We start from the raw sequence: 63,144 nt of genomic DNA on the forward strand, positions 1-63,144 counted from the left end.
TCTACTGCAAGTTTGCAGCGGCTTACGTATACCACTTTTACGTTCTCATCATTTCAAAGTTCACTATCCAAAAACGGCTGAACCGATTTTGATGAAACATGCCTAAAACCATCGCTAGAAAACCAGCTTTAAACATTAAAAAACCGCATTCAAATTGGTCCACCCGCTTAAGAGCTACGGTGCCCCAGACAGACACACAGACACACATAGCGGTCAAACTTATAACACCCCTCTTTTTGCGTCGGGGGTTAAAAACAGAAGTGGGCAGCGTGTAATTTTAAGTTTTTTACTAATATTTTACACATGAATGTGATTTTGTTTGTTGTTACAACTTTACGGTCAATACGTACTCAACTTGTCATCTTCATCATCACCATCATCGTTATCATCATCATCATCGTCACTCAATTTTTTAAGAAGAAATTTGGTGTGGAGGTAGTTTGCCAGCTTGAAAAAGACATAGGATAGATTTTCCCCATTTAATTTCCTAGTTACCACGGGATGGTCATAAACCAATTATTCATAGACGAAATCATGGTCATGAATTAAATGCAAGAGCTTGAATTAACTATAATGAGCTACCCTGATTTACAAAATGGTTCAATAGCAATTTATTAAAGGAATGAATCTCCAAAATATCAATACATTCGAAATAAATTATGCTTTGCAACTAATTAAAGTAAAACGCCCTTCAGGTAATAGATCTCCAAAGCAAAAGCAGGACGCAACGAGAGGGTGAAGGCAAAATGCCACATTTTTGTAGATTCATTATCCAGCAGTAGACTGACTGATTAATAAATATAAACTACCATCTTTCCTACCTTTCCACTCGAATTGAGCGAGCTCTCGATATAATCCCGTTCTGGTTCCTTCATCCAGCGATGTTCCCGCGGGGTGCTACCTGCGAAGGCCCACCAGATCACGGCGGCCCCACTGGCAAGTGCTCCCATCGTGTAGAAGATCAGGGTCCACCCCAGGTTTGACTGGGAGAGGAGGCCGCATACTGGCATGGTCAGGATCGTGCCTAGCTGGATCCCTGGAATGTGTTCGGTAAATTTATTTAATACGAGGAAGGACACTGAGATCAAAAAGTAAACTGACCCAGGAGCCGGAATTTAATATAGTTGCTATATTGATATTGAAGTCATAAAACATGAGAGTATCTTCAACAAAACATCATACCTGTCATGAACGGCAAGGTTATCAGCATTGGGTTCGAAGATAGTTCTCATACACTTACTTTAGTGCCCCAATTTCTTGATACGAAGTTCTACGAGTAAAGTTATATAGTTGAGGATGTACATGACTTTTACAGTTCATAGCTTTTTTTACTTTCCTTAAAAAACGCTATCCAGTCTCGTTATCATTTTTGTAGAATTCCTTGCCTAGAAATAGAAATATTTATTTCATACACTGCGAGGAGTGTTCAGAGCCAACATTCGGTATAATACTTTATAAACAACGACCCTTTTTGGACATAATATATTCAGATAGACTTAATTTTTTTTACTATAGGTCTTATAAAATAGGCTCAGAATTGCTCACCGAGCTACGGAGAGAGCTATGCTTGGTGTTTATCTGTGGGATCAAATCAGAAATGAGGAGATACGTAGAAGAACAAGAGTCACCGACATAGCCAAGCGAATTAGCTCCTTGAAGTGGCAATGGGCAGGCCATATAGCACGGAGACCAGGATGGTTGTTGGGACCGAAAGGTTTTCGAGTGAGACCGCGGATCGGCAAGTGCAGCGTAGGACGTCCACCAACGAGATGGACGGTGACCTAGTTAGAGTCGCGGAGGATGCAAGCTTAACCGAGTGCAGCTCTATGGAGGCTTATGTGCAACAATGGAGTCCTATGGCTGATGTGATGATGATGGTGAGACTTAATTTTAAAGAAGTAAACTGTAAGGTTACTATTGCTTCCTCGTGACATCACCACATCACCATCATTGCACCGCGTAGTTGGATAGTAGCAAGTTTAAACTTAGTTATAAATGTCATTGCCGTACCGGTATAAGCAATGATGCTAAGCCTGGTCCTCCCTGAGGCGGGGCCAGCGACCCAGCAGTGTGTGCACGCTCGGCATGAAGCAAGCTTGTGTCAGACCCATGGTCATGCGGACCATGCATACAGCTATCCAGCTTCCCTGAAAAAAAGTACAAAAGCCTGAAATCTGAGACTAGAATCAATTAGAATAATAATATGTAGGTTTGTGGAATGTTTTACTCCTTTACGCTGAAACAGCAAGACAAACTTAGATGAGGGGTACGATAAATAGATCTTCGCTTCTCTGCTAACGTAGTCTAGGATACCCTACGTCTAGTGATGTTCTGCAAAAATCTGCTGATAGAAGCTGGACGCGTTGACTCAAGGACAGGACGTAATTAACGCTCATTATAGATGGCCTATATCCAGCGGAGTCAATTAGACTTCTTTAGATTTTGACATTAACACATAGGTTATATCTCAATATACCCATACGCATGTAAATTTGCAAAATCTCAACCGCTTAGTCTAAAGCATACTTAGGGGCTGTTTCACCATCCATTGATTAGTGTAAACTGACGGTTAAATGTGATGCCGTCTCTATTTGTTTTGTTCGAATAGACGGAGTCGGTATCACATTTAACCATTTGACGCATTTGACGGCTGTTGCATTTTCATGCAACGTAAATGTAGACCTACTTTGATGTATTTTTGGAAAGTCCCATGAAAAATTTCTAAATTTCCGAATCACTCTAGCAGTTGACCTGACAACTGCTAGAGTGATGAAGTCACGCCAAAATGAATGTTTCACGTCACAGAAACTAGTCATTAATAATGTAATTGCGAAAGATGTATTTCAGCTGAATACGGCTTAAGTTATTAGAGTACGCGTTGAAAATAACTCCACAATAAACAAGATCTAACAAAGCCAAGGTAGAATAAGACAGGGGGAAATATATGCTTGCGTAATGTATGATGCCAAGTAATTTGAGCTTCTGTTTTATAATGACGTTTATTTTCATTCAGAATGATAATACCTACCTGTTTTCTAAATATATCACCTTAAGTATGGCTTAGTTTTTTTATGAACACATAATAATGGAGTTATTTAACTATCTGTTTATTCAAATCTTATCTCAGATGTTTAATAAATGAAGTTACTGTCACGTATAATTTTTCATTTAAGATAACGAAATCCTGTTTTATGATTATATCTTTTATATAGAGAAATAATAAAATTTTTTCTACTTAGTAAGAAAAACTGTAACAAATGATAGGATATTAGATATCATAATGAATAAACGAATGACTTGAGAAAAAAAAAACGGTAATGAGCCCTCAGTAAATAAATTATTTTAAATCAACTGCACAAATTAACAAATGGCCATTGATTGCTTATCAATTTAAAAATAATAATAAGAGAAGGAGTCAAAATAAAACTTACGACTTTGGCCAGCGCTGGTGTAACCAAGCATAAAATTCCATTGATGATGAGCGCGGAGAGAAGCATTGGTTTCCCTCCGAAGCGCTTTGCCAGAATGCCAGCTGGTATTTGCATGATGGTGTATCCCCAGAAGAAAGAAGACAAGATGACACCACGGATCTCCTCGCTCCATTCATAAATCTAGAAAGAAAAGAGAAGTCTCTGTTGGATAATCACACATATACATCAAGGTTGATTAAAGCTAGGTAGACTGACTACGTCATGAGACTGCTCATTGCTACAATGTCGTTGCAGCGTAAAATTTTTAGGTAGTGTTTGCAGCTTGGTTCATGATGGACAATTATAAATTATAATTTTGAAAGCCCCAGTAGACGTCCTGACGAACTAAAACACTGGTGAAAAATTTAAAGATAATCGAACTCAAATGAAATTATAACAGTGATATATCAAACTAAAAAACAAAAATACCTATAATGATACATGTTGTAGGTATAACTTACTTCAATAGTACTGCTGTTGCTTTTGGAAGTATCGGTCATGGCAAGGGACGGCCCATACTACTCCTCATGACATAGATGACGGTAGCGCAGAAGGCTATCAGTAGCATGTGAAAATGACGGACGCCTATGCCTCTACCTGCAGCAGAAATAATGAATCACAAACACAAAACCGACGAAACTGATGATGGATTAAAATATAAAGTTGAATCATTTAAAGAGATGTATCATCTGAAATAAAAGAGAAATTAAGACTTTTGTAGACTAAAAAATAGCTTTTCTGGATTGAATGGTGGAAAAATACCATATCGGTTCTATTTGAGATACAGAATTAATCATTGTAAAAGTTTTTAACAATATTTAACTATGGAGGACAAAATTTTTTGCTGTACATGTAGTCGATGTTCAAAATACAACGAAGTGATGTTACCCTGAACGGAAGTTTCCAGCATTTTTTTGTTTCAACGTACAGTCTAAATCTTAACGGGAGAACCGTAAAATACATATCAAGTTACAAAAATCGGAAAATAAAATTTGGTCTTGGTTCTCGACGACACGTATTCAGTATACCCGTATCGTAGTTTAATTTTAATATTCCTTGTATGTGTATGAGATTTTAGCAACGTAACAATTACATAGCCAAACCGATTACCAAGAAAATCTTGAGAAATTTTGATAAACACATTCTGGAGCTCTATTGTTTGTTTGTTTGTTTGTTTATACTCTTTATTGTACAAAAAGGAAAAACAAAAAGGTTACATAAATAAAAGTTGTGTTAAGTACAAAGGCGGACTTATCCCTGCAGGGATCTCTGCCAGTGAACCTTTGTATACGTGTGTATTGTATACGGTTGCTCAGTAATTTGGCTTCAAATCAAATGAAAATGAGAATTCCCGTTTGATGATACACCTACTGTCATACATTTCAAACTGGCTCCTTGTCAGGACTCAAAGGACTTTGATTATGAATGAAATGTTGTTATACTTCAAAGTAACGGTATGGGTAACACCGTCTTATGTTTGCATTGTATTGTTAAATTCAAAATTTGTATAAACTAATTTTCAAATCATTCTATGAAACAACGGCGTGACGTTTTAAAAATATTAGTGATACGACTCCTGGGACTTTAACAGGACGTGAAGCTAATCGTGACCACTTAAAAGAGAAAGTCCCGACAGTAAATTCATAGTATTACTTAACTATTATAAAATATGCTACCTGTTTGACTTTGCACGGGTGTATTTCTGAAAAAATGAGAGCCATCATCCATCTTATTCTATCATCTTTATATACGGAGAATTTTAAAAAAAATATTTTAACATTTTAATTTTTTTCTTTTACACCAACTAGGTAGGTACGTGTATCCAAACAATTTTAAACCATAACCAAAAATAATAAGTTAAATAGTAATTGCTTTTAAATAATACGCTTACATACATTTGACCATTTATATGCATAGAAAAATGGTCAAAAAATAACTATCGCGAATTATGATAAAACGGCCTGCTATCTTTATAAAATGAATGACAAAAGAAGGGACAATATTTGTTTTCAAATAATTAAAGTTAATTAAACCGTCATGTATTCTCAGTAAATAAAAAGATGCGATAAAACTGACGCGTACGTATCGTCGTCTAAAATTATAAAATTTCCATTAAAAACGTCATCATTTTATCTTTGATTCAGTCAAATTTTTCTCGTGATACAATTTGCGTAGTTTTTTAAATTATAAGGCAGTTGTCTCACCGCCGGCGAGAAAACGATTGGCTATCGACTATTTTCTCGCTCAAGAAACGAACGAAAGATATAAGATCCTGTGTGACTAAAATAGACATATATATTAATAGTTGATCGCTGGCGGTTCACACTGCCGGCGAGAACTCGCTCTTACATCTTTTGTCGCAGCGACAAGAGCTATAAAACTCGCTGAGCTATAAAACTAGCTCAGCGATACTCGCTCAGCGCTGTTAGCTTGGCGGCCGCCCGGCTCGAGCGAGTGGAGCGAGTAATCGCCCGTCGTGCTCGAACACTCGCTTTTCACTGCTCGCCCACTCGTTTCTAGTTACTCGCTCTGCTCGCTTCTCGCTCATCGTCGGCGGTGGGACAAGTGCCTAAACAACCTTGGCTGAAAAGCGTGCATTAGATCATTATACCAGGTGCGGTCTGTAATACGAGCAAATAATTAAAACATAGATCGTCCTCGTCAAACTGAACAACATTAGTTCAGCGACTTTTAAAAATAATGGAATCTTAAGATTTTCCTTTTTTCATACAAATTAAATACTGCTATCAATGTACGCCATCCTAGAACACAACTAACGTCGCCTGTCACGCTACAAACATCAAGCATTTTGCTTTACATTGCTTCTTCGAATAAAATTTTGTGTAATAAAAATTAAAAAAACTAATTATTATTTTTAAAAGTCGCGGATCTAATGTGGTTCATTTTGACGAGTATGATCTATGTTTTAATAATTTGCTCATACTACAAGCCACATCCGGTATTATAAAATTTTCATGGGTTCTACAATTATTTAATTGAACTGTTTTATTCTTCAGAGTAAATAAAACATCTCTAAATCCAAAACCAATAAAACATCTGGCACGCCATTTTCACCAAAATTTTTGAAGCAGAAGATATGAGAATTTTGTGTTTAAAATATTTATTTTGTCGAGAGCTACAAAATGTATATACGAGTATTCAGGAACTGAACAGTTAGATGAGTCCAAATCCGGGAACGCAATCAATCGACGAATCTGACTCGGATAAGTACGTGGTAATACGATAACCTAACCAACAACAAGTTGAAAAACCCCGACTTTGTCACTTCAAAGTTCAATATTCCATAAACGGCTAAACATATTTCGATTAAACATGTCTAAGAACCATCGCTAAAAACCCTGATTTAAAAAAAAAACGGCATTCAAATCGGTCCACCCGTTTATGAGCTACTGTGTCACAGACAGACAGACAGACTTTAAAAAGGCTTATAGTCACTCAAAGAGCAATAGCGCTTACGTAAAGAAAAAAGCTGCAGTTAACCGATGATCCGACGAAAGAAAGAAAGGTAGGTATTATAATACATAATTTACACAAAAAGGGTACCTACTCCAAAAATTAAGTTAACTTACTAACTATATGCGGGTTCTGTAAAAGTTCGTGAGACCTGATTTCAAATGTTGTTATTGAAGGGGTTAATGAACTTTTATAAAAAATCCTAAAAGTATCCCCGCATGCTACTCGACCCATGAAATTGCGGCAAATGGTTCGGGCATCAGCGTAATGCTTACAGTGTCAGGTCTTCAGACTGACACTTCAGCGCTGTTTTTTTTGAAGTAACCAATCCGCTGGTTATGAGCGGTACAAGACTACTGTGGCGTTTTTTTGGGGACGCCTACGTCCAACAGTGGACGACTTTACGCTAGCTATGATAATCCTATTAATATTACAAATGTGAAAGTTTGTGCGTTTGTGTGTACGTTTGTTATTTCTATACGCTATAACGAATAGATGAATTTGAGTAAAATGTGGTATCTAGATAGTTGAACATCTGAAATAACACAGACTACTTTTAGACACGTCTAATCTCGAAATCACTAGCAGGTTTTAGTTTAATTCAAACAAAAAACCACATTAAAGTATTTTGTATTAAAAACATGTATTTTCATACACAAAATGCTTTAGAATCGGTACGATGAATTTTACTACAGTTGGTATTTCCATAGAATCTTAATAAATGAAACGACACAGTCTAGTTTTTCTCGACTGCGCTGGATCACTAGCTTTCCATTTAAATTGCTTTTTGATTAGTTCTTTTAAATTATGAAGACCAGGTGAGAGCGAAGAAAATTGCTTATTAAAAGAAAAGTCTATTGAGAATTTTGTATTTTAATTCATTTCTGATCGTACTATTCAATATAATAAGGAGATTGGTTGGTTAAGTATCATCATCATCATCATTATATCAGCTGTGGGACTACTAAGGCCTATAGTGAAGCACTACTAGTCATACTTGTTAGAGACAAAATGCTGCACTTCGTGAAGAAAGCAAGCCGCTTTGCACAGTGATAGAACAGACTAAACTGAGTGATTTGACTCGCAGCAGCGGAAGTTTCACCCCTTAGGAACAGAGATGGCGCCACTTCTTTAAAAAATATTTCAAAAAATTCTACAAGCTAAAGTAATAAACCGATTTCAATGTTTAATATCTCTAATGAGAGCCTATTATATACGTTACTTATAAAAATACAAAAAAAATATTTACAAAAAACTTTTGTCAAAAAACGCCATCTTAAGTTTTTTTTTCTTACCTGATTTGTAGTTTTTACTTGATTGCTTTAAAAAACTGTATGCAACATGAATGGTTTAATGCATGTACATATTACTGAGTACATAACGAGTATTTAAAAAAATCCGACATCGATACCTATCATATTTAACGAAATATGACAGTTTAAATGTAAGCACAAATTTCTTTAAAAAATATTTCAAAAAATTCTACAAGCTAAAGTAATAGACCGATTTCAATGTTTAATATCTCAAATTAAAGCTCATAACATTCATTATTTACAAAAAAATATAAAAAAAATATTTTCAAAACTTTTGGCAAAAAACACCATCTCAAGTTTTTTTTTCTTACCTGATTGGTAGTTTTTATTTGATTGCTTAAAAAACTGTATGCAACATGAATGGTTTAATGCATATACATATTACTGAGTACATAATAAGTATTTAAAAAAAAATTCGACACCGATACCTATCATATTTCACGAAATATGAAAGTTTAAATGTGAGCACAAATTTGTTTAAAAAAAATCAATAAATTCTACAAGCTAAATTAATAAACCGATTTAAATGTTTAATATCCAAATTAAAGCTCATAAAATTCATTATGTAGAAAAAAATATTAAAAAAATATTTACTGAAAACTTTTGGCAAAAAACGCCATCTTAAGTTTTTATTTCTTACCTGATTGGTAGTTTTTACTTGATTGCTTAAAAACATTGTATGTTGTATGCAACATGAATGGTTTAATGCATACTTATATATATTTCTGAGTAAATAACAAGTATTATAAAAAAAAACGACACCGATACCCTTCATACTTCACGAGATATTTAAGTTTAATTGTGCACGCTTTTCTTACAAATAAATTTCAACGAAATCTTCAAGTGAAACTAGTACTCTGATTATAATGTTTAATGTTAAATGAAAAGAAGAACGAAATTACCTAAATTTTAAAAAAAAAAGTTTTTTCCTGGTGTTACGAAAAAATATAATTACTTTAAAATTAGTAATTATTAAGACAATAAATAAAAACTATACCGTTTCCGGCATAGTTGGTTCTGAGATGTAATATATATTGCTTAGTAGTTGGCGAATTTATTTAAAAATTAGCTTTTTATGTGATAGGTAGGGCTACAGCTTATAGATATGTCACATTTGAAATAAAAGACTATGAACATCAATGTTCATCAAATATTTAAATTAAAACCTATAAGTCCTCTTCGGGTTCATCGGCAGATGTAGAACTGAAAAGGAAAAGTCGTTTTGAAGTACTTGTGCTATTCCAATACTACAAAATCACAGATCTTTTAGACACGGACTGTGTTGCTGTAATTACTGTTGAATTATATTTGTGCCTAGTTATTACCATTAGATCTAAAATTTTGTGCCTACCTGTGGAAATCAGTGGTCAGCATACAAAATAACCCTGCATTGAATATTATATTAACTTACTTTTGATTTGTACAGCCACCTTTGCAGGATTTACACTGGGCAGTGCATGGTAAGCTGACCCGACGACACCCACAACGCATGGTATCGCAGCCAGATTTGCAGCCACAATACTTAATGGTCCAAGAGACTTACTTTCTTTTTGCCAACTCTCTTTTGCCTTAGTCCATCCCCAAGAAGATGGACATGGTACGGAAACTTCTGGTTTCAGAGCGTTTCTCCATATTTGGCCCACTTGGTAAGCTTCACGCAGTGTATGTTTATAGAGAGCATGTCCATACCATGTCCATCTTCTTGGGGATGGACTAAGGCAAAAGAGAAGGACTCCAGAATTGTCGGCAGTTACAGCGATTTGGTCGCAATTAAGCTCTTGGACCATTGTGGCTGCAAATCTGGCTGCGATACCATGCGTTGTGGGTGTCGTCGGGTCAGCTTACCATGCACTGCCCAGTGTAAATCCTGCAAAGGTGGCTGTACAAATCAAAAGTAAGTTAATATAATATTCAATGCAGGGTTATTATGTATGCTGACCACTGATTTCCACAGGTAGGCACAAAATTTTAGATCTAATGGTAATGAACTAGGCACAAATATAATTCAACAGTAATTACAGCAACGCAGTCCGTGTCTAAAAGATCTGTGATTTTGTAGTATTGGAATAGCACAAGTACTTCAAAACGACTTTTCCTTTTCAGTTCTACATCTGCCGATGAACCCGAAGAGGACTTATAGGTTTTAATTTAAATATTTGATGAACATTGATGTTCATAGTCTTTTATTTCAAATGTGACATATCTATAAGCTGTAGCCCTACCTATCACATAAAAGCTAATTTTTAAATAAATTCGCCAACTACTAAGCAATATATATTACATCTCAGAACCAACTATGCCGGAAACGGTATAGTTTTTATTTATTGTCTTAATAATTACTAATTTTTAAGTAATTATATTTTTTCGTAACACCAGAAAAAACTTTTTTTTAATATTTTAGGTAATTTCGTTCTTCTTTTCATTTAACATTAAACATTATAATCAGAGTACTAGTTTCACTTGAAGATTTCGTTAAAATTTATTTGTAAGAAAAGCGTGCAAAATTAAACTTAAATATTTCGTGAAGTATGAAGGGTATCGGTGTCGGTTTTTTTTTAAAATACTTGTTATTTACTCAGAAATATATATAAGTATGCATTAAACCATTCATGTTGCATACAACATACAATGTTTTTAAAAACTACCAATCAGGTAAGAAATAAAAACCTAAGATGGCGTTTTTGCCAAAAGTTTTCAGTAAATATTTTTTTAATATTTTTTTCTACATAATGAATTTTATGATCTTTAATTTGGGGTATTAAACATTTAAATCGGTTTATTAGTTTAGCTTGTAAAATTTATTGAATTTTTTTAAACAAATTTGTGCTCACATTTAAACTTTCATATTTCGTGAAATATGATAGGTATCGGTGTCGAATTTTTTTTTAAATACTTATTATGTACTCAGTAATATGTATATGCATTAAACCATTCATGTTGCATACAGTTTTTTTAAGCAATCAAATAAAAACTACCAATCAGGTAAGACAAAAAAACTTGAGATGGTGTTTTGTGCCAAAAGTTTTCAGTAAATATTTTTTATATTTTTTTGTAAATAATGAATGTTATGAGCTTTAATTTGAGATATTAAACATTGAAATCGGTTTATTACTTTAGCTTGTAGAATTTTTTAAATATTTTTTAAAGAAATTTGTGCTCACATTTAAACTGTCATATTTCGTTAAATATGATAGGTATCGGTGTCGGAGTTTTTTAAAAATACTCGTTATGTACTCAGTAATATGTATATGCATTAAACCATTCATGTTGCATACAGTTTTTTTAAGCAATCAAGTAAAAACTACAAATCAGGTAAGAAAAAAAAACTTAAGATGGCGTTTTTCGACAAAAGTTTTTTGTAAATATTTTTTTTGTATTTTTTATAAGTAACGAATATAATAGGCTTTCATTTGAGATATTAAACATTGAAATCGGTTTATTACTTTAGCTTGTAGAATTTTTTGAAATATTTTTTAAAGAAGTGGCGCCATCTCTGTTCCTAAGGGGTGAAACTTCCGCTGCTGCGAGTCAAATCACTCAGTTTAGTCTGTACTATCACTGTGCAAAGCGGCTTGCTTTTTCACGAAGTGCAGCATCCGGCCAAAAAATGGCCTTGAGTCCGCAGCAAGCTTGATTCTCCATACAAATCGTAGTTACGTCCTTATTTTAAAATAACAAGTAGCATCATCATGATTTTTTGTAAATACAATGAGATAAGGCATATCTAGGCCTGAAATTAGTTTATGACTCTTGAAATGGTATTACAAAGAAAATAGAACGAGTACAAGTTTTGCATTTTAAGAGCCAAAAACCCTGTGCAGTTCGGTTAAATACTACGGCCAAAATATAGTTCAGATTGAAGTCAAAACCTATTTCCGGCATCGACTAAACTATGTAGTTTCATAAGAAAAAGCATTTTTCCGAAATGATTTTGTGGTTTTCAAATGAGAACGAAACTACGAAAATCAGTAAAAAACTATACATTTTTTATGCGAATCTGCAGCGAATCACTCTAGCGCGGGGAACGGTACGGGGGAGGGCGGTACGCGCCGCCCTTTGTCCTTGGTTTACGCTGGCCCTGCGTGTGCGTGCGTCGCTCGTTAGTAGTGACTCGTCAGCTGTGCGCGAGAGTTACGTAATATTATTTTGGTGAATTCTCTTCGTATCATAAACGCGATCTAACTACTTACGACTTGGACTGATAACGGATTTGATATTTCTTGGTGATACTGGTGGTGTGTGTGCACATACTGTTCGACGACCTTGGCTTTCTTATATGGACTTTGCATTTTTATGTTACAAAAATGGATAAACAGGGTAAGTACCTACCTAGATGCATTTTAGTCAATATTACCAAGTACTTATAAAAAATGGGTCCATATATCGGCTCGCATACTGACAAACGATGATTTGGACAAAAAATAATTATGGTTTTACTAGAAAAGAGAAAAGAGTACCTATGCGAACTATGGCGCTCCATAAAAAATAATTATTAATGTTCTTGTTTCCAGAAGTGAAAAGATCATCGAAGACAAGATTATGGTTATCGGCTCGTAGGAAAAAAAAAGGACCGGCTCGTCATAAAAAAGAAACATTAATCCTAATAGGTAAGTTATAACTAGGACAGTAGCGTAAGATTTTTCTTCCTTGTCCTCTATTACAAGCTTTTATTTAGTTTCACCTGTCCCGATATTTGTCTGTAATCAAATCTTGCATTCGACCAACTTCTAGCAGTCGGATTGACTTGAAATTTTGCATAATTATGTAAATTGCGTGACAATACAATAATCTGGTAGCTGACATCCTGGTAGTCCGGCCAGAATCGTCTCCGAAGGACGGAACTCTTCAACTGTTACAATGTTATCGACTTGTTTTTGGTATAGGTACAAAATAAATGTAGTTTGGGTAACAATGCTAGTAAAGTCGACAAAAAGTACAGTCAGCAAAAAAGCTTGTATTAAAAATGAATTTTCGTACTCGTACCTTTATTTATTATTTTTGTACGACGTAGGTACACCACACAAACTTGTTATTTCACTTATACAGGTCATAGCACTGTAATAGCACATTGTGTATTAGGGCGGTAAGTAAGGTATTACGAACGAAGTATTACCTCTGGTAGTCTCTGTTATTACTTTGACTAATGGCGACTGACGTCATTTCACCATGTATGTATTTTTCACATGTGCAGTACGCTTGGCACCGGAGAGCATGCCAGTGAGCAGTCTGATAGTGATAACAATACCGATCCTCCACCTCAACCTCTAAATTTAAGCAGGTTAGTGTTTTTATTATTATTTTTACTAGTTTACAATCTTTTATTTAACTTGCAATGTATGTACCTATGTACTCGTATGTATGTATGTGAGGCTCAAATCCTGCGAGTTGAATTTGACTCAGTTTCAGTGGTCGAATTGACTTGAAATTTGGTATACTTATGTGAATTGCGTGACAATACAATAATCTGGTAGCTGACATCCTGGTAGTCCGGCCAGGATCGTCTCCGCAGGACGGAATTCTTCAACGGTTAATGGCATCGACTTGAAATTTCGTATGATGTAGTTTAATAGGTAACAATGCTAGTAAAGTCGACAAAAAGTACAGTCAAAAAAAAAAGCTTGAACAGATTTTTTTTTTTACCAAAAACTTATTTCACAGCTACTTACGTTTTTCACTTGTAGTTTTATTTTCGCTCTTGACTGCAACTGCACTGAGACTAGTACCTACTCGTACCTATATTGACACGGCTATTAAAGATGATTTCAGTTTATTATCTTGATCGATGTACACCGCACTTCTGTTATTTCACTTATACAGGTCATAGCACTATAATATCCCATTGTTCATTAAGGGCGATAAGTAAGGTATTACGAACGAAGTATTACCTCTGGTAGTCTCTGTTATTACTTTGACTAATGGCGACTGACGTCATTTCACTATGTATGTATTTTTTACATGTGCAGTACGCTTGGCACCGGAGAGCATGCCAGTGAGCAGTCTGATAGTGATAACAATACCGATCCTCCGCCTCAATTTCAAAATTTTAGCAGGTTGGTGTTTTTATTATTATTTTTACAAGCTTTTACCTTGCAATAGTTGCAATGTATGTACCTATGAATGTATGTGCAGGTAAAATCTTGCGAGTTGAATTTGACCCACTTCTTCCACATTTGGTACGGAAAAGTAGTTTGGATGAAAATGCAAGTACAGTCAGCAAAAAGCTTGTATTAAAAATGTAGTCGCGCGCACAATATGGCACCGAAAATCGAAACGTATTTTTTGCATAGCGTCACCGGCGTTAGAAGTTTTCTGTAGTAGTGTACGCCTCATAATGCAGTATCAAATATTTTTATTTCACCGTATACTCTGATTTAACCTTGCATGGTATAAATATAACGTAACTTTTTTTTTCCTTTCAGAAATTTGAGTCCGAGTACTCCGTCCTCGACACCATCATTACAAATTGAACTTGATCATGATAGCAATGAGGAAGTCGTACGTAAAATGACAGGTCGACGAATTTTCAATGTTCAATATTTATTTGAACAAATGAAGGCTGTGGATCATAGTCCATTTAATTGCAGCTTTAAAGATATGGATTTTGTGAAGGAGTCGAGAATCGGATTCCAGTCAACTTTTCTTTTCAAATGCAAAATGTGTGGCAAAAAAGAAGCATTTAATAATGAAAAACTAGAGTCTAAAATTAATAAAAATGTTGTTCAAGCAGTCGTATGTTCGGGTAGTGGCTTTTCCCAATTAGATGAGCTTTGCGCTCATTTAGATATGCCATGTATAGCGGAGAAAACATTTGGGAAAGAGAATTTGTTGCTTGGGGATGTTTTAAAAGATATCTCTTTGAAGAGCATGTTTGAGGCAGGACTCGAAGAAAAACAAATGGCAATTGAAAAAGGAAACGTAGACGCTGATGGCGTTCCCTACATCACAGTAGTAGCGGACGCATCGTGGGGAAAAAGATCATATCGTACCAGCAATTATAATTCATTATCCGGGGTAGCGTGCATTATTGGGTATGAAACTAAAAAGGTTCTCTTTTTAGGAATACGGAATTCTTATTGCTCTGTATGCGCTGTTGCAAGTAATAAAAGATTGAGGTCAAGAAACATAAATGTTTTAAAAAACTGGTCTGGTAGCTCCACAGCAATGGAAGCCGACGGTGTAGTAGAAGGTTTTAAATGCAGCATAAATATGCATGGCTTGAAATACACCAAACTTATTGGTGATGGCGATAGCAGTGTCATGAGTGCTTTAAACGAAGCATTGCCATATGGCCACTCCACTGCTATACACAAAATAGAATGCAGTAATCATTTATTACGAAATTATTGCACTAAATTGAGAAATTTGACAAAAAAACTGAAAATAAACAAGGACCTGTCCTATTATCATGAGGAAATGCCTAAATGATAACATATTGCGACTACGAAAGGCAATTAAAGGAGCAATAGACTTTTCTTCGAAATGGAAGGGAACTTTTACTGAGAAAGTAAATGAATTAAAAAAAGACCTACGAAACGGGCCTTGCCACGTTTTTGGTGAGCATGCCAACTGCAAAACATATTTTTGTAATGGCCCGAAACCAGGCGAAGAAAACTTCATAGGCCAAATGAAAGATTGTGGCTTGTGGTATGACATATACACCGCTATAAGTCCTATTTTAAACAATGCCGAAAGTCTCCTTATGGGGCAAACAAACAATATTGTTGAGCAGTTTAATGCACTAATCGCAAAATTTATAGGAGGCAAACGAATAAATTACTCCCTTCGTGGATCTTATGAGTCCCGTTGCTACGCAGCTGCTACAAAAAGAAACACCGGGAGTCTTGTAGCAACCATGAGTAAAGTATTAACAAAAAATGAAGAACTGGGGACTTACACGCAGAAGTATGAGAAGAGGCAGGCAGAAAAGGCGAAAAGAAACAAGCCAAAACAAAATCAAAACGAAGAAAAACGTATCGCAGGACCCGATGAACATTACGGTGATATCGAAAAAGAACCAGATATGGAAGTTGAGCACTACGAAAAAAGAAAACAAGCACTCTTAGCAGACTTTTCAAAAAGTAAAATAGAACTTGAAAATATCCAAAAAGATACCGTTGGGCAGGCAACGAACCCTGAATGGATCAAACAACGAAAAATACGCCTTACTGCGTCAGTGTTTGGTCAATATGTAAGAGAAGAGCTGCCACGTCGTGTAAAAATATTAAAAACACTCTTATATAGCAATTTTAAGGTAGCGATGCTACTAGATACGGCAATGAGAATGAGCCCATCGCTTTAAAAGAGACTGAAGCTGCACTAGGAGTGCAAGTATCACCTTGTGGGTTATACATCCTCGAGGAACACCAGTATTTAGGCGCGAGTCCCGACGGAGTCATAGACGAAGAAACAATTGTGGAGATCAAATGCCCAGCTTCGGCGGCAAATATGACGCCAACAGAAGCTATTTTAAAGAAAAAAAATTACTTTCTGTGTGTTGGACGAAAGTGATCCTCAGAAATAAAACTGAAGCAAAATCACAACTATTTTTATCAAGTAACAAGGTCAGTTAAATATTACAAAAAAAGATACTGTATCTTCGTGGTGTGGACTCCAAAAGGCATATTATTCGAAAAAATCGAAAAGGATACAGGATTCTGGGAGAGACATATTAAATAATTGAGAAAATTTTACATGGAATGCATACTACCTGAAATTAATAGATCCGCGTCTACCTAGAAAGTTACCGATACGAGGAGTTCTTAAAAATAAGCGAATTTTCATACTTGTATGTATTAAAAAATAAAACACAATATTGTATGACTTTTTATTTTTATTCAATACACCCAATCTTCAATGTGTCCAATCAAGTTGATGTTGTAGTCTATAGATATTATACTTTTCACTTCTCATGCTCGTAAAGTTCGTTTTTTATGCTGAGATTAAGCGACATAAAATGACTTTTTATGCTCTAGTGCATAAATAAAATCTTTGTCTAAGACCACTAATCAGGTGTCAACCAGCCACAACAGAAAGTTTTTAACTTTTTTATTTATTTATATAAACTAAAATTAACAAATCAATCAAAATAAATCAATAAAATAAAAAATAGAATTATGTATATAGTAATTCATGAAAAATAAAAGAAACATAGTAAGTGAACCATTGTTTCCACTGTTGCTATTTCCTCGAATTAATCGAAGTAAAAAGCAGTGTAAAACTCGAGCATTAAACCCATTTTTCCTCGACGTGTCTATCCACCCTCGCCGTACCGGAACGAACGTCTTAAAATCGTAAACGTCGTAAAATGGCTCGTTTTATGCTCTTGTTGTACAATCGACTATTTCACTTCTCATGCTCGTAAAGTGCGTGTTCATGCTGCATCTAGGCAACATACAATAACTTTTTATGCTCTAGTGCATAAAGTAGAATCTTCGTCTAAGGTCAAGGCAATCAAGGTGTGAAACCAAAACAAAGAGTTTCTACATATTTTTTTATTTTTTACACCTAAAAATCAATCAAATCGATGAAAAATAAATAAAAAACTAATATAGTAAAGCATGAAAATAAAAGGTACAAAAAAGTGAACATTTATTTTTACTATTGCTATTTCATTTCTTCGCAAGCGAAGTGAAAAGCAGAGTGTAAAACTCTAGCATTGAGCCCATTTTCCCCTCGACGTTTCTATCCACCCGCCGTGGCTCGGGTGGCTATATGAACGTCTCGGGTAAAATTGCTCGTTTTATGCTTTTGTTGTACAATATACTATTTCATCACACTTGCTCGTAAACAGTGTCGTAAGCTGCAGGCTAACTTGGTTGCAGTCCTTAATAAAACCTAAGGGCCTTTTTTTGGCGTTATGAGTTGTTGCGCGTACTAATACTGCTGCGCGCGCAGGTTCTGCACGACTAGCAGGAGGACCTCGTGCACGCATGTCAGGCACATGCTGCGGGAGGCGGAGGGCGGCTGGTAGCTGGCGCTGCCAAGAACTGCACCAGCGGTATCGGCAATTTTTGTAACAATAATATTTTTTTTTTACACATATACAATTTACTCGCAAATGTGATGAAAACATTGTAAGTCGCACGGGCGGTACTATAATTATGAACATCGACCTAGTCCTCAGTCTTTTGACTTTGAGCTTCTAATACTCTCGTTCGTAATTTCTTATTAACGCCCTTAAGACATAATGTACTATTACGCCACACCTGGCCATAATGTGAGTTTTACCGCCCGCTATGCGTATGGTAAACCCTTTCTGGCAAGGTGAAGACGTAAAATTGTGTACTCACCATGGGCAGTAAAAAGTTTTACAGCGTAATGTGTAGTGTAATGTACATTTACGTTTTTGGAACGCCAAATAATCCTAGCCGGTAGCTGCCCTCCGCGCTGTATATATTATAATCTTGGTCTGGAGATGTTCTACTGTTATATTCTACTTAGATACTGCAATAATTTCACCATTGTATGAAGATATTTTACTGCATATTGTTACTGTGACATGTCTCTAGCTCCGCCTTCCCGCTAGCGCGCTCTTGCTTTCTTTCTAGCGCCCTGTCTTACTCTAGGTGAAACAAAACATTTTAAAGCGTTAGCGCGTGATCTCAACGCGGAGTTGAGCGCTACTTGCTGCGGACTCTTAACAAGTATGACTATACGTCTCGGATTTTGTCGTCATTAGCAACACGCACTGATTGAAGATTTTCGTCTTAAGGCACTGAGGGATTTTGACGAAAAGACGTTGCGAAGTTTCCCAAACGTTCTCATCTGTGTAGGATTCGGCGATTGACCTTTTGCTCGAAATCAAAAATCGAAAAACCAAAAGATCTTTATTCAATTTAGGCTATAACAACCACTTATGAATGTCAAAAAAAATCTACCACCGGTTCGGAAAAACCTCTGTTGACAAGAATCCGTCAAGAAACTCAACGAGGTAATTATACTATTTTTTTTAAACAGATTTACAATAATATTAAATTATATATACATCACAATTATTTAACACAACTTAATTTTTAACACAGTGGATTCGCTATTTGAAGTAAGGGATCGCCAATGCGGATCGGAATTATTTCCAAATATCCCTGTCCATGTTAAAATCAAATTGTTTAAGTATAGTTAGAAATTAACTCTCAAACTGTTAAATAGTTAAAAAATATTCTTATTAGAAAGTTTCACCATTCCTCATTAAAGTATGCCACTTTATATTGCGAAACATTAATCCCACAAGTCGTAGATAAAATTTCATTTACTCCTCCGCCCCTTGAAGAGGTTCAAAATCACGCAACGAGCTACGGATAGGTATGCTTGGAGTTTCATTCTACAATAGAATCCGGAATGCCTCAATGCCTTAAGACGAAAGTTTTTTTAACCAATGTGTGTTGCCAGTGATGAAATATAGATCTGAGACGTGGTGCTTCACTATAGGTCTTATAAATAGGCTCAGAATTGCTCAGCGAGCTATGGAGAGAGCTATGCTTGGGGTTTATCTACGAGATCGAATCAGAAATGAGGAGATGCGTAGAAGAACAAGGGTCACCGACATAGCCAAGCGAGTTAGCTCATTGAAGTGGCAATGGGCAAGCCATATAGCATGGAGGACAGATGTTCGTTGGGGCCGAAAGGTTCTCGAGTGGAGACCGCGGATCGGCAAGCGCAGCGTAGACGACAACGAGATGGACGGATGACCTGATCAAAGTCGCGGGTTCACGGTGGATGCAAGCCGCTTCCACCCGAGGCAACTGGAAGTCTATGGGGGAGGCTTATGTCCAACAGTGGACGATGATGATGAGAATCCGGAATATAGCGAATATCCGAAGAAATGAAATCATCAACATAGCTTGAGGAATATGCAAGCTTTTAGTGGCAATAGGCGGGCCGCATCGCTCGACGAAAAAAAAACCGTTGGGGGGAGACATTCTGGAGTGGCGACCAAGGACCGGAAAGAGAAGTGTTGGCAGGCATCCCACTAGGTGGACTCACGACATCGCGAGAGTTGCATACAACTTCTAAGGGGGAAACTTTTGTTCAACGGTGGTCGTTTTCCGGCTGATGATCCTACCAATATTACAAATGCGAAAATTTGTGAGTATGCGTGTGTGTATGTATGTTTGTTATTCCTACACTCTAAAACAGCTAGACTAATTTGGATGATTTATGGTACGAAGATAGCTGGACGTCCGGAATTACACATAAGCTATTTTTATCCTGATAATCCCTCGGGATTGGAATGAAATCTCGAAATCTCAACTACTTGGATTAGAAAATTTGACGCAAATGTTTTATAATACCGTTCATGCAATAAAATCACAATGCACTTTTTGGAAACTCGCATGGGGATTTAATAAAATCTCGAATTTAACTTCAACTACCGCATCTTAATGGCCATACGCGTGCAAAGTCACGGGCTAATGTTAGGAAAATAAATATTTCGAGTGATAATATCAAAACACAGACTCTAAGAATGCAATTATTTTACTACATAACATACATAGTAGGTGGTACATGGTCTTTGTAAGCATCTTAAGTGGACTAAAGGCTGATTTAACAGCGTTTAAGACTTACCCCGATTCTTCTCGTCCAATTTCATCTTTAGTTTCTCCATTATCACACTGCAGTCGACACAAGCATCACAATAACGCACGATTCTGACTTAACTACCTTATAAAATGTACGTCTATCGGAGAGCAAACAAACAATACAGAGTGAATACAATAAATTAGAGTTACTTTTGTCATTCATTAAATAGTTAGGCTGTGACACGCGGCTTCTCATGCGTAACCCACAATTATCGTGTTATTGCGTTCACTAATTTTGAATGAAAAAAAAACCTTTGCTGAATTTCATATAAAGGTTGGTCGTTAAGTTTTCTGTTTTTTTTTTTTTATCTTACAATATTGTGTACAATACATACTATCTAACATCCAAAACTAAAACTATTTACAAAGTAAACTACAAAACTAAAACTGTTTACAAAGTAAACTACAAAACTAAAACTATTTACAAAGTAAACTATGTTACAAAATAAAAACGTCATCCAAATTTTCTGCCCCAGGCATTGACCCCAAGACACTGGCAGCATTACCTCTCTGAACTGTTATTCCTAATCTTTGCGAGAGGTAAGTGCCAGCCCTGGGGTCGCCTGAGTTTTCTTATAATTTATGTTTTGTATGCAACTTTTCAAAATGTTTTTTTCCTAAGAATTTTCTATATGTTTACAATACTTTTATTCAAAAACTTAGATAAAATTGGTATAGGTCTTCTGAATGGCATGACAAAGGGAAATAGAGATTCATTTTCTACCTGTATTTTAAGACACCAATCGAAAGAATGGACAGAAATACTTTTAAAAAACTTAGCATCTTAAAAGAAAGGTATAACGAAAAATGTTTGATTCGAATTTCAAGAAAAATATTTATTGGCGACGCTGGCGTTCGTACTTCTAAAAATAGCGATATTGTAATTCTATAAATAGATTTTATTCCTTTGTTATCCATTATTCTTAAAACATAAAATACAGTAAGTTTGCTACGCGGAATTAACGAGTTTGGGGAAACGATCTAATTACTCCCCAGATATACTTACTTGTATAGTTTCAAAAGTATTTTACTTTTATTAAATGGCATTGTCCTGGATAACTCACGTCTTAAATTGAGTTTAGGTCGACATGTTTCGGGCTAATCTGTAGCCCTTCTTCGTGAGTTATCCGGGACAATACCATTTAATATGATTAAGTCTCATGGTAGTTTCATGTTCAAAAGTGTTCTACGTTTAGTTAACTTAGAAAAAAAACAATAATATTGAAATTAAAAATACACTCTCCCGTATATAAATGCACTAACTCAAAGTCAATATCATTTTATAAATACGCGTCGAAATTATAATGTAGTGTTTACTTTTACACAAAACTGATATTTTCAACCTTAATTAATAGCACAGAATAGCTAAATTGGAAATTTAATTGAAACGCCGTTCTTGCAAGTCTATTTTATAATTATCAATAAAAAATCTGCTTAAATAGTGATGGTTAAGGTTCAAAATATTTTATTCGAGAGAAAAGTTTTATTACGCAATTGTGGTCATAGTTCTTAGAGAGCATCGTTGCGGCAATACCATAAATTAACTTTATCTAATTTAACAATTTTGTAATCAGTCAAGTGCAAGCAAATAACGAGTGAAATATAAGTACATTGGAATCTGTACACTATAACGTATGTGATATGATAACTACGTTTAGAACTGTCATTCATATCTAAAAACAGGCTAGTTATATTAGGTAACGAAAATGGTTTTACACAGTCCGTTTTGAAGTACTTGATACTTTTCAATTTAGTTTTCGAATTTGAACTAAGCAAAGCTGGTTTTATTTTTGTAATACTGTTTCTTGGGATTAGTAATTGGATAGTGCAATGATTTTAATTTAATAATGTATAAGAATGAATGTAATTACTTTAGATCCTACATAATATAGTCGTTACGATAAATTGTATGTCGTATTGACATGTTACAGAGAAACGTATATAAGTCATAACTAATCATCTAATGTATTTTTGTGTGTATCGAATATGTGTAAATAAATGTTTCTCTCTCTCTCTCTCTCTCTCATAACACCTGTGTAATGTATTACCTGTAACATACAATAAGCACTTTGACTATGACTTTGATTTTAATTCTTTAGATCTTTTTTACGTGGTTGTATAGTAAACGTCGAATTCCTTGCACGTGTGTTAATTGTTACAATTACTGTTAATATAATTCTATAGTAAAACAATTAAACGACAATAATATCTACTAGTTGCTTAAAACTAAATTGAATCTCGAAATAACTCAAGTGGTATTGCGCCCAGAAAGTTGGCAGCATTTCTACGGTGAATAACTATTCTAATGCCAGTCTTTTGGTATCTAGTTGTGTCAACCAGCGCTTTTGCAAATCTTTTGAGTGTAGTGTAAAGTACTCTAGGATGACCCCCATGGACCCAGGGTATCGATACTGCCTGATGTAAAAAAATAAAGATTAAAGACACCTTATCCATTTAAGAATTCTACCATACTCTTCCTGAATCCATCACCAGATCAGCTCGATAATACGAACTTTATGGTTTAGTAAGTTTTCATTGCATAACAATAACCTAACCAACAAAAATTTGGATAACCCCGACTTTGGATAAACCGATTTTGATGAAACATGTCTAAGAACCATAACTTAAAACCCTGCTTTCAAGTAAAAAATATCGTATCAAATCGGTCCACCCGTTTAAGAGCTACAGTGCCCACAGACAGACACGCATAGCGGTCAAACTTCTAACACCCCTCTTTTTGCGTCGGGGATTAAAACGACCAAAAACAAAATCAGTGTCAATAGTGACTTGATCGAAAGCAATTTTAATACTTGAAATTGAATTTCAAGCCATGTTGAAGGGTCAAGACGTGCGCTCAAAGATTCCAGGATAGCAGTTTATGTCATACTTCAGCCTATTGTCGGCAAATGGAATGTAAATTAAACGTTCTTAAGAGGGTCTTGAGTGGGTACTAGTGGACCTTCGCGTACCTACACGAAACCCTCCCTTTGCACCTACCCACGGGGTTTCATTTGAAGCTGACATTAAATTGATAAAGATTTTCTCTATTGAATTATTGTTGGTGGTGAAGTTTTGTTTCATTTAGAGTGAAGACACGCGGAAGTCCTATTTAGGAGCCCTATAAATTTCTGTAAGAGACTATACACAGGGCGACAACGTCATTAACATTTCTTTTACCGACTTCTTTCCGACCGTTCTTATTTTGACCTGTATGTTTGTCCGCGATTATCTCGCGTTTGGTTGAACCGATTTTGATGCTTTTCAGAAAAGTATCTGTTAATTTAGGAGGTTTTGGTATTTTAACCGACTTAAAAAAACTAAAGTGTAATAAAACAATGTAACTAAGCTTAATTAATCTATTAATTTGGGGTAAATGTAATCGTCGTGAGATGTAGGTTCTTTGGCAACAAAGTACTAAAAAGTAAAAAATAAAAAAACGTACGAAAAAGTAAAGCCAAATCGAATAAGCAAAAATAGAACCACAAAAAACTTGTTTTTTTATTCGACTGGGTGGAAAACGAGCAAGTGGGTCTCCTGATGGTAAGAGATCACCACCGCCAATAGACACCTGCAACACCAGGGGGATTGCAGATGCGTTGTCAACCTAGAGGCCTAAGATGGTATACCTCAAGTGCCAATAATTTCACCGGCTGTCTTACTCTCACGCTGAAACACAACAGTGCAAGCACTGCTGCTTCACGGCAGGATTAGCGAGCAAGATGGTAGTAGCAATCCAGGCGGACCTTGCACAAGGTTAATACTTTAAAAAATACAACATATGTACTTCAGTTTCCTTAACCTTAGCGGTCCCCCGACACCGACGACGCTTAGATAAAAAAATATTACTAGATACTTATACTAAATTAACTTAGGCTAATTTTGCGGGAAATCAGCATAGTCCCCGCGGGGTAGGGATAAACAAATTCTTCGCAGATGAAGTCGCGGGCAACACAGGTAGGTACCTACTGCATAATTATTTTTTACTTTTTAGTTGTCTTTTTTAGCGGCGTTTTTTTTCGGGCGTTTTTATTTTTATTTTTGATGGCGTTCTTTTAATGTCGGGGGTTTTTTAAATTTTAATACCTTTTCAAACACGAAACTAAAAATCATCCCTTGAAAATGTAACAAAGATAAATGAAACCATTTTATTGTTAAAAGTATATTTATTGTACTGACAAGACAGGGCGATCGATTTCCTTTTGAGTGGTTTTAGGTAGGCTCAGCTCCTCCAGTTCTAACTGATTTGCATCTGAAAAGGAATAAACAGTTAAAAGGCCTCTTTGGTGGATCTGAATAAATTCAGGGGTTGTATGTTAATGTGTTAAGGGGTATTGATACAGCATCCTAAGCCTTGTAGAAAAAATATGGTTTAGCCTAACCTTAACCAATGAGGCAAATCCTTCAGATATCTGTTAAATCATTACTTTCTTAGGGGGATTTTTCTGCGGGAATCATACCTAAACCTAATACAATTATTATAGATCTCTATCGTTTGCTCGTAGAAAAAGATCTCACTAATCCCATCCTTATCATCATGATCATTCCAACCTACAACGTCCCACTGAGAGTACTTGCGACTTTATACACACCATTGTCTGTTTTGCAGATTCGTGCAGGTATTCTCACAATGTTTTCCTTCACCGTAAAGCTTATGGTGGATTTCCAATATAAATTCGCATATATCTAATCTATTTATTTGTGATATGCTGTAGTTGTTTTTGTGCTGCTATCGCGCTATTTTCATCTTCATGATGGTTGTACTTATAATCCTGTTAGTTCTCCTTTAAATTTTATAAATACATTTTATTTTTATTCAAAGGTGCGAGCCCGGGTTTGAACTCACGTTTCTCTGCTTGAGGCGTCATAGGTCAAACCACGAGGCCACCACGGCTTACCGTTCTGGTATCCAAACTTGGTTCCTTTGATTCTATCCCAATCGGCGCGTTCGCCTCGTGCCAGTGCCGTGTACAATACGTTGCACAGCACGCTAAAGCTTGCCAGAGAGAGGAAGGTGGCGCGCCAGCGGCGGTAGTCGGTCTAATAAAATAAAATTAAGACTTTAATTATAAATACGGGATGCGTGGAAATCAGCTTAGCTAACGTGAATGTGTATGAAAGTGGAAGAAAAATCATCAATAACAAGCAGGTTTCATTTAAAATTATAATGGTATAAGAGGTATTGCTCAGCGACTGAAGACAAAAGACGTATAACTTTGTAAGAAATGTTAAGTTTTTTAATTTATACAATTACATTTTCTTCGAAAAGTGATTTTCTTTGATCTTATGGTCCCACGGTTAAAAAAAAACTTTACTTATACTACAAGTAAACAAAGTAAACAAACAAACAACAACAAAGTAATGAAGTAAGTAAAGTGTATTATTCTTATTCTTAACTGAGATCTTTTTAATTCTTTTAAAATTAAGAAAAAACTTTACGCCACTGCTAAGTTTACAAAACCAGCATCATTGGCAGTAATTCGATATATGCTGCTCCTTCATTTTGTACTGTTTTATGATTGATCTAAAGAGATCTTTTCTACCAACTCTGCTCCAATAGTGGTTCAAGATAAAATAAGGGAGCACCTTACCTTTATGAAAACCATATTTGGGAAGACCATCAGATTAGTAAAGCAATAAGGGATATTTTTAATGAAAATAAAGTGGTTTTCAATGTCCATTCATCCATCAGTATGTAGTGTTGATAACTAATGTGATACTAATGTGACATTGTATGGAGCTTACAGGATCGTTGCCGATGATACAACCGGTGACGAGGGAACACCAGAGCTGATAATGGCGGCAAAAGCACTCGTCATCAGAAGCAAGGTGCCAGAGAAATTCTGCGATAAGCTTCTGTGGTTCTCCTGTTGAAATCAAAATTAATTGATATTATATAATACTGAAATTTGGTCAAGTTTAACTTGCAAGATTTGATTACAGATAGACAACGGGACAGGTGCAACTAAATTAAAGCTTTTAAAAAGGATAAAAGAAAAAAAACAAAAGCCTGGTAAAGGACAGTATTCCCGGTAATTTTTACAGTTGCCGCGGGTGCACCATTAACAAATTTATCGCTTTTCTGCGGGAACTGTATAAAACCGTAACAAACACACTTAAGCATTAGTAATATAAACAAATATTCGAAGTTTGCACATTATTTTGGGCATTCATTCGAGAGTTTCAACCGTCTCATTTTTCTGGACACTTTTCTGTAATAATGGCCGAATATTTCGATACAGTTTTTTAGTTACCTGGCAAAAATACAGGAACTCTAACAAATAATCGAAAACAACAACGAAATCTACAGCCAATTCGTAAAAAATGTGACCAGATAAATGAGGCGGGTTGAAACGCTCGAATAATACCCCTGCAATACCCCTGGTCTTGCAGATGTTTATGGGCGGTGGTGATCTCTTACCATCAGGAGACCCACTTGCTCGTTTGCCATCCAGTCGTATAAAAAAAATCGCCCTTTTAGAAGCGATAAACCACTGTCTTTTACCGAAAAAATCTGCATTTCAACTTAAAATCTGTTATGTTATGAACAATACGTTGTTAAGGTAAATTGAAATGCTTGTGATACTGATAAAAGCCAAACGTGGCAAATGCTTATTAAGACTTCCGGACAGTTGCAATATGCTAATAAAAACGCAAATGTAGTTTCATTAAATTGTAAAATCATAGTCGCAGAGCTAGTGGTTCATTCCAATATTGTTTTTACTAAAGCATATTTAATGTTTGTTCTCGGGTCTTGGGTGTTTAATATGTATTTAAGTATGTATCTATGTATATAATTATATTTATCCGTTACTTAGTACCCATAACACAAGCTTTGCTAAGCTTACTTTGGGACTAGGTCAATTGGTGTGAATTGTCCCGTGATATTTATTTATTATTTATATTTAAGTAAGATATGAACATGTTTTTAAACATCAATATAACATCTCAAGCGCCGCAAATACTCTTCTCTTTTAAAGGACTATGAGTTTGCGGCGCTCGCAGTGGAGACAATGGGTCCCTGGTCGGCTGACATGAGGGCCTTCATGGGGGCCTTTTCAGGAGACCCCAGAGCTGGCGCTTACCTCTCCCACCGAATTTCTCTGACTGTACAGAGAGGTATGCCGCCAGTGTGCTGGGGTCTATGCCGCAGGAGGGCCTCTTAGATGCTGTTTTCTTTTTATAGTTAGGTATATTTATATAGTTTTTATTTATTTTGTTTCCTTTTTTATTTTAGTCATGTATTTAAATAATAAAGGAACATCTTAATATGTTTTAAATAAATGTTTAATTATAGAAACTTTAATCGAAGAGCTAACTCAGATTACTAGGAAACAATTAATAAAAATACGAGCAGTGAAAAAAACACTCCAGCAATAAAAAAGCTAATATGACACTTTGGTATAAACTAAATTTTAACTCAAAAAAGAGTGAGCTGGAATAATAATTTAACTAGACTGTCAAATAACCAACCGTCCTTTATCAACGATGGAACTCTTTCACGGAAACAGGATAGAAGATAACAAAGGAATTCATTACAAAACTCACAGTGAGAAAGTTGTAGGTGGGTCAGGAACAAAGATTACCTAGGTAAACTTTTTCAAAAACGTCTGTAAGTCGTCATTGTCACTTCATAATCAAAAGGCGAAATGCATTGTTAAATAATTAAAACAAAAAATTACCTACTACTACTACTAACACCAAATTAAAAATAAAGTTAGTATACGTTTTTATTTGTGTAATGAGATTTACATGCTTTAGCTACAAAGACATTCTATCTAAATGTCCTCGATATAAAAAAGTTGGCGGTTTGTTTTGTCATCAGTCAAATTATTTGAAGACAAAAATATTGAATTTTTGAGTAAAGCACTACGTATGCCTTGGCCGGAACAGCAATTGCTGGTTTCGTATCACAAAATGTACTCCCGAATTCGTCATTTAAAGCAATACTCAACCAGCAACTGCCTACTTCCAGCCCCTAGACATTAATGTACTATATTAACCGCCTGATCCTTGACTATAAGCGTATTAATGAAATTGAATGTTAATGAGGTGTAATTGAACGCTGCATAAACACAGTCGCACCACAAATCCCGAGAACTGAAAGCCGATTAAGCCTAATGCCCCTATTAAGAGGATCGTTGGTAGGCTCGTGTCGGGGCTGAGGTTTGATACCACGGTGAGACCAATCACGGTGCCAAAGGCTCCTGCAACAAAATTAAAAATTATAATACAATACAAAACATTAACACCAAAATTGATGAGAAAATAAAACAATAGCATAGAAATTAGAGTGGGAAAAATTGCTCATAGTTCGGTCAAGGAGTTTAATTCATTGGCCACCGTGGAACCATTTCACAGTAAACGTCTTAGTGACATCGCATTAATTAACAAGGAAAGTCGTAATGAATTTTCCTTTGAAACTGTTCCATCTAGCGACATGAAATATTTGAGAATGGACATATTACTTTTTGCAAAAAAAGATTTTCACAAATTTACCCTCCGGGAAAAAACTAACAGAAAATTAAATATTGGAAAATTTTGCGAATGGAAAAATCGCTTGCAGTAAAATTCGATTTTCGGAATATCATCGCCACACAAGTAAATGATACGGAAAACAGATACACAGAGAAAAAAAATACAAGATCTCCGTTATAAACAGAAATTTAAGACTTTATGCAGCAGGTAGTGCAATTTATAGCAGCAGATTAGAACAATAAAATAACAAATACATAAAACTAATTGTATATGTAATACACGTCTTAAATAAATACTCGTAGTGTTTGGATAAACAGCAGTGTATAAATAAACTATGATAAAGCTAGTTATGACAAGAAGACAGATAGAAAGAAAGGTTAAGATTTTGTGCGTCGTATGTAAATTAATAGGTATTACAAACTGAATCCTATTTTATATAAATGCGAAAGTTTGTGCGTGTATGTTTTTTACTCCTTCACGCTAAAACGGCTGGATGCATTTGGTTGAAATTTGGTACGTAGGTAGCGGGACGTTTGGAATAACACATAGGCTACTTTTTATCCCGATATACGCACGGGATAGGGATAAAATCGCGAAATAACAACCGCTGGGCTTAGAGTTATGAAATTTGGTATGTATGTAGCTGGATGTCTGGAATAATACAAAGGCTACTTTTTATTCCGATATTTTCCACGAGATAGTGATAAAATCTTGAAATTTGAACCGCTGGGCTTAGAGTCATGAAAACTTGTAAAGTTATTCTTAACACAACCTAAATGAAGATCACGATATAAATTTTGGAATTTCCCAGGGGAAAGATGCTCACGCGCGCAACACGCGCGTGTTCGTAACATGTGAAAGCATGTAGACGGAATATCCACTGCACAAGAGCGGAGGCAATTCTAGTGGTGGATTTCTATCTCGCTCACTGCTTCGCTCCGCTCCAGTGGACAGGCAACCTAATAAATAGTTCTGCAGTTAAAACAATAATGTTAGAGCCTCACCTAGCGCGTTAATCAGCTTCCTATAGTACGTAGTATTGAGCATGTAGCTCATAAAGCCTGAATTGTGGATCCACTCGACTGTCGGTGTGGTTGCCAGGTACATAAACCACATTGCGATGAACGGCACCGTTGCTTGTATCGATGCCTGGAAAATTCGTGTTCAAAATCGGAATAAAATAGAAGAAAATCGTACAGGCGCGAGTGGAACTCGTCATTTATTGTACGGTTTTTTTTATTGCGCCCATATTTAAGCCTTACCTTAAGGTTTTCCTGAAATCTGTAATAATAGAACTACCTGCTGGTTTTCTTTTTTAATTTTAGGTCCAGCGGTTTTAGATTTAAGAAGGGGTTCAGAAGAATTTATGTGTATTTTTTTTTGACGGGAAAATATTTGTATGATGATTAAGAATTTTTGTACTTGAGTCTTGCCCCTCACGGAGATTGAAGCCACAACCGCTGTATATAATTATTATTATTTGTTATTAAGTTACTTAAAAAATATTCATTCTTAAATCATATAACTAAAGGGCGGACGATGGATGCAATATGTTTTTGCAATATATTTTCCCCTACATAAGTGGATAGTGAACTATAAAAGGAATGTATTGAAAATATGTAATATAGAAAAAAATACGATTATTTACTACAACAATAAAATTATCCAACTATTTTTCAAGTATGTTCCCTTTTTTTAACCAATTGTAGTCATATCCATATTTCGTATATTGTTCGACATGATTTTGACGTAAATTGCATCCATCGTCCGCCCACTGCATATAACTATTAGCGTCGTTTGTAAGGCAATTTGCTGATTTGAGAATATTTTGTGACAATTCGTCATGTGAATTTTATTTTTTATTTTTTCCATGTTGTCATAAAAAAAGTATTTTTTATCTTTTTCTTCTGTACTTAAAATTGTTGGTAAAGCCCGTACTTACGTCTTTCAAAGGCGTCCCGTGCACCTGCAAGTAGTAAGGTACGTCGACGAGGAAGAACACGAACACTGCGTTACTGGCTGCGTGCGCGCAGGCGAGCGCCCAGAACGGAGGAGAGCCGAGGATTCGCCGCCACGGGACTGGCAGTCGCTTCTGGAATAAAATTTTATGTGTACTCTGATATTATATACATAGCGGAAGCTGAGGAGCTTAATTCAGAATAGTTATCAACAGTGGGCGGATGACGGATACAATTTACGTCAAAATCTTGTCAAATGATATACCTAATATGGATATGATTTCAATTGGTTTAAAAAAGAGAACATAATTTGAAAAATAGTTTATTGTTGTAGTAAATAAAAGATTTTAAAATAGTAAATAGATAATAAACAATATAACAACAAATGCTATACTCTACCAGGGTTCATGTTAACTTTAAGACCTTATGTTACATGTATGCAATAAATAAAAAAATAAAAATAATCGTATTTTTTTTTTCAATATTACATATTTTCAGTGCATTCCTTTTATAGTTCACTATCCACTTATCCAGGGAAAATGACCACTTTATATTAACAGATGTAAGAGGTGAGTATTCGTAAAGTGATACTTCACAATTACTAGGAACATTATCACCATCACTCAAATTTCTCTACATTTTTATACAAAAATATTAATCTAAATTTAATAAAATTCTTATCCATCTTATGCTTATCGTCACCATATTGCATCCATCATCAGCCTTTTAGTTATCAAGGTTAAATTTAATTACTGATCTTAAATGTGAAGCTAGAAGTCCTGGTTTAGAATTCTGGCAGAGCAGACTGTGTACAGTTGTACAAACTGATTCATTAAGATTGTTTTTTGGAGTCTTTTTGTATTTTTTATTTCAACTCCAAATTTGTTACTTTTACAGTCGGTGTATTTTCGTTGGATTTGGATGACCGTAATTGTAACAAATTTGGAGTTGAAGTAAAAAATACAAAAAGAATCCAAAAACCAATCTTGATTTGATTGCTTAATAGGACATCTCTTGTCCGGGTGAGCGGTTAGTTCCGAAGGACTGTTGACGTCTCTCGATGAGAGCTAAAACATAGATGCCGCTAGTGTCGCTGCTTAAGTGACGAAGAAAAAAGCAGGCTGAAATGTGTGGTGCATGGGAGAAATTTGTGTCAAGACTCTTGTCCAGTGATGGTGTAGGGGTATAGCACGCAGCACGGAATGCTGAGGACCTGGGTTCGACTCCCAGCGCTGGTCTCTTTTTCTGGGTTTTTTTCTGTGCATCCATATTACAGTGTGTATTTTCGTTAAACTGATTCATATATACAAGGGTGGAGATTTTTAATAATCTATATCATAATAAATGTCAGCGTAACATTAGTTGCACATAAGGTTCCACTCTGGTTCATCAACCAGTTTGTTCGAGTGTTCTGAACTGAAGTTATTTATGTATTAAATACTATCCTTTCCCCGCAGTTTCGCACGCATATACCATTACGCCTCGCAATTGTTCAAATACTCCAGGATTTCACCAAAATACAGGAATTTCTGAAAATAACATCTCTTCGCGTTTCTGTGAAGGGTCTTAACAGACGGACAGACAGACAGAGAGAGAGACGTACTTATACATATGGACAGCAAACTGATCCTATACAGGTTTCGTATATCTTTTTGAGGTTTTTTTTTATTATTTTTACTGTGGGAGGGAGGCAAACGAGCAAGCGGGTCATCTGATGGAAAATGAACACCACTGCCCATAAGTACCAACTACTCAAGGAGAGTCATTGGTCCGTTGCCGGCCTTTTAAGAAAGTATAAGCCCTTTTCTTGAAAGCCCCGATGTCACACTCGTCAGGAAACATTGCTGACGGAATTTGATTCCACAATTTCACTGTACGTGGCAGGAAGTGCCGATGGAAACGCACAGTGGTAGATTTCCCTTCATCAAGATGATGTCGATGAAATTTAGACTTTTGGCGGGAGGTGCGATGGTGGAATTTCGCAGCAGGTCGGTCAAATAATTCTTCGGAGCACTCACCGTGGTAAAGCCTATAAAATACACAAAGGGAACCTACGTCCCTTCGCATAGACAGGGGATCCAAACGATCGGAAATCAATTCACCGACAAGTCGAGCTGCCCTACGTTGAATGCGGTCAAATGGAACGGTATAGTACGGAATATTATCTCTGATATACCTTCCTACAAAACCCCCTTGCCTCCTCTATAAACTCATTCTCCGCGTCACCGACCGCCTGATGATGCCGCGGTTCCGCAGCCGTCAGCAGCATCCACACGGCGCCAGCAGAGAGCGCTGCCATCGCTTGCGTATAGCAGATCAGCTCCCAGCCGAGCCGTGCCGTTGAGAGCGCGCCCGCGCAAGGCAGCGCGATTATCATTCCAAGGTGTGTGGCTGGAAGGACCAAAATTTATAATTCTTACGTTAGCTACGTCCTTAAACCCTACGATCACCACCACCACACAACACTGATGCGTTTTGAACTTAATCAAAGTTCATCTTCAGTGACGTTCACCATGCTACCAGATGTAATACACAAGATTATGAGATGTTGTGTTGGTCGAATCACGTCAGTGTTATATGGTGGTAATGATATTTGGGTGTGTGTAATTTGTTTTATATGGTCTAAGAGTGTAGAAGTAGAGGAGTAACATGAATACACAATACAATACAATACAAATACTCTTTATTGTACACCAGAAATAGTAAGCGATACAGAAAAACAGGTACACAGAAAAAACACATACACATTTATTACATAGAATAGACGTGGCCGCTGGTGAGTAAATTAATTGTAGGTAATTTATAATTTTAATGCATGTGTTTGCAGGTGGTAGGACCTTGTGCAAGGTCCGCCCGGAATGCTACCACCATCTAGCTCGCTAATCCTGCCGTGAAGCAGCAGTGCTTGGAGAGTAAGACAGCCGGTGAAATAACTGGCACTTGAGGTATCCCATCTTAGGCCTCTAGGTTGGCAACGCATCTGCAATACCCCTGGTATTGCCATCCAGTCAAATAAAAAAATAAAAAAAATGTTTTTACAATGTATGTTTGTTTAGTTGTAGTTTACTGGTTTACTATAACAGCCAATTTACTCTACAGTACTCTACAAACAGTAAAAACAATAATTAAATTTTCCTTGGCCTGTCATGTAATCATTCATGACAAATTGTTTTGACATAACAATTTGTTTTTGCGAAAGCCTGCCGACTTCATAATGACTCATTCACTTGCATTTGAATTATTTATAAGGAAGGTTTAAAAGTATCAAAATGCCTGGTGCGTTCACGTCACTTATGAATGTTAGTGATATCCGGTCTAGTACCAAGAAATGGATCTTAATTTGTTAATACCAAGCTTGATAATTTTGTTTAAAAAAATATTATTATCACAGATTAGCCTAGGTACAACATTACATTATCTTTATGTCTTTAATCATGCAATTCTTATGTAGGTATTTATTTATTTAATTCGGAAATTTTGAAAACGGCTAGAACGAAGCTTTTTTATTGCTTGCTATGTAGTTCTTAAGAAGTAATTGTTTTGTGTTGTATTTTAAGTACCTCCGTAGACGATGTTGCTAAAAACCCCTTTCTCGTTGGGTGGAAGCCAGTTGTCCAGCATTATCCTGTTGGCAGGAGCCAGGAAGGCCTGTGATATCCCCAGCAAGAACTGGGTATTACAGACTGCTATCCAGCCACCCTGGAAAATGTTAGAGTAGGTATGTAGCACTTCAAGCAACAGACATACAGTTTATTTATTTTTCTATGGAGTTTGCTATATGGTGGTTGGTGTTGAAAAATCGATCGAGTTTTATTTTATCATATCACATACCCATACAAACATACTCAGGGGGAGGCAGTTGAGAGCACCTGTCCCGCCCCTGGAGATTGGAAGCTTTGCAATATGTATGATGCGTTAGCTTTTGAAAATAACCTTCTAAGCCGTGTAGTGTATAGGACAAAATAAGCGCAAGAGATCCGACCTACAAAAAATTGATTTGCCCCCCCCCCCCCTTTGAACACAGCGCACAGCACACAGTTGGACTAGAAATGTACTTTGATTGACTTAAGCGTATTCTGCGTTGATGGATATGGTCAGATTTTTTCGCCTAAAGTCCCTGAAATTGTAACAAACTTTTTATTTTATTCTATTTTGTATGTTAGTAAAGTTACAGTATGAAAAACTGATATTTTACCTTATTGATAATGTTAGGCATGGCGGCGGCAAGTCCCCCGTTGATTGCCAGGAGTGCCGTAACCATCATCTTGCTGCCCCTCTGGCTGAGGACCAGTTCCGCTGGCACCAGCATAATAGCATACCCAAAGAAGAAAGACGAGAAAGTAGTGGCTTGTGTTCTTCTATCCCAGTTATGCACCTGATTACAACAGTACGGAAAGGGTGGTTAGAAAATTTGATTAATGAATAATTTTAAAAAAATACATCTATTCGTTTTAATGGTGATTTTCCACCGGCAAGGCGAGACGAGAATGAAATTTGTATGCATTCACGCGCGCCCGCCGCGAGCCGCCGCGGGCGCTGCCATACAAATTTCAATTCTCATCTCGCCTCGCCGGTGGAAAACCACCTTAAGGATCGGCCACACCGCTGCGGTGACGGTACGGAATCGCAGTGACGCACCGCATAAGACTTTATCGAACAAAAGTCGTGACGTTTACGGCACGTCACTGCGATTCCGCACCGTTTGCGTATTTAAAGCAGCGGTGTGGAGAGCATGCGATAAAAACGGTGCGCATACGATGAGTCACTGCGATTCCGTACCGTCATCGTTATTTAAGCAGCGGTATGGCCGCTCCTTTATTCGTTCTTCTTTACAAGTTCCTGATTTGGTGCAAACTTGGTTAAGTGTGCATAAACATTGCAGTTCGGCAAGAAACTGCTTCAAATAATCCAGATGCTCGTGGCTTTTGTGTGTGTAGATGTATGTATGTAATCATCAATCAATAAATCAATCAGATTTCTGGCTTGTGCAGATATAACAAATTCTTTCAAGCTGTGAAACCTTACTCCTTACATTATTTATTTTTGAGGTAAAGGATCTTAGCAATGAAGATGTATTTCAAGTGCTGAATTTTATCTTCTTATTGGCATCATTCAACTTTCAGTCTCTATCTTATCTAGAAATTAAAATAATACTAATAATCTTAACATCTTGTTACCATACCGACTGAAATTAAATATGCAATATGCTGATCTTGTTGAATCACCTTTTGAGAGGAACCCTATCTCATTCCAAGGTGGCCAGTGTGCTTCGCGGTCATCTCTTAATACCGTGTATATTTTCGTGTATTAAAGATCTCTTGGAAAAAATATCGATTTTGAGGTACGAGCTTTTTTAAGTACATACTGACGATTTGTTACGCGCTATAAAGATGTATAAATGAAAATTTATTAATTTTAGTTCGCAATAAAGGTAACAAAACAATTCTAACTCACTTTTATAACATCAAGTACTACCTGCAATAAAATCGTTTAAAGATAACTTTGTCGTCATAAAACTATGGATGCTACTACAAATCACGTAAATGATGCTTAAGTGGGATATATTGCAAGAGATGTAATCTCAGGACATCAAGGGTCTTAAGGTCCGACTGAAACACATGAAGAAGGAACAGTAATAAGTTTTTGCTAAAAAAATCATTTTCAATAAAAGCTTTTTTTGTATGTAATTTTTGTTGACTATACGTGTATTGTCATCTAAAAAATATACTTCCGTATCACATTTCAAGTCGACGCCATACGAGTAAGGGAGACGGCACAAGAGTTAAGACCGTTTCAAGGATAACCTAATCAACAAAAAGTTGGAATACCCCCGACTTTGTCACTGCAAAGTTTAATATCTCAAAAACGGCTGAACCGATTTTGATAAAACATGTCTAAGAACCATCGCTAGATAACCTGCTTTCAAAAAAAAACCTGCATTCAAATCGGTCCACCTGTTTAAGAGATACAATGCCACAGACAGTAACACATTAATAAGCGGTCAAACTCGTAAATTAAACTACGTTTGATTGATGTTTTTATTTCCCACTTATTTACAAATTTGTGTATTATATTTTTGTGAACCGTGTGAGGAAAAAGTCCCCGAGTGGCGGCCACGAACAGAAAGAAAAGTTGGCAGGCCTTCCACTAGATGGACTGACGATGATGGATGCCTTTGTTCAGCAGTGGACGTTTTCGGGATGATGATGATGATTAGCGAGCCGCTAAGTCAAACATGATAATAACAAACGCAGTCCTGGAAACATCTGATTCCATGGGGGTATTAAGACCAGGCAATGGTGAAAACGCAAAAACGTACGATGAAGGTGAATAATTCAATTTCGATTCTGCTGAAACGCTTTGCTGTGGACTAACGCATTAATGGCGTGTGTGAAGTGGTTTGGGAGAGACATTAAATTGAACGTAACCCGTAATGGCACACGTAATCGTTATAAACATACCTACTGTAGGTATACTCAGATAATAATAATAATAAATAAATATCACGGGACAATTAACACCAACTGACCTAGTCCCAAAGTAAGCTTAGCAAAGCTTGTGTTATGGGTAGGTACTAAGCAACGGATAAATATAATTATTATAGATAGATAAATACTTAAATACATAATATACACCCAAGACCCGAGAACATACGTATTTTTCATACAAATATCTGCCCCGACACGGAAATCGAATTCGGGACCTCAAGCTTCGTAGTCAGATTCTCTAACCACTAGGTCATCTGGTCGTCAAAACACACTGATACAATACACGAATAAAGGTGCGACCAAACCGCTGCTTAAAAAACGGTGACGGTACGGAATCGCAGTGACGCATCGTATGCGCACCGTTTTTTTTGCATGCTTTTCACACGGGTGCTTAAAATACGCATACGTGCGGAATCGCAGTGACGTGCCGTTAACGTCACGACTTTTGTTCGGTAAAGACCTGAAGTTTACGACACGTCCTGCGATTCCGTATTTTAAGCAGCGGTGTGGAGAGCATGCGATAAAAAAAGGTGCGCATACGATGCGTCACTGCGATTCCGTACCGTCACCGTTTTATAAGCATCGGTTTTGTCGCACCTTTATGACATGCAAACGATTATCAACTTTATTGATATTGATTGGACCATGTGGAAGCCACGTAAGAAATAGTTCTAAAAGGTGCAATTGAAAAAAATATTTCTCTCTCTGTCAGTGTGACTTACTTCTATGTAAGAATCATTGATTCTAGAAGCGTCGTTGACGGCTTGCATGGTGATTCCGATGCTCCCGCGGCACATGCCAAGCACGATAGACGTTGCGATCATGTACAGGATCTGTAGGTGACGAACGCCGATCTTGAACTCTGAAAAGATTTTTTTGTCGAAAATACAAACTGAGACATGGATGCACAGAAAAACCAGAAAAAGAGTCCAGCGCTGGTATTTGAACTCAGGTCCTCAGCATTCCGTGCTGCGTGCTATAACCCCTACACCACCGTTGGACAGGAGTCTAGACACAAATTTCTCCAATGCACACATATCTCAGGTTGCTTTTTTCTACTACGCTACTTAACTCGATGAGAGCTAAACATAGATGTCGCTAGTGCTGCTGCTTAAGTATTTGGAGTTGAAATAGAAATACAAAAGTACTCCAAAAAACCAATCATAAGTTTTTTTTAATAATCCGGATTATTTCAGCAGATGGTTCAGTTAGTTTTACTGTAAGTTCCTGTATTAGGATGATTCCATTACTAATATGCGAAGATACGGTGCAAGGAATACACATTCCTAATATTATACATAACTAGTAATATGAACTTAATAATAGAGACGCTTCATTTACTTTTCTTCGCTCGGCCGAGCTGTTTCCATTAGAGCTGCGCTGAGCGAATATAGGTAAATGAAACGTTTCTATTGGTTCATGAAAAACACATTCCTTGCACGTCTTTTCTTGCAGCACATCCTCGCACATCTCTAGATGAAACGCAGCATAAGTTTTTTTGTGAAAATCTTTAATTAAACTAAAGTTACTTTTTTGAGACAGCATAAAGGTTTGTTAATATAAAGATTTACACGCAAATGTACCCAAAGACCTCAACATTATTTACATTACACAAAATTAACAAACGAAGATTTTTATTTCCAGAACAATACAGGTCCAACTATAAAAAAGGTATATTTGGTACAATAAATTTAAATAAGCTAAAACTATAATAAATCTAAAAATGGACCCTGCGGCATGGTACCAAAGATGATGGCAGCATTTCCCCGCTGGATCGCAAGAAACTCCCAGCTCTTCGATCTCCTGTGGTATCTCTGAGTCTCTTTGATAGATCTTTGAAGAGACTCAGAGCGCCAGGGCCCCACGGACCAAGGGTCTCGACGCCGAAAGGCACTAAATCATAATTATTCGGCACCGAGACCACTGAATTTTCCTGCTTTGGCAGTTTCTACCATTTCTGCTGCTGCTGCTGCCCTTATTGATGTTCGGTGAAGATGAGACGGAGCCAGTGTGTCAACACAAGTTGCATCCCACACTAGCACACGTCCCATACTCCACGGAATCAGAAACATTCCGTCCGGTCTCTTGCCGTCATTTCTAGATATGCCTGTCGGGTCTAAAGTATTGACCGTAGCAAGAGACCGACGGATAAGCATTTTTCTTATCATTAAGAAACTGTAATAATTATTATATTTTTTTTATTTCACTAGGCAAGCGAGCAATTGGTTCTCCTGATGGTAAGAGATCACCACCGCCCATAGACATCAATGGTATTTTTGTGTTACAACCTTTCAATATCAATTGTTATACTCACTTTTCTTCAAAACAAACCCTTCCGATCCATCTTCGTATTTATTCCTTATAAATTCCACATCCATGTTGTTAGTTTCTGGTGCATCGTCCTTTAAAAACTATTGTTTTAATACTTTTCTAAAATCACTCCTTGGTTAAATTTCATGTTCATCAACAAAATCTCTGCAATTTGTACTAGCGTCTTCTACATCATTATTTTCATTTACATCATTATCTGTATCTGTATTTGCTTAGACAACAGATGCCTGAACTTCTCCTATTTGATAAGCATTTACGGGTACATTTTCTTCTCTATGCTCCTAATAACAAGAGTCACTTTATGCGTTATCAATCTCAATGTCATCAAATATGTCGCGAGATTCGCAGACTCCTGTGATTACTTTTATGCCTTTAAGATGCTTATTTTCATATACGTGGCCTTTCACTTACCTACATGCGGATCGTTAGGAGTAAACAGTCGTCGCTATGTTGACTTTTTTGTATACGTAACCACTAAACACCTGTTGAAAGGAATAATTAACCATATCCCGGGGTGGAACTTTTCCTTTTTTAGGGTTCCGTACCTCAAAAGGAAAAAACGGACCCCTTATAGGAACACTTTTTGTCCGTCTGTCTGTCTGTCTGTCAAGACCCTTTTTCTCGGGAATACGTGGAGGTGTAAAGCTGAACTTTATATCAAACTATCTACTAAACTGTCTACTGTACCTTGGAGCTGTGAAAAAATCAAACTTCTAAGCCAACGTAATTAAAAGATGCAGCCGTTTATGCTGCAAATTTCCGCAAATTTTCGAAACTCGCAAGGGAATCAAAACCTACAGGGTACTTCCCGTGAACTCAGAATCTTGAAATTTGGTATGAAGGTAGCTATTATAACACAACCAACTAGAAAAGTCTGAAAATCTTGATTTTTTTTGTCTGTCTGTAAATATAACGTGACCCCACATTGCGACCCTACATTTACATTTTGCTTAAGAGTAGAGCTCTGCATACACTGGATGTATTAAATCACTCGGAAAAAGCGAGAAATATCTTCAAGACATGATTCCCGTTTACTTACATACCATAAATGTGTACGGAACCCTCGGTGCGCGAGTTCGACTCGCACTTGCCCGGTTTTTTTTTTATTAGTTCATTACAGATTAAGAGTTCCTTTCCAAGAAATTTATGTTTAGAATAAAATAGATAAACTTAATGTACCTACTTCACAATTTGCGATAATAATTGTGCTGGCATTAAAAAAAATAGTGCAATAGTTTTACACTTCAATTTATCATCATCCCAGCCTATATACGTCCCACTGCTGGGCACGGGCCTCCTCTCGGAATGAGAGGGCTTGGGCCGTAGTTTCCACGCTTCCCAGTGCGGATTGGGAACTTCACACACACCATTAAATTGCTTCGCAGGTTTGTGCAGGTTTCCTCACGACGTTTTCCTTCACCGTAAAGCTCGTGGTAAATTTCAAATGTAATTTCGCACATGAATTCCGAAAAACTTAGAGGTGCGAGCCGGGATTTGAACCCACAATCCTCTGCTTGAGAGGCCATAGGTCAAACCGCTCGGCCACCACGGCATCAAACCAAACTTCAATTTATGCGGAGATGCAATGTGATGCAAAAATTTTGATGTTTTATAGCGTGACAAGCGACGTCAATTTGACTCTAAGACGTTAATAATCCATACTAATATTATAAATGCGAAAGTGTGTGTTATGTATGTTTTCAGACGACCAGATGGCCTAGTGGTTAGAGAACCTGACTACGAAGCTTGAGGTCCCGGCTTCGATTCCCGTGTCGGGGCAGATATTTGTATGAAAAATACGAATTTGTTCTCGGTCTTGGGTTTTAATATGTATTTAAGTATGTATCTATATCTATATAATTATATTTATCCGTTGCTTAGTACCCATAACACAAGCTCTGCTAAGCTTACTTTGGGACTAGGTCAATTGGTGTGAATTGTCTCGTGATATTTATATTTTATATATTTTATTTATATATTTATGTTTGTGTTTGTATGTTTGTATATTTGTCCGTCTTTCACGTCGAAACGGAGCGACGGATTGACGTGATGTTTGGCATAGAGATAGTTTATGGGCCTGCGAGTGACTTAGGCTACTTTTTATCCTGGAAAAATGCAGTTCCCGAGGCAACAGCGCGCGATAACGGAAACCGAGTATTTAGTATATTTATTTTTTGTAGAACAGAACAAACCTAAGGAATTCATTATTTGTCGTAGCCCCCGGCGCAATTTTTTTTATATTATAATTATGATAGGGACAAACAAGCAGACGGGTCAAAGCAATCACCGCCGTCCATGGACATCCGTAACATAATCTGAGTTACGGATGCGTTGTCTGTCTATCTATCTGACTGCCTGTGGTATTGTAGACTCTCAAATAAATGGACCAATTTTAATGCTGTTTTTGCCTTTGGTTATTAGCTATATATCATTAACATAAGATATTGAAGTTTGAAATGATAATGTCGGGATGTTTTGAACTTCTTTAAGTTGATTGTAATAAGGCACTTGTCTCACCGCCAGCGAGGAAACGATTGGCTATCGACTATTTTCTCGCTCAAGAAACGAACAAAAGATATAAGATCCTGTGTGAGTAAAAGAGACACATATATTAATAGTTGATCGCTGGCGGTTCACACTGGCGGCGAGAACTCGCTCTTACATCTTTTGTCGCAGCGACAAGAGCTATAAAACTCGCTGAGCTATAATACTCGCTCAGCGAAGTCAGCTTGGCGTCCGCCCCGCACAAGCGATTCGAGTGGAGCGAGTAATCGCCCGTCGCACTCGAACACTCGCTTACAGCCGAGCGACAAAACTACACCCGCTTCTCGCTGCTCGCCCACTCGTTTCTAGTTACTCGCTCTACTCGCTTCTCGCTCATCGTCGGCGGTGGGACAAGTGCCCTAAGTTGATTGTAATAACACTAATAACAGTCGCTGAACTTATGTCATTGAATTTGACGAGAACGATCTTTGCTCCTGTTATAATTTTTATTTTTACATGTATAGTATTATTATTGGCGGCTCCAAATCGCTACATGCTTGTGTAACATTGTTGTTTGTGGGAGCTTATGAAATATTATTGAGTACCTCGGGAATGGAAAAGGGTTGCCCTTTATTTTTGCATCAAATAATCTCCCGTCGGAGAGCTTTTGTACGTTCAGCCAAGTTTTATTATTGAAATAAACAAAAAGGGTACGGGTTTGTTGTTTTTAACGTCGAGACTGCACGCAATCATCATCATCTCTATTTATAAACCTCAACCTTACCACTATAGGCTATTTTGGGGTCTACTGCTACGGGTAGGTACACCATATAAATACAAAAAACGAAATTCTGAAAGTCGGCAAAGAAACGAAAGTGAAGATAGGCCGGCAGCGCACCCGCAGTCCTAATGATGCTGTAGGTGTTCAATGGGCAGCGGTGATCACTTACCATCAGGTGACCTTCATGCTCGTTTGCCAGCTATTTGACATAAAAAAACATAATATAATTAATATGCAATAATTTAATTATTATGAATAACATTATTACTTTTTTTATGTCAAATAGCTGGCTGGCTGGCTAGTACATATTAAGTAGAAAAAAAAACGATTTTACAACAACGACCGTTTATATTTGTTACAATAGTCATATTAACATCCCAATCGTCTTCTTTTTTTTTATTCTAACTGCGAACAGAGTCACTTTCCTTCTTCCACGTTGTTACTCTTCAGGGCCGTTTCCTCTGAAAAAAAATACACGTTTTCGTCAGATAAAGGCTACGTAGTGCGGTGTGCGATGTTTCATTTATTTTTTTATGAAGCCTGACCAATGATGTATCAGGAAGTTGATAAGAGGAAGGTCTCAGAGTGTGGTATTGAGCTAATAAACGTATTTCTAGGTTCCATACAGAAAAGTGACGAACGAAACTATATCGCTACAGGGTCCGTCCGTCTGTCCGTCACAGGATTCTTTCTCAAGAACCATGATAAAATAAAGATTGGTTTTTTGGAATCTTTTTGTATTTTTTGACCATCAGTGGTGTAGCGGTATAGCACGCGGTACGGAATACCGAGGACCTGGGTTCGATTCCCAGTGATGGTCTTATTTTTCTGGTTTTTCTGTGCATCTATATTTCAGTTTGTATTTTCAATTCATGATAAAATAGCCTGAAATATAAACAGCTCTTGATTTTTTTTACTAGGAATTTGTTATACATGGGAGGAAATAGAGCGGGCGGGTCTGTCTGTGGCGGAAGAGTCTGTCTGCTGCCGGTCATTAAAGAAAGTATAAACCCTTTTCTTGAAGGCTCTGATGCCATAATTATCTGGAAACACTGCTGATGGTAGTTGATTCCACAATTTAACCTGGATCATCTCTTCTGTAGTCAGGGTTGTCCCACGGCTGACGTTGACTGCTGAAGAAGATGACGTAGACTGTGTTGGTGATGACGCTCAAAGCGGCCGTGGAGAGGAACACGATGCGCCACCGGCTGACGTCAGTCTGGAGAAGAAGGGTGAATTGATAAAATGTGTTATTCACGATGCCCAGTTATCTAACCTATATATAACAAATTTCCAATTATCCAAATCCGTCCAGCCATTTTAGCGAAGGCGTAACAAGCACACACACACCCATACTCACAAACTTTCGCATTTATAACATAAGTTACAATTTGACAGTTACGATAAATTTAATGATATTGCTCCATATTAATAACCTAACCTAACCAACAAAAAGTTGGAAAACCCTCGACTTTGTCACTTCAAAGTTCTATATCTCAAAAACGTTTAAAAAAGTTTGATGAAACATATCTAAGAACCATTGCTAGATAACCTGATTTCAATCAAAACAAAACCGCATTCAAATCGGTCCACCCGTTAAGAGCTACGGTGCCACCGACAGACACACGGACACACAGAGCGGTCAAACTTATAACACCCTCTTTTCGCGTCGGGGGTAAAAAATCATCCAGCACTAGGCTACAGAGAGCTACGCTAGGCTAGGCTACAAACAAACATACGTTCGAAAAACACAACCGTACTTCGGGACGTCGGGTAAATATTAGACTTACGGGATCATTGTTTAAAATAAGACCAGTGAAGATAGGCGTCAGGATGCTGCCGGAACAAGCAAGGAAGTTGGTGATGGACAGCAGCACTCCAGCGAAGTTGGGGGACAAGTCCAAATGGCTCATCTGCAATGTAATAGTTATTTGTGTCACTAGGGAGCAAAATGGTGTATTTACGGCGAGGGCGTAAATTGAATCCAGAATGTAGCGAAGGATTCTACAATAGTGAGCGTAGCGAGGATTCTATAGAATCCTGAGCGATGAGGGATAAAGTGTTAACGCCCAAGATGAAAATAATTTTGCTCCCGAGTGGCTCATACAGCTTTTCACACCAAGCATTAAGAAACTTGAAAAAAAAATCTAAATAATATTAAAGAACAACCAGCATAGAAAATGGCGTGGCTTTACTATTATCAACTTCAAAAAATGCCATTTGCAATAAACCACTTAGAAAAGCCTTGAACAGAAAAGTTGCACTTTGCTCCCTCTCGCCAGGGAGGAAAAGTTACTTTTCTGAAGGAAAGGTATGAAAAAATTATTATCATACCGTGACAATTAACAGAGTCAGATCTGCAATTATTCTGCCACAGTCAAATATACTGTTTTATATGGACTTTGACGTAATTGTAAAATGGCTAAATTGTAGATCCGACTCTGTTAATTGTCACGCTCGTAACGTTTTTAACTTTCGTGATTTTTACTCTTAGTCAAAATACCACGCATAGGACTTATCACGCTAACACACACGAGTACCTAATATTTACTTCGACGTTTCGGCAACATTACAGTGGCCGTGGTCACTAGTAGACTGAAGCGTGGGGTGTCAAGTCTGCCTAGCAGCGCGAGTCCTTCGAACTACCCGCACTTGATCACAAATAGTACCGGCACTCGTATCACGAACTACCCTCACTTGGCCGAAACGTCGAAGTAAATATTACTCGTGTGTGTTAGCGTGATAAGTCCTGTGCGTGGTATTTTGACTATCACTATGTATGCCTGTATACAGTGTTTTAAAATTTAGTTGGACTGAAAAGCCCCGAATAGGGTGTATCGGAATGTTTTATTATGCACATTGAAAGTAATATTGGCTTAGGGGTGATTGGGTGTTGAGTCAAAGAACTTTTTTCAGGATAATTTGAACTAATTTAATTATGAAAAATGCTAGCTTATGTACTAGAATATTTTTATTGTCTATTTATTAAACCAAGATACTTAAGTGACGTTTCATGTGTTACCTGTTTTTTGCGTCTCATAAAAAGTGATGTGCCGCAACCGGTTATCACCGAAAGATTTTGTAGGTACCTATGTTATATGTATCTAAATTGTCCCAAGAATCTCTACTCCGCGAATTCTGCACTGCTGGACGAGCCAGATTATTAGCTGCAGGCACGAGAGAAGCTGGTTACTGGCTCCACGCGCTCCCCTCCCGAAACATGGGCACCTTCCTAGAACCCAATACCCTGCGACTGTCGGTATGCCTACGCCTCGGGTCCCGGTCTGCGCCCCACATCGGTGTCCCTGCGGAAACGACGTGGACCGGCTTGGGCATCACGGTCTTTCCTGCCAGAGAAGTGCGGGTCGTTTCTCAAGACATGCTGCCCTTAATGATATTATCCGTCGGTCTCTTGCTACGGTCAATGTGCCGGCTATTTTAGAGCCGACAGGCATATCTAGAAATGACGGCAAGAGACCGGACGGAATGTCTCTGATTCCATGGAGTATGGGACGTGTGCTAGTGTGGGATGCAACTTGTGTTGACACACTGGCCCCGTCTCATCTCCACCGAACATCAATAAGGGCAGCAGCAGCAGCAGAAATGGCAGAAACTGCCAAAGCAGGAAAATACAGTGGTCTCGGTGCCGAATATGATTTTGTACCTTTCGGCGTCGAGACCCTTGGTCCGTGGGGCCCTGGCGCTCTGAGTCTCTTCAAAGATCTATCAAAGAGACTCAGAGATACCACAGGAGACCAAAGAGCTGGCAGTTTCCTCGCTCAACGCATCAGTCTTGCGATCCAGCGGTGAAATGCTGCCAGCATCTTCGGTACTATGCCGCAGGGTCCATTTTTAGATTTATTATAGTTTTAGCTTATTTAATTTTATTGTACCTAATATACCTTTTTTATGTTTATGTAATATAATTTGTAAAAAATATGCGATGTACAAAATATAAAGTTATGAACGGATCCGTGACGTACTAACACGTAGGGCACTTAGGACATTCTAGAAGATGTAAAATGGGTTTAATAAAAATGCGACCGTTTTGGAGATATTTCTACTTTTTATAGATGTTGATATTTAAGTTTCAATTTCATTCTAAGTACGATCCGCCTCAATGCTTACCATAAAAACACATACCATAACATGAGAAAACGCACTGAACACATCCGATCACAATACGAATAAAGTAACGAATGTCGAATACGAAAAACATGAATTACGTTGTGTCATACTCTTATCTGGCCTACTAGAAAACTGTAACTTCGTATATTGTCGTCCCACTTACGCTTTTCTCATTTACGCGAGTGAAAGAGACGGTGCGGTACGAACTCCGTTTGTCCAGTTTTGTGGTAGCCCCTCTGTGTTATGATTTTTTACGTTGGCACTAAGTGATGAACACTGTATTTTTTCCTGTCCTTAGATTTTATCACTTTGTCGTAAAAGTGCATTTATATATTTTCAAAATGGAAAGTAGAATATTGAATGCTTTATTATATATACGTTTTATCGATTATTTACAATTATATCGGAAACCGAAATCATAGAGCAGCACTGTTCGTTTTATGCTGGCCACATTATTTTTACATTTGACATTTCGGACTGTCATTTTAGTATCTTGGTTTCACAAATAGACCATAAGTTAATCTACGGTGGCTTATCTGAATCGATCGCGCAGAATTGATCGAGCGCAGCATTCCAAAACTATCAACGCCCACGCCGACGAAGACCAGACGAGTACTTGGTTCTTAGTTTAGGAGTTACATGGGAAACAGCTTACCATAAAACCTGCCGCGTTGAAGCCACTCAGCGTCAGCGCGGTCACCAGTGTTACGATGGCCGCTACCTTGTTCTCTGGACCCAAGAACGACAATACTATCAGCCCTGCTGCCATTCCAAAGAATGCTGGAATCAAAACACGATCATTATTAGCTAGAGGAGGATTTGCGATTTTATCATTCATCCACCATTACCTCTCATATTTAAATAATTTATTGTATGTAACTATTATTAATGAGCAGGTAAATTTAGTTTCATCTCCCTTGCTACGGCTTGGATCTAATTTCAGCAATGGTAGTTAATAAAACATGCCTTGACAGTAAATAAATAAAAAATCAAGGTAGTTTTGAAGGACGGTTAAAAAATTATTAAAAAATTAAATGAAAACGGTGGCTGTGGTTCGTTAGTCTAACAACTAGTAGCATGGTGTACGGTTGTGTCACTCTGAAGATGAGCTCTGGTTGAGTTCGAAACGCGTCAGTGTAGTGGGTGGTGGTGATAGATGGGTTTGTGTGATTTGTGTGTGTTCTTACAGTGTGGAAGGTGGAGGAACTGCATGAACACGCATATTTTGCATAAGCTTAGCTATCGTAAGGTCGCGGGTGAGCAAGGAAATTCTTTTAGTTCTCTCCTATTTAGTTTTCTAGAATTCCTATCGAACAACAGCAAAACCAACTAGACACTGACAAAATTGTTCTCTGATGTAGAGAACCTTATTTAAAAAAAAAAACTAAACTACTAGTCAGTGTTTGCCCCCTTTTGTCTTCGCCCTAGGGATGCATTTTCCGAAACAAAAACTAGCCCATGTTGATGGAATAATTATTTTCTGTGAGTCAAAACATATTGTGAGAATTATTTAAGAAGTATCGGAGATTACTTCCTGCAGAAAAAGAAATGGGCTATCTTATGCCCGCAAATATAATTCAGTTTACACTAAACAAAAACTATCAAGCGATCATAATTCGACCACATCTTTGGTTTTTTATTAATCTTTATTATTATTCCGCATTAGTCCGCATGTGGGGTCTGTATACATACTCGTACATAAACTTCATATAGATATAACGAAAACTTAAATAACACATTCTTATTTGTGATCCTTACTTATTTTGTATTTTTTTATAATATTTCTTATTTTAGCGGGTGTAAAAAAAAATATGTAGAAATTTAAACTTTCCACGTATATCTACAACAGTTCTTTAGATACTACTCTGTGTAAAAGATCAATAGATGAATAGCGTATCGACAGTAAAAGGGCTCCGATTAGGGTTCCGATTAAGGCTAAAGAACTCTAAAAATACAGTCAGTTACAACACTTATTGAACGAAAAAATCTTTGTTAATCCAACTGTACGACGACCTAGATTGGTGGCCAGTTTGATAATTTTCAAAACCTCTGCAAAACGGAAGGGGCCTTTTTGAAAAGAAATGATAACGGAGGGATGATTTAGTGAGGGCATCTGACGACTGGACCGAGGAGATAGCCAGGAGTGCTGAAGGGAGATATCTCGGGTCAAGATACTTTTGAGTACATTACAATAGCCTTTGGGAGTCCCTTTAAACGTTAGGTTTGTAACGTGTATAATAAGAAGAAAATACGGCTTTTTCTTATAAAACTTTGAAATATTAATGGAAAAACAAATACATATGGTATCCAGATGTAAGTTTGAGTGTTATGACTTTAATTTTTAACAAAGTTTTTTAATAGTTTTACTTTAAAAGTACGTCAGGATAAGTGACGTCAGAGTTCACTATTTACTACACAAAAACTTTAGGAGAATCGCGTTTATAGGCTTATAATAACCTAACTAACAAAAAGTTGGAAAACCCCCAACTTTGTCACTTCAAAGTTCAATATCTCAAAAGCGGTTGATTGATTTTGATGAAACGTGTCTAAGAACTATTGCTAGAAAACCAGATATCAAATAAAAAAAGCGCATTCAAATCGGTCTACCCGTTTAAGAGCTATGGTGCCACAGACAGACATAGCGGTTTATTATTATTATACCTCCCCCACTATGTACTGATTTCTACAGTACTTTACATGATTATAAACTAAAGTATAAAAAACTTTCGTATGTTGATAAACTTACAAATGGAGTTGAAAACCTTCCTGCACGTGTTGACTGAAAGAATATTTCCGTTGTAGATCTTTTCGCAGATGGTGGTTGCTGCGACGCCGCCAGCCCACATGCCGATGTATGGAAGAGCCGAGAGCGAAGCACTCTGGAAAAATTTAGATACATAGTTTCGACCTACGAATAAATAATAAGGTTTCGACCAACGACATTTTGCCTGGTTTTTTGCTACCGACCGTACACCATAGATATTTCTGTGTGCTATAGGCTGACCAGGAATATAAAAAACCTGACGCGAGGGCAGTACTTCTACGTTTTATATTGCAACATTGTTTACATTATTTTATTATACGATACCTACCAATCATATTGACATCGGTGTCGGTGATGTTATTTAAAGGAATATTTTATAATTCCTCAGACTTTTTCTATTATGACAAGTACTTTTATGCATTGTGAATTATTTTCCTTCTAAGGATATGGATAATTTTCGGCATTTTAACGCACAAAAACACAAAATAACACTTTAAAATACGACGCGCAAACAACGTTAAATTTTGACAGCAATAGACACAGCGCTGACATTTGAATTTATTGTTACCAGTGCAAGAAATAAGTTCTATTGGTTTTCAGTTTTTTATAATTTTGGTCCTCATTCTGCACATAAAACAATACTTACGGTCGGGATAGTTATGTGTAAATAAATTAATAATGTAGGTATATTAAAGTATATCCTATCTGATGCCTTGTAAGTTGCATCAACAACACATGCTTCGCTTACTTTGGGACTTGGTGAATTGGTGACACAAGTCCCGTGACAGTTATTGATATCGACTTCCACCTACATTTTTTAGCTTGCATATCGGGACCTCATCAAAAGGGATCGCGTTCTATATCCAGTATAAATCAAGTCTAAGGTAAGCATTGTTTATCCATGGTTAACTCACTGTTTTCAAAGATATCTGCAGGCCTCGCTCTAAGTACGTGGGCATATCCACAAAGAACAGCCCAAAGATTACAGAAGAACCGATGTGAGTTATCACGAGCACCCTCATTTCCTTCGAGTGTATTATTTCCCTCCAAGGAGTTGGAAGAACCTGGAAAATAACTAAATAACAAAACCGATGGACACAATTTTGGGTGAGTAAAAAAATCACCTCCTTTTCATAATTTCTAGTTTTATCCCTAAAGATGAAAAACAGAACCCTTATAAGATCGCTTGTTAAGTTTGCGATGATAAAACAGACAGACGCATCATGGTGAAACTATAAACAATTCATTTTTGCTATTTTGGTTATAACTCAAATGCATAAATACAACTTCCCACTGTCTCCCAGCAGATTTTAAACCTCAGGCATAAAATCTGCCTGAAAAGAGATCTCTCAGTTGTTGCCTCTTTGCACAGACACACTCTTAAGTTTTAGTAAATTCTTAAATATTTCAGTTATTCCATCTTTTGCTTATTCCTCACCTTTATATTAGCAGATTTCAACCCCTTCTCAATATATTTTTGTTCTTCATCACCCATCAGTCTGTGTTCTTCCGGCGAGCTTGCTGCAGCCAGGTACCAGACGGCTGCAGTCACGAGGGCAAGAACCGATATAGAGTAGAATATCAGCTTCCAGCCTATGGCTGTCTCTGCCAGTATACCAGACACTGGCATGGCAACAACTGTGCCAATCATTGAACCTAGAAAAAGAAAAACAGTTGTCAATCTGTTTGAAAGAGTTGGTAATATTGTATGGTATTGGTATGGTGGTAATTTATTACAAATCAGATAACATAAACAAAATAGAACGATATAATGACAGGCAAAGTAGCAGGGAAGCAGAAGATTAGAAGAAAGGAAATGTTCATATCGCAGTTATGTCAGGAAATTTGATATCAAGACCGTGAAACAAATGTTGATCAAACTAGTTTTGAAATAGAAAAGATTAAAAAGTGACATCAAGCCTTCAGTAATGGACACTTAATAAAAAAAGAAGGCAATAAACAGAGCTTATCAGCCATTTACAATCATGTAACGTAAGCCATACCTCCGTAGACAATACCAGTGTAGGTCGTCCGTTCGTGAGCCGGCAACCAACGTCCTATTAGCGTATGCGAGGCGGGATAAAGACAGGCTTGGGTCAATCCCATGCAAACCCTGGCGGCGCACATTAGGCGCCAACCACCCTGAAAAAGATGCGCTCAGATCACTGCCCAAGATAATCCTAATACAGTATCTTTTTAAATAAATGCTTTATAATATATTGTCAATCCAATTTAAAACAGGAATATGAAAATTCTTCAAAACTTACCAGCTCAGCAAGGGTTGGTATCATCAGATTGATGAGCCCGTTTGCCAGAAGAGAGACCAGCAGGATTGGCTTCCCTCCAAACCTCTTCGACAGCAGTCCACTAGGTATCTGCATTATGATGTAACCCCAGAAGAACGAGGACAGGATGAGACCTTGAGTTTCCTTATCCCAATTGTATATCTGGAAAACAATTTTTTTTTATTCCACTGGATGGCAAACGAGCAAGTGGGTCTCCTTATGGTAAGAGATCACCACCGCCCATAAACATCGGCAAGACCAGGGGTACGAGTATTGCAGATGCGTTGCCAACCTAGAGGCCTAAGATGGGATACCTCACGTGCTGTTAATGATAGAAAATGATGTTTCTGGTTTGAAAAAGGTTAGGTTAGGGGCCATCCATAAAGTACGTCACACCTATTTTGACCATTTTTATAAAAGATTTCGAAAAATCCTGAAGTGGGGTCCGAACCCACGTTCTTCTGCTTGAGAGGCCACAGGTCAAATACTAGCCTACATTAAGACGAAGAAGACATTTTAGTGATGTACCTAAGTGATATGTTAGTAAGTATGTTGTTTTTGAGTAAAATTAAACATTAATTAAAATACAAATAAGTACAAAAAAAATATTAACAGGAAAATAATTATTTGATACAATACAGAAATATCTATCAGAATCGAGATTAAGAGATTTGAAAACTTTAGAATTAAACGATAACATGCAGAAAAAAATACAAAATTGACATAAAAACAACCAATGTGTGTGTGTGTGTGTGTGTGTGTGTGTGTGTGTGTGTGTGTGTGTGTTCCAAATGGTGCAAGTGTTTGTACCATCAGCCAAATAAGTGGTTTCTGAAATGAATATGTCAGACACGTTTATTGGCATTATTGTTTTATGACGTGCAAACGATTATCAACTTTAGGGTGGTAGACCACTATTTGGCTGATGGTACAAAAAAAAGTGTATCAATTAGGTACTTAGTTAATTTTTTTAACTCCACCCTGATATTAAATTTCTAGGCATGTAACGAAATAATTGAAATGTTCGGTGCACTGACATTTCAATTTATTGGACCGCAGATTCGGTCTAGACTGTTCCAATTAAAATCAAAACTGAATCAGTATTTGGTTTCGTGAAATATTTTTGCATATTTAACAGACCTCGATGGTAAAGCTTAATTTATAGGAAGCGATAAAATTTTGTTAAGCTTTTAAAACATTGCTGAGCTACACGGCAATCTTAACTTATCCTACTAAAATGTATTACTTATAACGCAGTTAAAATAAATTAATTATATAATAAAATAATTAATTAAAAATTATAATTAATTAATTATATATATCTACGTACCTAATACATTTATTTTTATGTTTTTAAAGTCACACAATAAATTAGTTTATAGTTTACAAATTATCTATTTATTTATGTAGTCTTATGTAGTTAATGGTGTGTAGTATGTCTTTATAACGGCCCGAGGGTTGCCGACGGTGCTGGCTAAAAATCAGCGCTGGGGTGTTCTTAACGCTTCAGCATTATGCTGAGCCAGTGTCCGATTCACAACCGCAATGACACATACCTTTGTGTTGTTTTTTTTGTACCTAATAATATTGTTGTCTTGTGTTGTGAATAAATGTATTTTCTTTCTTTCTTTCTTCTTTAAAATACCTGGGCGACCAAGTTTTACTGGGAGTTCTTTTTTGTTAAATTGTGTCATACATACAAGCTAGTAGCATGGTGAACGGTTCTATTGCTCTGAAGATGAATTATAGTTGAGTACGAAACGTGTCAGTGAAGTGCGGTGGTGGTGACCTGGTGACAGTTGGGTTTGTGTGATTTGTGCGTGTTCTTACAGTGAGGTGGAAGAGCTGCATGAGCACGATACACAATACAAATATTATTTATTGCAATCCACAAATCAGTACAAAAAAATAATATAGACACATAAATTCAGCACATTTGTTGCACGGACGTAGCTATAATATTTAAGGTCGCGGGTGAGCAAAGTGATTGTATATGTATAGTTCATTGATACTCGTATAAAATAGCACCTAATTAAAAAAAAATGTTTTTTTTTAAATAATATCATGGGACAATTGACACGAATTGACCTAGTCCCAAACTAAAGCTTGTAGTACTATGGGAACGTACGTAGGTGGGTATGTACTAGGCAACAGATAAACATCCATACTAATATTACAAATGTGAAAGTGTATGTGTATGTATGTTTGTCCGTCTTTCACGTCGAAGCGGAGCGACGGATTGACGTGATTTTTGGCATAGAGATAGTTTATAGGCCATAAAGTGACATAGGCTACTTTTTATCCCGGAAAAATGCACAGTTCCCGTGGGAACAGCGCGCGATAACCTAATTCCACGCGGACGAAGTTGTGGGCAAAAGCTAGTACTTAAATATACATAATATACATAATAGGGATGTTGACTCCACCAATCAACTGACGTACTTTTTATAAGCTGTCAAAACACAATTCTCCTATAGAGTTTGAATGGAAATAGCCACATATGACGTCACTTGTTCGCCAACTCAATCAACTAACTATTTATCTAATTTTGCAGTTAATCGAAAATAATTTGGTTATCAGGGCTAAAATAAAGCGTTTTTTTACTGGAGTCGTGTCTTCGAATTATTTTTTAATGGTGTCAACATCCCTATTAAACATCCAGGACCGGTGAACGAACATTCGTATTTTTCAAATAAACATCTGCCCCGACCGAGGATCAAACCGAGACCTTAAGCTTCGTAGCCAGTTTATTTAACCGTTTGGCTATTCGTTCATCAAATAGGTACATAGGCATATCGAAGGTTACCTTAATGCTAGTATCGTTCCTGCGGCTTTCGTCAGTCATGGCCAGCACTGCCACGGCCATGCTGCCACGCGCGATGAAGAGAGCTATCATGCACACACACATTGAACCCATCTGGATGTGGCGAACACCAATACCGTAGTCTGGAAAACAAGCACAAAGTCATCAACATAACATACTGTACAAACCCCCGAAGCGAATTCAAATTTAAGTCGTTTATTCTGGAGTAGGTCGCGAAGGGCTCTTTTACATGTATTTTTTTTTAACCCAAGACGCAAAAACAAGCTAGACAACAAGCTTCTCATTTATAAAGCAATTCTAAAACCTATCTGGACATACGGCATTCCGATATGGGGAGTTGCCAGTAAGAGCAACATAGCATGCCTGCAAAGGGTTCAAAACAATATACTACGGACCATAACAAATGCTCCGTGGTTCGCAAAGAACGATGAAATACACGAATATGTGAATATGGCAACCGTAGCAACAGAGATTGAACGCTATAAACAACAACACATAGCTCGCCTCACCCATCACTCCAATCCTCTAGCTTCAGGATTGCTCCAAAATGCCAGTGTGGTTAAAAGATTAAAACGTAACCATATTATTTAAGTAATGCAAGAGGCACTGGTCTCTAAATTTACACAACGCCATTCCACATACAACTCATCTGATTATAGTCTGGCGACTGATTGCAGATTAAAACAAAAACAAAAAAAAAAAAAAAAAAAAAAAAAAAAAAGGCAAAAAGAGGGGTGTTATAAGTTTGACCGCTATGTGTGTCTGTCTGTCTGTCTGTATGTGGCACCGTAGCTCTTAAACGGGTGGACCGATTTGAATGCGGTTTTTTATTTCAAAGCAGGGTTTCTAGCGATAGTTCTTAGACATGTTATATTAAAATCGATTCAGCCGTTTTTGGGATATTGAACTTTTAAGTGACAAAGTGGTGGGGGTGTTCCAGCTTTTTGTTGGTTAGGTTATCAAAGAGAGGATGTTAGGTAAGTTTGATACTAATTGTCTGTCAGCCTGTGGCACTGAAGCTTTCAAACGATACAATTTTTCTTATGTGAATGCGATTTACTTTGAATGGTGGTTCTTAGCTAGTTGCTTTGGTAGTATTTTAAGTTTATTTAATTAATTTGATGTTTTTCTTAATGTAGTAGATTAGGATTAAGTTTCGATGGAATGAATTTCTGGCCAAGTTTCTTGCGGCACGTTCCTCTTGGCAATGATGGCTTTTCCGAAAGTGCTGGCAGTTTAAAAAAATAAATGTAAAAGTGTAAATAAATGATTTGATATTTAATTTGGACATTATTGAGTTTTATTGTACCTATCTTCAAAATTGAAATTGTGCCTAATAGGGGCGAATTTATAATTAATTTCTACGTAAACGATTCCACCGGTATAACTACGGTTAAATATGAAATACATTACGTTCTATAGCCACGCCCACCGAGCCCTTTCCAAGTCGATTCTTCTCCACTTCCACCATGTTCCTTCCACCTTCACAACACGCAACAGAATGATCATCACCACACAAATACACACTAATACCTTTGTTATAAATAAATAAAAACCCCAATCAAAAACCAACCATACACGACACTCTTTAGGGTTAAGTATTAATTGTTCTACAATTTTGACGATAGGTGTGACTGACATAAGTAAATAAGTTAATTCTTACTAACACTTTAATGATTATATAACCTTCCGGTAAACTATAAATAGTTCGCTAAGATAAATATAAGTTATCTTTAATTGACTCGTTTGACCTGTGAAGCCGCCGAGAACGAATCAATGACCTTTAAAAAATTTCTCCTTCACTTTCAACGCGTACTATAAGGACGACAAATTTATTTTAATTCAATTTTGACTTATTGATCTTAATTTATTGTTTTTTTTATTATTGAACTTGATTAATTTAATTATTTTTATTATTCAACCACATGTCACCACTGGCGCATGCCCAAGTGATTATGAGGATTCCCGGTGGTCAAGTTGGTGTGTCGCCACCTTAAAATAATTTGATAGAGACTTGAAGCAAAAAAAACAAAAATATACGAGAAGAATTAATGTAACAAAAGCTAACAATCCAACGAAAATTTCAAGATATTGTTAAATACTGTATGCGAGGAATACGATAAACGTGTAGTAAAAAACGTATTAAAATAGGAAACAACTATCATTCAATGAATGGGCTACACCCGGAATACATAGGAGTAGGGACGTCTTATATAATCTTTATGATAAGAAATCGTGTACCACTGATGAACGTTTCCACCAGTATGTCAGGGATTATTCAAAATTATTCAAAATTATATGTAATAAAGCAAAAGCAGCCCATGTACTAATAAAATTAAGTCCTCTGATGATAAAATTAAAACAGTTTGGAAAATTATAAATACTGAAACCGGTCGACGTAAGAACGCGGAGTCCTCTATATCATTAAAGATTAACAACGTATTAGAAACGGACGCGGTTAAAGTAGCTAACGAGTTTATCTACTTCTCTAAAATCCCCATCGAAACGACAAAATGTCTCGCGTCTTCCTCAAAGTTAGCTGAATCGCTCTTAAAACAAAATGTATCTATTCCAAACTTAAGTAATTTTAAATTCACGCATGTCTCGTGACATCATTAAGACTTTTAGATTGTTGAAAGTAAAAAAAACGGAAGACTTGTGGGGCGTCTCAGTTAAGGTTCTACATTCTATTTTAGATGTCGTTGCTCCAACTTTAGCATTTATATTTAATAGCTGTATAGATGAAGGCGTATTTCCAGATTTGATGAAATATAGTAAAGTAGTTCCTATTTTTAAATCAGGTGATAAAGATAATCCCTCTGATTATCGTCCTGTGTCCATCCTATCAGCGTTTAGCAAAATATTCGAAAAAATAATGCTGACGCAAATGATCTCGCATTTTAATACCCATAAAATCATGCATCCACAGCAGTTCGGATTCACAAAAGGCAGGTCTACTACAGACGCGGGTCATAGTTTAGTTAAATTCATATTGCAAGCTTGGAGGAATCACATGACGCTATAGGTGTATTCTGCGACCTTTCGAAAGCTTTTGATTGTGTGGATCATGATACTTTAATTTGTAAGTTAAATTTTATGGCATTCGTGGCCTCGCTTTAGAACTCATTAAATCTTACCTCACACAAAGAAAGCAAAAGGTAGCGATTAACGGAACGGTATCGGAGGATCTGTGGTCGAAATGGGAGTGCCTCAAGGATCCATTCTTGCCCATTCCTGTATCTTATTTATGTAAATGACCTTACTTATATGGTAAGCCAAAAGTCGGGTATAGTTATGTTTGCTGACGACACGTCTTTACTGTTCAAGGTTAGTAGAAAAGATACCGACTTCATTGAGCCCAATGAAACCCTGTCCGTGATATCCGCATGGTTTGCTGCCAATAATTTGTTACTAAATCCTAAGAAAACTAATGTATTAAATTCTCGTTGATAAATTCATCTAGCTCGAATTCAGTTTCTAATATAAAGTTAAATGGTCAAACTATTGAATTTGTAAAATCAACAGTATTTTTAGGAATAACGCTCGATTCTAAACTACAGTGGGGACCTCACGTCACAGCAATCGCGGGTAGATTGAGCTCTGCTGCTTTTGCAGTTTGGAAAATACGGCAGCTAACCGATGTGGCGACGGCACGGTTGGTGTATTTTGCTTACTTTAATAGCATTATTTCGTACGGCCTTATTTTATGGGGATCTGCTGCAGACATTGAGTCAATTTTTTATCTTACAAAAGAGAGCAATTAGAGCATTTATAAATTTGAAGACGCGTGAATCTTTAAGATCTTTTTTAAGAAACAGATATCCTAACCCTGCCGTCGCTTTATATTTTTGAAATAATCATGTATGTTAGGAAGAACATATGTGATTTTCCCACTAACGTCGATAAGCCAAAGGCTACTAGAAACACAGGGAAGCTTAAAGTTCCATCTTACAGACTGGCTAAAACCAAAAAGTCTTTTCTGGGAATTGCATACGTTTTTATAATAAAATTCCAAAAAATATTATAAATGAAACTGATACAAAATTCAGATTATTGTCAAGAAGACATAATATCAAAGGCGTATTATAAAGTTAATGATTATATCATGGACAGGGATATTTGGAAATAATTCCGATCCGCATTAGCGATCCCTTCAAATAGCGAACCTACTGTGTTAAAAATAAAGTTGTGTTAAATACTTGTGATGTATACATATCATTTAATAATATTGTAAACTGTTTTAAAAAAAAATATATATATATACCTCGTTGAGTTTCTTGCCGGATTCTTCTCAGCAGAGGTTTTTCCGAACCGGTGGTAGATTTTTTTTTGACATTCATAAGTGCTTGTTATAGCCTAAATTGAATAAAGATATTTTGACTTTGACTTTAACGACAAATAACTTCGAGGATAGGAATGACAATTAAGATATATAAATAAGTTCAGAGCATTCGGCTAAAATAGTAAGGAAAATTAGAGGATTCCATTTATAGTAAAGCAATTTTCAATAAAGGCTTCTAAAAACTTAAGACAAATTTAGAGGATATGAATATTGGAGCCGGTTGGATTGGCTCGTGATGATGGCAAGAGACCTGACGGAATGACGCTTGTTCCTTGGCAAATAGGACGGCCGCTTATTTGGGACGCCACATTATGTGTGGACACATTGGCACCGTCTCATCTTGCTAAGACATCATTGAAGGCTGGCGCGACGGCTGCAACGGCCGAACAGCAGAATGCGGTGAATATGAGAATCTGAAGCCGTGGTGGCAGAGTGGTTTGACCTATGGCCTCTCAAGCAGAGGATCGCGGGTTCAAACCCGGCTCGCACCTCTGTGTTTTTCGAAATTCAGGTGCGGAATTTCATTTTAAATTTACCACGAGCTCTACGGTGAAGGAAAACATCGTGAGGAAACCTGCACAAACCTGCGAAGCAGCAATTCAACGGTGTGTGTGAAGTTCCCAATCCGCACTGGGCCCGCGTGGGAACTACTGCCCAAGCCCTCTCATTCTGAGAGGAGGCCTGTGCCAGCAGTGGGACGTATATAGGCTGGGATGAATGATGAGAATCTGGCAAATAATTTCATATTTGCGGCCTTTGCTGTTGAAACGCTTGGTCCGTGGGGTCCTAAAGCAAAAACGCTATTTAAGTTTTTTTAAAAGAAGCTTGCCCGTTCCTGTGGTGACCATGGCTGGCTCTTTCCTCGGTCAACGTATTGGCATTACCATACAACGAGGAAACGCAGACAGCCTTATGGGCACCCTGCCAATAGCAGCGACTTGGGTGATATTTGTAAATTATACATTTTTAGGATTAGAGTAAGTTCTTTTTTTTATTTATTTCTGATAATTATTGTATATATTATTTGTTTGTTTAAAAATAAATTTATCTCATATTGTAATACGGTATTTGACAACTCTTGATTTTGCCATATCTTAATATTATTATGATATATAGATATACATATCGTTGAAAATTGGATTTATAGTGATTTTTTGAAAAAATCTATATACCTGTCTCTTTTTCAAACGCTTTTCTCTATGCAGCAAGTATGGCGGTACTGGCGTGTGACGTCACATGCAGTATGTCTTTCTCTGTCTAATCTTGAATTTCAAACTTTATGACTTTGTTATTTGTAAAGGTAGCTTAGAAATTGATTTTCTATTCGATAACAGGCATTGTGTAGTTTTAATTTATAAAACATATACAAAATAGTCAAATACCGTATTATAAAAATGAAAGTACCTATAGAAATAAGTTAGAGCATATGACTAAAATAGTTAGAGAAATTAGAAGAATAATTTTGTATACAATTTGAATTTATAGCAAGTAAATCATTATAGCAAATGAATTTACGCCGACTGATTCTAAAGCAAATAGAGGAGACATAATAAAAGCGTGATTAAGCCCGGCGAGCGTTTGTACCTAATCCACTTTCGTACCTATAAAAATAACAAATTTAGTGCAGTGTGATCTGTATTTTCTCTTTGTCTAGCAAAAGTTATTGTTATTATCATATCAGGTGTAGGACGTACACTGTTGGACATATTCCTCCCCCATTGACCTCCAGTTATTTGAGGTTTAAGAGAGGGAGTTGCCAATACTCGCTACGCTTTGCATGGAGGTTGGCGAGCGCAGCTGATGTAAGAGTAGACAACATTCAACGTTAATGTTCATAATAGCAGTTAAAAACATAAGACATCTGAGTATTTATATTATGTCGTCGTTTCTTCGAACTAACAAGACGTAGGAATTTCTGTTTGCACTAAAGAGCGATTGTGAGGATATAATAAATATTGTTTTCGAAGTTATTTTAAACACTGTGACACCAACTTATCGTGCGAGGTTGAGTTATAAATAATTGTATAATGTCACTATGTGTCTAACTCTGCCAGTATGTGTTCATACTATTATAAATACGAAAGTAATTCTATTTTTTTGGCAATCCTTTACGCTTAAAACATTGGACCAATTTTAATGAAATTTGGTACAACTGTTATACATAGCGTTAAAAAAATCTCATATTATAATTTAAACTAAATAAGGCTACTGATTACTAATACGATTTAAGAAAAGTAGGTATTTTAATTGTAAAATATAATAATTAAGTTTTGTGTGGAAGTTAAGTCACAAGACAACAGCTTATCTCCATACAATACTTTTTTTTCGTATTTCAATGTTTTTCCACTTGTATCGTATTAGTAATGTATCCTTAATATTTAAAGAAAGAAAGAAAGAAAATCATTTATTTATATCAGCATGACACATAATTAGTAAAAATACAATAAGAAGTGTTGCCGCTATAAAAGGTCCCGGCTCAGCATATCGCGAATATTGCTCTATATGGATGCGAAACGTGGACACTCACGCAGAAGGATAGGGCAAGACTGGAAGCTTTTGAAATGTGGTGCTGGAAGAGAATGAAAGGCATAAGTTGGATGGAAAGGAAACCAATGAGGAAGCCTTGAGAATGGATGGAGAACGGAGTACAATCCTGAATACTGTAGTTGCTAGACGCGGGAATATAATCGGATATTTTGATACGACACGACGGCTTCTTCAAAACAATTCTGGAAGGAAAGACCGAGAGGACGAGAGGAGGAGGTCGACCTAGGCGCAGCTATATTGGTCAGTTAAGGCTGGGATGGGGAAATAGCGGCCCGCGGGCCAAGTCCGGCCCGCGACAAGATTTAATCCGGCCCGCGATCAAAACTAATCATCATCATCAAGGATCATATAAGTTCATCTCGTCATCTCAAGTGTTTATAACCCCCAACGCAAAAAGAGGGGTGTTATAAGTTTGACCGCTATGTGTGTCTGTATGACTGTGTGTCTGTCTGTCTGTCTGTAGCACCGTAGCTCTTAAACGGGTGGACCGATTTGAATGCGGGTTGTGTTTTATTTGAAAACATATTTTCTAGCGATGGTTCTTAGCCATGTTTTATTAAAATCGATTCAGCGTTTTTTGAGATATTGAACTTTGAAGCGACAAAGTCGGGGGTTTTCCAACTTTGTCTTGGTTAGGTTATTTACGAGTTACTTCAAGTAATCTTTCACACCGACCCAGCACATCAAAACAATAAATTTATTATAGATACCTACAGATACCTACATGATTTATTTTTTATGTTACTTGATAGCATAAAAATTATTCCAATAAATGCTCCCTGACCGCGGAAATGTTGTGATTATGTGCTGCATCTCTAATCTATTTCCCCATCCTGAGTTAAGGATAAAGTCGGAGTCGCGTCGTATCAAGAGGTCAAGAGGATGGCTCAGAGGAGGCATCGACA

At 36.9% G+C, this 63,144-nt stretch overlaps 3 protein-coding genes across 5 annotated transcripts in view; all 3 read right to left on the minus strand.

Annotated features, from left to right (window-relative positions):
* Positions 1–3,970, minus strand: part of LOC141436730 (putative inorganic phosphate cotransporter) — an 8,732-nt gene extending 4,762 nt beyond the window's left edge. The window contains exons 1-4 of the mRNA XM_074099753.1: positions 3,932–3,970; positions 3,432–3,611; positions 2,011–2,095; positions 822–1,036 (exon numbers count right to left, since the gene is read on the minus strand). Of these exons, the coding sequence (XP_073955854.1) occupies positions 822–1,036; positions 2,011–2,095; positions 3,432–3,611; positions 3,932–3,970 (519 nt within the window). The remainder of the gene's footprint in view (positions 1–821; positions 1,037–2,010; positions 2,096–3,431; positions 3,612–3,931) is intronic.
* Positions 3,971–24,982: 21,012 nt separating this feature from the next.
* On the minus strand, positions 24,983–40,253 carry LOC141436687 (putative inorganic phosphate cotransporter). Of its 2 annotated transcripts, none has more exons than XM_074099699.1 (11): positions 40,068–40,253; positions 38,476–38,615; positions 35,461–35,640; positions 34,826–34,964; positions 33,496–33,656; positions 31,250–31,399; positions 30,312–30,456; positions 28,915–29,036; positions 26,575–26,696; positions 25,728–25,869; positions 24,983–25,081 (listed from the first exon to the last, which is right to left on the minus strand). In XM_074099699.1, exons 1-11 carry the CDS (start codon positions 40,129–40,131, stop codon positions 25,067–25,069), a joined length of 1,380 nt encoding a protein of 459 aa, XP_073955800.1. In that variant the 5' UTR covers positions 40,132–40,253; the 3' UTR covers positions 24,983–25,066. The 2 variants fall into 2 exon arrangements, with proteins under 2 accessions (XP_073955800.1, XP_073955799.1); XM_074099698.1 differs by having other exon boundaries at positions 33,442–33,656.
* Positions 40,254–43,694: 3,441 nt separating this feature from the next.
* LOC141436686 (putative inorganic phosphate cotransporter) lies at positions 43,695–56,832 on the minus strand. 2 transcript variants are annotated; one of them, XM_074099695.1, is made up of 11 exons: positions 56,764–56,832; positions 55,333–55,472; positions 52,509–52,688; positions 52,245–52,383; positions 51,680–51,897; positions 51,156–51,305; positions 50,224–50,356; positions 48,133–48,257; positions 45,140–45,262; positions 44,433–44,568; positions 43,695–43,810 (listed from the first exon to the last, which is right to left on the minus strand). In XM_074099695.1, the coding sequence occupies exons 1-11, from the start codon at positions 56,819–56,821 to the stop codon at positions 43,767–43,769; spliced, it is 1,446 nt and encodes a 481-aa protein (XP_073955796.1). In that variant the 5' UTR covers positions 56,822–56,832; the 3' UTR covers positions 43,695–43,766. The 2 variants fall into 2 exon arrangements, with proteins under 2 accessions (XP_073955796.1, XP_073955797.1); XM_074099696.1 differs by lacking the exon at positions 51,156–51,305.
* Between the last annotated feature and the right edge of the window lie 6,312 nt (positions 56,833–63,144).

Source organism: Choristoneura fumiferana, chromosome 17, assembly GCF_025370935.1.
Source record: "Choristoneura fumiferana chromosome 17, NRCan_CFum_1, whole genome shotgun sequence".
Taxonomy (NCBI): Eukaryota; Metazoa; Arthropoda; class Insecta; order Lepidoptera; family Tortricidae; genus Choristoneura; species Choristoneura fumiferana.

What these genes read in the sequence shown, in the direction of transcription:
- LOC141436687 (XM_074099698.1), bottom strand. Translation starts at nt 40,131, where the DNA reads ATGGATGTGGAATTTATAAGGAATAAATACGAAGATGGATCGGAAGGG. An exon ending in TCAATGATTCTTACATAGAA is followed by an intron (nt 35,641 to 38,475) that starts GTAAGTCACACT and finishes TGTTGTAATCAG; the next exon opens with GTGCATAACTGGGATAGAAG. An exon ending in GAAGCTGATTAACGCGCTAG is followed by an intron (nt 29,037 to 30,311) that starts GTGAGGCTCTAA and finishes ATTTTGTTGCAG; the next exon opens with GAGCCTTTGGCACCGTGATT.
- LOC141436686 (XM_074099695.1), bottom strand. Translation starts at nt 56,821, where the DNA reads ATGGTGGAAGTGGAGAAGAATCGACTTGGAAAGGGCTCGGTGGGCGTG. An exon ending in GGAACGATACTAGCATTAAG is followed by an intron (nt 52,689 to 55,332) that starts GTAACCTTCGAT and finishes ATTGTTTTCCAG; the next exon opens with ATATACAATTGGGATAAGGA. An exon ending in TCAACGCGGCAGGTTTTATG is followed by an intron (nt 45,263 to 48,132) that starts GTAAGCTGTTTC and finishes ATTACATTGCAG; the next exon opens with ATGAGCCATTTGGACTTGTC.